At 40.9% G+C, this 72,089-nt stretch overlaps 5 protein-coding genes across 5 annotated transcripts; 3 read left to right on the top strand and 2 right to left on the bottom strand.

Moving 5' to 3' along the window:
• Positions 1-6,733: 6,733 nt before the first annotated feature.
• LOC310965627 (lumican) lies at positions 6,734-12,483 on the bottom strand. Its single transcript, XM_083939331.1, has 5 exons — positions 12,347-12,483; positions 9,987-10,316; positions 9,477-9,801; positions 8,890-9,207; positions 6,734-7,551 (listed from the first exon to the last, which is right to left on the bottom strand). Exons 2-5 carry the CDS (start codon positions 10,290-10,292, stop codon positions 7,400-7,402), a joined length of 1,101 nt encoding a protein of 366 aa, XP_083795457.1. The 5' UTR covers positions 10,293-10,316; positions 12,347-12,483; the 3' UTR covers positions 6,734-7,399.
• Positions 12,484-30,593: 18,110 nt separating this feature from the next.
• On the top strand, positions 30,594-33,852 carry fmoda (fibromodulin a; the record flags this gene model as incomplete). Its single annotated transcript, XM_083939960.1, has 6 exons — positions 30,594-30,658; positions 31,267-31,653; positions 32,620-32,742; positions 32,849-32,989; positions 33,070-33,337; positions 33,701-33,852. The coding sequence occupies exons 2-6, from the start codon at positions 31,279-31,281 to the stop codon at positions 33,850-33,852; spliced, it is 1,059 nt and encodes a 352-aa protein (XP_083796086.1). The 5' UTR covers positions 30,594-30,658; positions 31,267-31,278.
• Positions 33,853-38,042: 4,190 nt separating this feature from the next.
• Positions 38,043-44,354, top strand: LOC310966042 (sodium- and chloride-dependent neutral and basic amino acid transporter B(0+)-like; the record flags this gene model as incomplete). The annotated part of the gene is made up of 15 exons (XM_083939837.1): positions 38,043-38,108; positions 38,620-38,764; positions 38,857-38,988; positions 40,479-40,640; positions 40,868-40,982; positions 41,062-41,194; positions 41,725-41,865; positions 41,950-42,085; positions 42,510-42,602; positions 42,687-42,812; positions 42,897-43,015; positions 43,253-43,352; positions 43,446-43,555; positions 43,935-44,102; positions 44,199-44,354. The coding sequence occupies 15 exons, from the start codon at positions 38,043-38,045 to the stop codon at positions 44,352-44,354; spliced, it is 1,902 nt and encodes a 633-aa protein (XP_083795963.1).
• A 4,694-nt stretch (positions 44,355-49,048) lies between these two features.
• LOC310965841 (sodium- and chloride-dependent neutral and basic amino acid transporter B(0+)-like) lies at positions 49,049-59,154 on the top strand (the record flags this gene model as incomplete). Its single annotated transcript, XM_083939594.1, has 15 exons — positions 49,049-49,093; positions 49,583-49,727; positions 49,820-49,951; positions 50,573-50,734; positions 50,864-50,978; positions 51,058-51,190; positions 51,459-51,599; positions 52,321-52,456; positions 52,740-52,832; positions 52,935-53,060; positions 53,231-53,349; positions 53,752-53,851; positions 56,210-56,319; positions 58,756-58,923; positions 59,053-59,154. 15 exons carry the CDS (start codon positions 49,049-49,051, stop codon positions 59,152-59,154), a joined length of 1,827 nt encoding a protein of 608 aa, XP_083795720.1.
• Positions 59,155-60,442: 1,288 nt separating this feature from the next.
• On the bottom strand, positions 60,443-63,024 carry LOC310965724 (acidic mammalian chitinase-like; the record flags this gene model as incomplete). Its single annotated transcript, XM_083939469.1, has 11 exons — positions 62,985-63,024; positions 62,821-62,850; positions 62,535-62,736; positions 62,361-62,417; positions 62,122-62,287; positions 61,719-61,843; positions 61,508-61,631; positions 61,241-61,423; positions 61,033-61,152; positions 60,800-60,938; positions 60,443-60,714 (listed from the first exon to the last, which is right to left on the bottom strand). The coding sequence occupies exons 1-11, from the start codon at positions 63,007-63,009 to the stop codon at positions 60,443-60,445; spliced, it is 1,443 nt and encodes a 480-aa protein (XP_083795595.1). The 5' UTR covers positions 63,010-63,024.
• Between the last annotated feature and the right edge of the window lie 9,065 nt (positions 63,025-72,089).

Here is a 72,089-nt window from a genome sequence, read left to right as displayed (position 1 = left end):
TAAGCTGCATGTGTTTCACATATGTGGTTCTGTGTCGGTTCTCAATAAAATATGGAATGTGTGATAAAGACTCATTAAACAGTCAAACTGTCTTCTCAAGCACAGTGCACATCGTTTAAACATACAACATTTAGTCTAGACCCCGAACTCCACATCTTCCACCTTTAACAACTCTGACGACACCACCTACTATCCCACCTCACCCCTCACCTCTCTTTATGTTTAGCTAGCATGCTAATGAAAGTGTTATCTCGGTGAGGAGGAAAACCACAACTACTCGCTCCACTCTGAGTTATACTGCATTATCAGCTGAGAAAATCATCCAGTGGTTCACAGTACAGGGCCTGTGGGAACACTTCAGGAAATGGTGCAGTGAACTTTTCAGCATATGACAAACTTTGCAGACTAAGAAGATGTTAAGGAGGATTACAAACAGACCAAATCCTTTGTATCTCTCTAATGTTAGATAGCAATTTAAAAAAAATCTGAGAGGAAAAGCTGGACTTGGCATTTGTAACAAAAATGTGTTTGTCGCTCATTTCTTTGGCTAAATCTTCTGATCCCAAGAACAGAAGATTTTGTGAGGATTAGGTGTTCCCTGCTGTATTTCTGAGGCTCATTACTGTAAGCTTAGGGCCATCACTATTTCTGAAATTGTGTTCAAAAATTAAGTGCTGCCATAAGTAAAAAAAATAAATATAAAAACAAGCCTTCTCTCTTTTGTAACAGTGTTTTTATGTTGATGACTTTGTAAAATAGATTTAAAGAAAATGCAAGATAGTAGGTGTGTGTGTGTGTGTGTGTGTGTGTGTGTGTGTGTGTGTGTGTGTGTGTGTGTGTGTGTGTGTGTGTGTGTGTGTGTGTGTGTGTGTGTGTGTGTGTGTGTGTGTGTGTGTCTGTGTGTCTGTGTGTGTGTGTGTCTACTGAGAGGGCTGGAGGTTTTAGACTCACTTGTAAACAGGCCTGTAAATGAATCTAACTGCTTCCTCAGTCATGTTGCCAAAACCACATGTACCATACAAGTCTGCGCTGGATTTGGAGATGATTTCTGGGAGGTCCCAACCTCTCTGTAAATTATTCCCCTTTCACAGTCAGATGGTCCATCAGTCTGTCCAGTAGTTTCATTTGAGGCTTCATTTTGGAACAGAGATTTTTAAGATGCTGGTTTTATGGAATAGTCAGGGCATTGACGAATCGCACGTATGAATCAAAGCTAATCCAAAAATCCACATACTGTTTCATCAATTTAGTGGCCTGTAACCACTGAAACACTTGACCTGTCAGCCAGACCTGAAGTCATTATGACCGGAGTTCTCTCATCAAAAATAAAATGGAGAGGGGCGTTTTTTTTCTCAAACTGGATGTTTTATGTTGTTCTATCGGAGCATAATGTCGGCTTCAGTGAATATGATCAAACAAAGGTTGCCGACTGGGACTTTAAGATGTAAAGAATCCTCTGCTGTGGTAACACAAACCTTTCTTGCTAACATCCACCATCATTAAAGTTAACATTAGTTTGGCAACATTAGTAAGGTTTGTTCAAATACCAGCTGTACATTAAAATTATCTGTAACACTTTACAATAAGGTTACAAATCATACATTTAAGTAATGTTTAACTAATGCACGATGATTTGATACATGAATGAATGCAGAAAGCATCATGCATGTATAACTGATCCCTATGACTTTATTTATCAGCCTTATAGTTTTGTGTTAGAAGGTGCCTGCTACTGTACACCAGTAAGTTCAGAAGGCTGTTAGCATCTATTCACATGGTAACGCCTTGGTAGGCGCGTCCGTAGCTAGTGAAAACATTCGGGGCTGTAGCCCAGAAGTAAGATTCCTTTTAAGAGAGGGGTTTGGGAGAAAAATGAAAATCGGACTGATGAAAATGCAATTGTGACGTAGTTTGAAAAGGAAAGGAACGACCACTTGTCATGTCTGACTCCCGTTGGGGCAGGCCTACTGAATAGGTTAATGTTTATCAAGGATAGGAAAGGTCACCACAGACACCAGCAGCCAAAATGAGACATTAGAACAGCCTACAGCCTAATGAACACTGTTATGCACCGACCCGATGTCAAGTGGACTGTTGAAATGGTGGACGTTTTCTCCAGTTTTCACTGCTACAATGTTGCATCTGTGTCTGTTGGTAATGCATCATAAGTCTACTGTATGGGGCTATCAGTTATGTTTTTTGATGGTCCAATCGACTGCAGCATGTACATGTTTGGGCATGTGGCTATGAAACAACTTCAGTATCCACACCCTCTTTTTTGTCTCAGAAACAAACAAAAAATCAGCAAAAAATCCCTTGATATTTCTATGGACCCAATGGTATTTTGGTATTAACATAGTGGGGGGAACATTGTTGTTATTTATCGTGTTTATGTTTGTGTTGCAAGGGGCGGAGCTTCAACATGTATGATCATTTCAAGTACCTGTGAATTAACATTCCTTAACTGATGATCTATTAAGCGTGAACTAATCACAGAAAGTCATAGTGACCTGATCATTTGTTCATGGTGAGAAACAGGAATTCCTGACACATCCAGCATTACATTTATGATACATTACATTTACATTCATGCATTAGATCATCATGAGTCATGCACTAGTTAAACATTACTTAAGTATATGATTTGTACCTTTATTGTGAATTGTTACCAAATTATCTCTATTTAATATAAAATATATGACAGTTTATTTAACTTAGACCTGCATTGATATTTCTTCAGCAAGGTGTGAACAAAACAATAACATATTGTAAAATAAAGTTAATATAACAAATGTGTTAGCAAACTGTTGCCTATTTACATATGCAGAACAACAAATAGCATTAATTTGGAGTCGTGATTCTGGCCACTGCTGAGCATTATACTGTACATGTCCAATGTTCACTCTCCTCTTAGCTCTGTTTTGGTCTCTGCAAACTCCTGAGGGACACATCTGGATCTGTAATTGTTAAAAGCTCATTACAGTTTTAAGAGTAAGCAACAAACAATAAAGTTGTGGGCTGTAAAATCAAAAATCAAAAAAATGCTCCATAGAGTTGAGGTGAATGTCAGCATCAGGTCAACTGTTAGGACAACCAGTAAATCCTTTCAAAAGTCAGCATAGCTTACATAGCCGCAAGTCTCATATAGCCCAGGTCCCAGACTTCTGAATCTTCGTAATGTTTTCAGCAGTTTCACTTCAGTTTTTGAGAAAGAAATGTAGAACAAATCAAGAAGCACTTCAGGACCTTCTGGAAAAATCAATAGTGCTAATGCATACCATCAACAGTCCTGGATACAATTAGAATGATCTTCAAAAGAGCTTTTGGGGGTTGGACCAGTTCATATGTAATCAGGGTAAGTAATGTTGCACTGCTGAGTCTGAGGGCAGCGAGACGCGATACGTGAGTGGTCCTGATCTCCTCTGTGTCACTGTTATGACACTGGAGGAAGCTTCGTTACAGATTGTTTTGACTCGTGGTTTCCAAGGCAGAGTTTGGTTCAGAGGAGAGGAATGACCTGAGCTTAAATGATTTCAACAGTCAGAGTTTTGCTCCGTTTTTAAACAGCTGCAAAGATAATACAGACTTTCTTGGAAAAAACTTGTAAAGTAGCATGAATTACCATCTTTCTCACAATGACAGTTCAATGACAAATAACTCATATCACTGAGGTTTGAAACCAGAACAGAACTTCGCTATAATAAATAAATTAGAGCTGCTTTTTTTGTTGATGAAAATTATGTCTATATTATGTAATTTTTAAATTTTTCCCCATGTATTTAGCATTTTTTCCACTTCACTTAGAATCTCTTAAATGACCAAATCAGTGAGCCCGGAGGTAGTGATGGGGAAAAAATGACATTAGCGATCTGCTATTAGAGACAACAACCACCTCAGTGCCTTTCAGTTAACACAACAAAAGCACCTTCAGTCAGTGGTTCAGTCAACTGTGATGTGCCAGGGTGCTATCTGGCTCTTCAGTGCCTCAGTCCTGTGGCATCAATACCAGCTCCTGAAAACTACATTTGTGTCTCAGTTGGTTGAGAGACACTAGTGAGGGTTCGCTAATACACTTTGTCTACTGTGCCATATTTCAAATGTGTTTTTGTTTAAAATACCAGTGCTGTTACTGCTGATGAATGAGTGCTTCATATTTGATCAGCACATGCTTCATGACTCTGAAAAGGAGGAATGCTGCAGAGGTCTGGTTTACGCGTGCGAGTCCGACATATTTACAGGCGTAATAAAGTGCAGCAAATCAACAAGAAAAAAATAGGAAAATAAAATGTGAAAAGTAGCTTATATCACATTAATAAAGGAGAATGTGCAGGTGGCAATAACAAGACAAGTATCAGAAGTTGTTCTTCTTCTTTAGTGTTGATCTCCAAGAAGGTCAAAGAAAAATGAAACGTACAGGACTGTAAAATATGTGTCAGAGGCTCAAACTGCATAAGTTAGGTAAAAAAAAGTTCACTAAAAACTACCCATATTTAATTAATTTCTTAATTTTTAATTCATTTACAAATGCTATATTCAATTACGGTTCTTCGTTCTGGTTGGTTGTGTCTAAATGGTAACCCAACATTTGCGAATGTCTTGGGAGATTGTTAAAGTTAAGCATTAACCATGAATGGTTAAGGTTATTATAGGTGGTCGGGAAAGTCTTGCGAGACTCTTCGCGTTTTTTTGCAATTTTTCGAACCAGGGTAACCATCTAGACACGAGCGATTGGGCTGAGTGAAAGCAAGAGTTAGTATAAGATTGATACCACTCTCATGCCTGTCCGTTAGGTATGATGTCACAGCCAGTTAGCTTAGCTTAGCTTAGCTTAGCGCAAAGACTGAAAATGTGGAAACAAACTAGCCTGTTCTGTCCAAAGGTTTTTGTTTTGTTCTGGTTTTTTTAATATTATATCTTGTTTGTTTAGCCCCTACAAAAAAAATAATTATAATAACAGCAAGTTCTGGGTTTATGGAGGCTTATGTGACTGGCCAAACAGAACCATAAGTTTCCTCCTGAGATAGATAAGCTAACTGTCTCCTGGCTCCAGCTTCATATGTAATGGACAGATATGAGAGTGCTCCCTCATCTCTCTTCAACAGTGAGCAAAAAAGCTAATACTTTTTCCAAAATGTCAAACTCTTCTTTTAAGATAGTGTGATGAAGCAGATGTGCTGCTTGTATCGTGTTCACAGTCTCTCAGCTGCAACACCCAAGCAGTGAACTTTCCATCATGACTTCATATGTACCCAGTAGAGTGCCGGCTGGTGGTCATCGGAACAAACCTACACAGACTTTTATGGTTAATGCTCGTCCCTCAAAGGCACTATGTGTGAAAGACTGTGGGACCAGACATAGCTCAAAGTTTGATCAGACCATCAAACACACTCACAGCATTTAAAAGACATGGTGTCACCTGGAAAATATGGTAATGGTTTAGTCATGGTACACTGCACACACACACACACACACACACACACACACACACACACACACACACACACACACACACACACACACACACACACACACACACACACACACACACACACATACACACACAAACAACAAGTACTTTCAGTTGTTAGTTGAGTGTCTGTGCTGAAGTATTGTGCACGTAAGTCTCTTTACAGGAGAAGTACGTTTAAGTAAACATATAGTTTCACTATCCTTTTATCCTACCCCAAGACTGATATACACTTTTACAACAAAATAAATATGTTTTTCTTTAGACTTTTTCTTTAAATCTTTTTTTTATGAAATACTGGATAGTTTTACCTCTTCAGGCTTATAAATATGTATTCAAAATGGACAATGTGAGTGTAGAAAATCACTCATTCGTTAATGCATTAAGTATTGAACTGTGATCACAAGTAGGCATTCCCAAAAAAGGATGTTTGGAGGACTCTGACAAAATAAAATAAGATAATTTCCTTTAGTGAAGATACTCATTTCGACTCCTATCGGTAGTCTTTATCCAGATGTTTTGTTACAGTGAGCTGTGTGTCTCCACACGGTACGAGAGCGAGTCAGTTAGTTGGACGCTTGCTCCAAGAGGATAAACTGTGAGATCATGATACAACGCAGGCTTTTATACACAAATGGAGGTCGATCAAGGTCCAAATCATTTTTAACGTGCCATTAAAGACCAAATGTAGAGGTAACAAAAAGCAGTACAGCATGACATTTGTGCTGCTGTCTTTTTGCTCCTTTCATTGTCTGAACTCTGAGCCCATATTTACCTGAATATAATGGCTTCTTTCTACACTGTGCATATTAGATATTCGCTTGTTTATACTGTACATAATCTAGCTATATCATATTGTATAGAGATGTGAGATTACATCCCATTACTACATTTACATTTACTATATTACCTCATTGGTTTATTTGTATAATGTACTTGCATGCATACTGCAATCACTGGTACTTACTGCATGGCAATAAAGTTGTCTAATCTAGTCTGTGTCACAGTTTTTGATATTATTTATAAAAACACAAGCAAACAAGAAGAAACAAAGAAGAAGAAGATTATTAAAGCAGATTGTCTCCTTTTAACAGGGTATAATTATGTAAACTGTTGTGTTATCTGTTATATTTGCTAAATTGTATGATTATTGTGGTTAAATCTGACAAAAATGTGAAATGCAATGTAATGTGAATCACTACTGCCTCTTGATAATTTGTATTTAAAGTATTGCAGCAGTTTAATAAAAAGACAAGAAACACAATATTATCTAATGTCCATTTTATTTTATTTGTGCAAACCAAATTTCATGTTTTAGGATCACAGACATCAGCGTTCAAACTAAGAAGGTTTTTTATTATGTGAGATTTGGTGGGGCTGCTTCAAACTGTCCAGCCTATTGATTCTCTTCTCTCTTCGCTACTGAATTTTACCGTTTAAACATGTTTCCCTAGCACATCTCTCTGATTAACCAGAGCACATTATTCCGTACAGTTAGAAATGAGAAAGTTTGTCACAGTTCCTATTCGGTAATAGCACACAGATGTACCACCCTGCTGAGGCAGAGAGAGAGAGAGAGAGAGAGAGAGAGAGAGAGAGAGAGAGAGAGAGAGAGAGAGAGAGAGAGAGAGAGAGAGAGAGGCCCATGGAAATGCACTGGTGGTATGAGAAATGGTTTATTGTTTTATTGTACAAGTTCATTCTTTGACATCTTTTAAAGGTCGGTTTTCTCTTCAGTGCCTGGGTGTGTATCTACATATTCAAGACATCATGATTTAGAGTCTTCTTCTTTGGTGTATAGCTTTAAGGCTGAGTTGTTTGACTTTACGTTACACGTTGGCTAACAAAACAAAATCCTCGAGTCGAGTCACATTTTTCTCTCCATGAGGTTGGCCAGCCACCTACAGTAACCCATTTTACCCAGAAGGTGGATCAGATGTTAATACTTTCAATCACTCGCAGGCAGAAGACCCAGTCAGATGGAAGCTGTTGGTAGGACATTTTATTTCCATCCAATCGTAGGACCTTCATTCTGGAGTAGGACAGAGGTCCCACCTCTCTGCAGAAACTAGTGATGTTGAACTCTGCGGTGAACAGACAGAAAACAGACAGTATTTTTTTTAAACAAATGCAGACCATATGTTATTATTAGAAATTCATTATTCACGAGTGACAGCCATCTGTTCATTGATGTCGTGTCAAAGCACTGTAGATACTCAGGCAGTCAAGAGAGCTTTGATTTCACATCATGTACCATGTGTTCATCGTATGTAAATTAGCATGCACTTCAATCAATCACATTATGAAATTTGCCAAAGAGAGTCTGTACAGTCTGCAAAGTCTTCTTCTATTTCCTGAACGAGTCTGCATTTCCTGAATTTCTTGCAGGTGCTGTGGTGAAAACAGAGGATGAGGAAACCGCAACACCCTCTTTTTCTTTCTCACTTGATTTCAGTAGTAGAGCCGCCCTGGGCTCAGACTGTAGGTTTTGGCAGATAAGAACCACGGTAGCTGTCAGGCTGCTCGCTAGACGATGAGGTGTGTGTTGTGAAAGTGTTTTGCCGTCTGTCTGTCCCGTTGGTACACAGCCCTGTTGTCTGCTGCTTCACAGATCGAGAACACAGGGCCTGTGATCCACAATTGGCATGCAAGGTCATTGCTAATGCTACTGGATGGTCATGTGAGACAAAATGGCTACAAGCCTGCAGCAATGTTATTAGAATAGTATCTGCCAAAAAAGGGCCGTGGTGATGGGGAGAAGACAGAGTGAGAGAGAGAGAGAGAGAGAGAGAGAGAGGAAAGAGGAGACCATGAAGAGGGGAACAGCATGTGCCTCTGGCTCATCTGGCACTCTTTCCTCTGAATCCATCACAGATGTTTTCATACCACTCTCCTCTCTTCTTTTCTAACCTACTTTATCCAACCACCCAATATTCCTCTCCTCTCCTCCACCCTCTTCTGGCTTCTTCTTTTCGCATGTCTCCAATGTCCCACTCCTCCCTTCCCTTTATTCTCTTTCTTCTTCCATATCGGACTCGCCTCTCCTGCTAGCTGCTTGACCCCATCCCCTCCTGGGTCCATATGCAGTTCTGAGGGAAGGCTATGCTTGAGTATGGCTGGGCCTGGGTGGGTTTCTTTGCGGTTCCTGTCAAATTTTCCACATTTCTTCTTTTCCCTCACAACATGATTTAGGTGTCAGACCGCCCCAGGTGGTCAGCAACATAACTCAGTTATTCTTTACTTCACTGTCACAAGAAGTAGGTGTATTGTTGAACTGTAAAATGTAGGAGTGTTTGCATATGTGTGGGGAATTAGCATTTTACAGACATGAAGTCAGTGACACCATTACAATCACAGTGTGAATGGGGACTGCGATTTGTGCCTGCGTGTGCATGTTTTCTTTGCATATGCATGCACATCACCTTGTATTTCATTGGCCTCCAGGTAGAGGTACTGCAGGGTGGTGGGGACTGTGGGAACGGTTGTGAGTTTGTTATAAGAAAGGTCCAGTTCCACCAAGCTGGAGAGGTTGAAGACCTGTGGGTTGACGGCGCTGCTCTGCAGACCACAGTGGCTTAGACGAAGGTACTTAAGGTTGAGAAATCCCACCAAACTGTCTTCATCCAGCCCAGTGAAAGTGTTATTGGACATATAGAGCTGCTGGACAGAAGGAGGCAAGTGCCTGGGGACAGACAAGAACATATTCCCACTGAGGTCCAGCTGGTTCAGACTGTTCAGGCCTGCAATTGACGGGAAGACAAGCACACACATATGCAAAAATGAATACCGATAAATTTGAATATTCAGTGTTGAGTGTAGTCAGTGTTCAGAGCAGTCTCAGGGTCAAACATCAGGTGTAGATGTACATACTTAGGCCTTTTTAAAAAATGTTTCTCTATTACGTGTATGTGCATGATGTGAATGGGTAGACAATAGCAGAACTTTCTCACTGTCCAACCTCAAAGTAGATTCCGCATGTATAAGGAAAGGAAATGACACATTACACTACCTTTGAGGTCTCCGTCTGTGATGGTTTGCAGTCTGTTTCCCTGCAGCAGCAGCAGCGTCAGGTTGTGCAGGTTCTGGAAAGATCCGAGGCTGATGCTGCTGATTTGGTTGTTGGCCAGTCGCAGCTGCTTGAGTCCAGCTGGTAGACCACTGGGCACCGACGTCAGGTGGTTGTGGTTGGCAAACAAATAGCGCAGCTGGGTCTGGTTCTGCAGTGAGACCTGGTCCAACTTGTCACTTTGCAGCTGGTTGTGGTCCAGGATGAGCCAGCGTAGATCAGTAATGTTGGCCAGAAAAGAGCAGGGCAGGGATGAGATGTTGTTACCCTGTTGTAAAATGAAACAGAGTTGGATTTTCCACACTTTCACAGTTTGAATAAAACATATACAATATAGTGCAGCGGAGGTCAGCCACTGTGGGAAGTGTATAATGTGAGGAGGAAATGAAAAACCACAGTGGGTTCATGGCAGACCATTGTAAAGACAACACATGCTCAGTGTTTGTCCCATACCTGAAGAAACAGGTATTGAGTTGTGTCTGGCAGGTGGTCAGGGATGTCTACCAGCCCTCTGTGGTCACAGTAGAGTGCCGTGGGCCACTGGATGGGGCAGTCACACCGTTGAGGGCAGGTCTGGGGGGTGTTGGCTCGGAACCAGGCTGGGTCCATCCGACCCTGCAGACTCATCACACTGGGCTCACCCAGCTGCCGATTAATCCACAGAGGAACACCTCCGTAGTCTATGTCTGCTACAACAGTGGCTGAGGCAGAGTCTAAAACACACAGCAGCACCAACAGAGCACAGCACAGGAGAGCCATGGAGACAGCTGGCGAGATGTAATTCTGCCAATCAAACATTTAAAGAAAGGTGTTAAAACAACCCACTTTTACATTTCACTGTCAGTTTACTCTTTTATAAACCTGTATGTGTTCGCACACAGGTGTTTTGGCATGTGCACAGGAACATAACATTTTTACCTGAAGGCCTGATGTGGGCATTTGCCAGGCAGAAAGAGTCTAACGAAATCAAACTGCAATATGGGAAGTGGAGCATCCATGTTTTTGAAGGTTGACCCTTTAAAATCTCAACAGCACCTGTTTTGACCTTTCATTTTTAGACACAGTCTAAAGGTCTAAATGTCTTAGTTTTCTATTTATTTTTGCACTATTTAGAATGTATTTATTGTACATATTACTTCTGCACTTATTGCACCGTGGGTAGAGAAATGTATTTTCGATTCCTCTGTATGTCTAGCACAGACGGTTGGTCGATCCACACTTTAAATCCTGACTGAAGTATTTTAACAACTATTGAATGGATTGCCATGAACAATTGTGCAGACATTCATAATTTAATGAGGCTGAATCCAGATGACCTTGGTGATCCTATGACTGTACCTATAGAGCACTAACAAAGTCGAAACCTACTTCCCACCAACGACTGCCACTCTGACGACGGTCGTTGGCACTTGGAGCACAAAGGGCTCCAGTGACATCATCGGCCTTGTGAAAGGTTAAATACCTGGGTCTCACACCCGATATTCGGACCAGTCCCAGCCTGGTCAGATGCGTACATGAACTGATGAAGCCTCTTGGATGAGAGGTGAAACGTCTTCCTAGACAATTAACCAAGTCCAGTTGCTTTTGACTGAAATTGCTTTGGGGATAACGATGACCTGGACAAATGAGAACATTCACAGGCTAACTGTACCTATAGCGCAACCAGCAGGACAGTTTCCACTTATCCAGTGAAATATATTGAAATCTACCAAATTAATTGTCATGAAATTTAATATAGATACCCATTTCCACCTCAGGATAAATTGTAATAACTTTGGGGACCCCTTATTTTATTCATCAGCAACATCCTCAGTTCAAAGTTTCAAATTGTCGAATACTTTGGTTTATGAACAAATACCAGCAAAACTAACATACTTTCTGTTTAATGCTAATTAGCAAAAGTTAGCGTCTTAAATGGTCAACATGGTGAACATAACTTGGTAAACATCAACATGTTAGCATTACCTCACTATCATTAGCACGAAGCTCAACACTCTGCTGTATCTGAGTACCGCCTCCAGGTGTGTTTAGTCTATGCAAAGATGTGAATAGAGACAAAACATTTGCATGATGCTGTGTCATGAAAGCCTGTCAGCGTTGAGATTTACGTGACATCACCGATCAGAAATGGAGGAAATAACTTATTGTTGCCGTCTGTGGGCACCCTAAACTCTACGACTCAATGTCAGAACTGTACAGAGACAGAAAAAAAAGGATTGGGCTGGAAGAAAAGTGAGAGAAGCCTTAGGACTACATAGTAAGTTCTAAAAATATTCATGTTTGATCTGGACGCTTAATCTTGTTTATCTGTTCCTTGATGTCTCACACCTTGAAGTGCAATACCTTTAAGAAATGATGCAACCCTCACTTCCCTTTTATAGCAGCCTCTTTCTACGACATGTCTTAAAGAATTTGAATCAAATGACTGGAAATTGCATGGGACTGTTTGACCTAGTGTCTAATTGAGATGGCTGATTTTGCACACACACTGGGCTATGAATGGTTACGGTAATACCCACAAAGTTGTTATCCACACAAGCAGACTCTCAGTTACTGTTTGTCACAGCACAGTTAGTGAGAAAAGGTTTGCATCATCAGGAAGTTTGTTTGCAATGTCACATTACCTTTCTTACCATCAGCACAGCTTACAGTACATGCTAAAAAGGATCCCAAGAGATTAGCTGTTGTGCAAACGTGCCTCATCAAACCAACTGCAATTTATGAAACACAATGCAGATTTGAACACTTCCAGTTTTGCCTGCCTTGCAGAAAAGAGGAAATGGTAGCAGATGAGAAACCAGACTGACACGTACCTGTTTGATCAGGAGCTACAGAATGGAGACAAGTTATCTTGAATTCCGAAAGAAACCCTCGGGAGCTGCATGGAACTATGTCTGTGTGTGTTAATGTGTCTGCATGTGTGTGAATGTGTGTGTTTTTAAGCTAGTGGCGATGTTTACCCACTGTCTAATACATTCCCCTTCTTCAAACGCTGCCCACATCCCAGACCTCCTCAATAATCTTCCCTAACTCACTTCTTCCTTCTCCTTTCAGTCAAACCCTGGAAAAAAGGTTGAACCCACATTTGGGGGCAACTTGTCTGCTTGAACCATGGAGATAAATTACACAAAAAGACTGGCAAGAACAGCCGAAGAAGGAAAGAAATCGAATGGAAACGGGGGTCTGATGGTGCAGAGCTTTCAGTAAATATGAGAACATTTTGATCAGCATTCAAGTATATCTTGTGTGCCTGTGTGTATGTGAATATGTGTGTGTGTGTGTGTGTGTGTGTGTGTTTCTGTGTGTGATTGGCTCTACACAGTATGAGTTCTGCCTGGAGGCATTCAATCCACAAAGTACCTGGGGAGCCAAGGAGACCATTCCGTGTGTGTGCGTGTGTGTGTGTGTGTGTGTGTGTGTGTGTGTGTGTGTGTGTGTGTGTGTGTGTGTGTGTGTGTGTGTGTGTGTGTGTGTGTGTGTGTGTGTGTGTGTGTGTGTGTGTGTGTGTGTAAGTGCATCTGTGTCCGTGTGTGTGTGTGTGTGTTTGTGTGTTAAAGAAAGAAACTTCTTGCAAGCATCTGCGCAGAGCAGAAGAGAGTAAAACGATTCCAGATTCCTTTCCCCCCAAATATGGCATGAAGGGAGCCCTTTGAGAAAAGAGACATGGTGAAGAACAAAACGGAAAAGTGAGCAAATAATTTCCTCATCACAGCGTGGAAAGAGCCCCCTCTAGGAAACACACATGGAATTACACCCATAATTAAGCCAATTTACGACATAATGAATGCCTTGAGTGTTTTAGTTTTATTAAAAAAAGAGGAGCTAGAGCATTTTTTCTTTTGATCATAAACTTTTAATATATATATATATATATGGTTACTGTACCTGTAATGTTTATGTCAAACATGACACTTCCAATTTTCTGTGCCTATACTGCAGCCGTTTCAGTGTTATTTATTTATACAGTTAATGCAAGTGTAATCAAGAGCCAAATTATTAATGAAAAATTGTGATTGGATGATGGTGATGAAAAGGTGATCCCATGTTTCAGTCTGGACCAAAGAGGTGGACCAACAGGCCATGCCGCTAATCTGTCAAGAAACAGAGTAAATAAATTCTCAATCCATCACATTGTATAACTTTCCCTCATCCCTGCCTTGTTTCCTGGTTTCTGGAAATATGGGCAAGAGCTGGCACACAGTGTTTCAACAGCAGCCTGTTGGCATCTCCTAGCCATCCTGCACACACACACACACACACACACACACACATACACACACACACACAAACACACACACACACACACACACACACACACACACACACACACACACACACACACACACACACACACACACACACACACTGTGCTCTGCTCTGTCTGGTTTTCTCATCAACAGGGGAAGGAAATGGAAAAGTCCTCCATCCATCCTCTGTTGGCTCTGATCCCCCTGCACATAAATATTCACCTCACTCACATATCAAGCCAGTGCTAACTGGAATTAATGTTTATATTTCATGAATATTTCCCTGTGCTTAGCCTGTGAATGTTCTCATTCGTCCAGGTCATCGTTATCCTCAAGGCAATTTCAGTCAAAAACAACTGGACTGGTTGTTTGTCTAGGAAGACGTTTCACCTCTTATCCAAGAGGCTTCATCAGTTCATGTACGCATCTGACCAGGCTGGGACTGGTCCAACTAACTGGTGTGGAGATCCAGGTATTTAACCTCTCACAAGGCCGATGATGTCACTGAAACCCTTTGTGCTCCAAGTGCCCACGCCCGTCGTCAGAGTGACAGTCGGTGGTGGGCAGTTGGTTTCGACGTCGTTAGTGCTCTATTGAGTCTGAACGACAGTCGTTGGGGTCACCCGGGCCATGTGTGAACAGTTGTCCTTTGAGGTTAGATTGTTGAATCTCCTGGGAAGGGATGAAAGGGCGGCATTGTAAATTGGAGATAAGTGGTGTCTCAGACCCCCTCCTCTGTTTAGCGATGGTTTCTCCACTTTTACATAGATGGCTTCTTTTACTCCTCTTTCAAACCATCTGTCCTCTCTGTCCAAGATTTGGACATTGCTGTCATCAAAGGAGTGGGCTTTCTCCTTGAGGTGTAAGTGGACAGCCGAGTCCAGGCCTGAGGAGTTAGCTCTCCTGTGTTGGGCCATGCGTTTATGCAGTGGTTGTTTTGTTTCTCCAATGTAAAGATCTTTGCATTCCTCGTTGCATTGGACAGCATAAACCAGGTTGCTTTTGTGGTGGTGTGGTGTTCTGTCCTTCGGATGTACTAGTCTCTGTCTGAGTGTGTTACCGGGTTTGAAATACACAGGGATGCAGTGTTTGTTGAAAATCCTCCTGAGTTTCTCCGATACCCCAGCCACATATGGGATGACTATGTTGTTTCTCCTGTTATCTTTTTCTTTCTCAACCACTTTGGTTTTCTTTCTGGAGGCAGCTGCCGTTTTAACAAAGGTCCAGCTGGGGTAGCCACAAGTTGTGAGGGCGCCTCTCAGGTGCTTGCGTTCTTCCCCTTGAGCCTGTGAGCTAGTGGGTACGTTATCAGCTCTGTGCTGCAGTGTTCTGATAACGCCAAGCTTGTGCTCCAAAGGGTGGTGAGAGTCGAAAAGTAGATATTGATCCGTGTGAGTGGGTTTTCTGTATACCCCTATGTGGAGGCTCCTGTCATTCTCCATATGGACGTCACAGTCCAAGAAGGGCAAGCTGTTGTCTTTAACTTCCTCTCTGGTGAACTTGATGTTTCTGTCCACTGAGTTGATATGTTCAGTAAAAGTTTGCACCTCTTTGGATTTGATCTTAACCCATGTGTCGTCCACATATCTGAACCAATGGCTTGGGGTTACTCCATTAAAGGAGTTCAACGCCTTGCCCTCTACCTCCTCCATGTACAGATTTGCCACAATAGGGGATACTGGTGAACCCATGGCACAGCCGTGTTTCTGTCTGTAAAAAATGCCATTAAACTGGAAATATGTGGTATTCAGGCACAAATCCAGAAGTTGGCAAATGTGGTCTGGTTTGAGATTTGTTCGGTTTTGTAAGGAAATGTCCTGTGTGAGCCGCTCTCTTACCGTGGCCAAGGCCTCCATGGTTGGAATACAGGTGAACAAGGAAGTCACATCGTAGGACACCATGGTTTCATCTGGATCCATTTTTAGGTCTCTGACTTTGTTTACAAAGTCCATGGAGTTTTGGATGTGGCGTGGGGTGTTTCCCACCAGTGGTGCCAGAATATTGGCAACATGCTTGGCAATGTTATAAGTGACCGAGTTTATGCTGCTGACAATGGGCCTGAGCGGGGCCCCTTCTTTATGGATTTTTGGGAGTCCATATAAGCAGGGGGTTGAGTCCTGGGGGTAAAGCCTGTAATACTGTGGTTTGCTAATGACTCCTTCTTTTTGTAGTTGCTGTAGACATTCTATCACCTTCTTTTTGTAACCGCTGGTAGGGTCTCGTTTCAGAGTTTCATAAGTGTTAGAGTCACTGAGTAATGCAGAGATCTTTGCCTGATAATCAGTTGTATTGAGAACAACTGTGCATCTACCCTTGTCTGCTGGAAGGATAGTGATGCTGTGGTCTTTGCTCAGTGCCGTTACTGCTTTTCTCTCCTCAATGGTGAGGTTGGATGGGGGGACCTTAGCCTGGGACAACGCTGCTGACACTTTCAACCTTAGCTGTTCAGCCTCAGTTCCATTAAGGTTGTTTTTCTTTATAGCTGATTCCGTGACCGTAATCAACTCCACAACGGGTACCTCTTTTGGTGTCATGGCAAAGTTCAAGCCCTTGGCTAAGACCTCCTTCTCTGGGTGGGAAAGATCTCTGTCCGACTGCATTACTCAGTGACTCTAACACTTATGAAACTCTGAAACGAGACCCTACCAGCGGTTACAAAAAGAAGGTGATAGAATGTCTACAGCAACTACAAAAAGAAGGAGTCATTAGCAAACCACAGTATTACAGGCTTTACCCCCAGGACTCAACCCCCTGCTTATATGGACTCCCAAAAATCCATAAAGAAGGGGCCCCGCTCAGGCCCATTGTCAGCAGCATAAACTCGGTCACTTATAACATTGCCAAGCATGTTGCCAATATTCTGGCACCACTGGTGGGAAACACCCCACGCCACATCCAAAACTCCATGGACTTTGTAAACAAAGTCAGAGACCTAAAAATGGATCCAGATGAAACCATGGTGTCCTACGATGTGACTTCCTTGTTCACCTGTATTCCAACCATGGAGGCCTTGGCCACGGTAAGAGAGCGGCTCACACAGGACATTTCCTTACAAAACCGAACAAATCTCAAACCAGACCACATTTGCCAACTTCTGGATTTGTGCCTGAATACCACATATTTCCAGTTTAATGGCATTTTTTACAGACAGAAACACGGCTGTGCCATGGGTTCACCAGTATCCCCTATTGTGGCAAATCTGTACATGGAGGAGGTAGAGGGCAAGGCGTTGAACTCCTTTAATGGAGTAACCCCAAGCCATTGGTTCAGATATGTGGACGACACATGGGTTAAGATCAAATCCAAAGAGGTGCAAACTTTTACTGAACATATCAACTCAGTGGACAGAAACATCAAGTTCACCAAAGAGGAAGTTAAAGACAACAGCTTGCCCTTCTTGGACTGTGACGTCCATATGGAGAATGACAGGAGCCTCCACATAGGGGTATACAGAAAACCCACTCACACGGATCAATATCTACTTTTCGACTCTCACCACCCTTTGGAGCACAAGCTTGGCGTTATCAGAACACTGCAGCACAGAGCTGATAACGTACCCACTAGCTCACAGGCTCAAGGGGAAGAACGCAAGCACCTGAGAGGCGCCCTCACAACTTGTGGCTACCCCAGCTGGACCTTTGTTAAAACGGCAGCTGCCTCCAGAAAGAAAACCAAAGTGGTTGAGAAAGAAAAAGATAACAGGAGAAACAACATAGTCATCCCATATGTGGCTGGGGTATCGGAGAAACTCAGGAGGATTTTCAACAAACACTGCATCCCTGTGTATTTCAAACCCGGTAACACACTCAGACAGAGACTAGTACATCCGAAGGACAGAACACCACACCACCACAAAAGCAACCTGGTTTATGCTGTCCAATGCAACGAGGAATGCAAAGATCTTTACATTGGAGAAACAAAACAACCACTGCATAAACGCATGGCCCAACACAGGAGAGCTAACTCCTCAGGCCTGGACTCGGCTGTCCACTTACACCTCAAGGAGAAAGCCCACTCCTTTGATGACAGCAATGTCCAAATCTTGGACAGAGAGGACAGATGGTTTGAAAGAGGAGTAAAAGAAGCCATCTATGTAAAAGTGGAGAAACCATCGCTAAACAGAGGAGGGGGTCTGAGACACCACTTATCTCCAATTTACAATGCCGCCCTTTCATCCCTTCCCAGGAGATTCAACAATCTAACCTCAAAGGACAACTGTTCACACATGGCCCGGGTGACCCCAACGACTGTCGTTCAGACTCAATAGAGCACTAACGACGTCGAAACCAACTGCCCACCACCGACTGTCACTCTGACGACGGGCGTGGGCACTTGGAGCACAAAGGGTTTCAGTGACATCATCGGCCTTGTGAGAGGTTAAATACCTGGATCTCCACACCAGTTAGTTGGACCAGTCCCAGCCTGGTCAGATGCGTACATGAACTGATGAAGCCTCTTGGATGAGAGGTGAAACGTCTTCCTAGACAAACAACCAGTCCAGTTGTTTTTGACTGAAATTGCCTTGAGGATTCCCTGTGCTTATAAAAATGGGTTTTTCATTTACTGTATCATGAATTTTCAACAATTTACAATTTCTACACATTTACAAATCTGCACAGGATAAGTGGTTAGACAAATTGAATGGATAGGTGGATACATATGGAGCTTCTCATTTTACTGATGACAAATAAAGGATGAGGAAGAAGAAGGAAGAGCTTAATGTTACATTGAAACTTAGGAGGTTGCTGTAACACAACAATGAAGTTTCTGAAGGGGGGCCAGAACTCCTTCAGTTGCCCAAAAGCAACAGTTGTGAGATACAAAAGGGGATAAAAGGCGCTAAAATGGACAGAGGGTGATTACAGGTATCTTCAGAAAGACAGTAAAAGAAAAAATATGTTTTCTACATAAGAGCATGTAACATGTTCTAGCAGAAACACAACATACAAGTATGAACCTGCAAATGTATTATGTCCCCTGTAAAGCAATTTATTCATATAAGAAGAGCTAGTACAGGCTGACTATGTGGTCACATCTGTGCTACAATGCATGGGAATTTAAAAAAAGGATATTTCTATCATCATGAAATTATGGAAAATAAAGAAAACATACATGAAAGCATCTTGCTGGTGCTTCTGGAAAACCATTAGGCACCTCAGGAGGGGGAAACCGTCCATGCTGTTTACAGTAAGGACGGGACGCTGGTGACCTCAGCTGATGAGGTAGTCGTGCGGTGGAGGGAGCACTTTGATGAACTCCTTAATCCGACTAACACGCCCTCTTTTGTAGAGGCAGAGCTGGAGGCTGATGGGGAATCATCGTCAATATATCTCACCCCAAGTGATGGAGTTCAAGTACCTCGGGATCTTGTTCACAAGTGAGGGGACGATGGAGCATGAGTTTGGCCGGAGAATCTGAGCAGCGGGGGCGGTGTTGCAGTCGCTCTACGGCACCGTTGTGACGAAAAGAGAGCTGAGCCAGAAGGCAAAGCTCTCGATCTACCGGTCAATCTTCGTTCCTACCCTCACCTATGGTCATGAAAGCTGGGTCAGGACCGAAAGAACGGCCGAAATGGGTTTTCTCAGGAGGGTGGCTGGAGTCTCTCTTAGATATAGGGTGAGAAGTTCAGCCATCCGTCAGGAACTTGGAGTAGAGCTGTGCTTCTTTTTTCATTGAAAGGAGCCAGATGAGGTGGTTCGGGCATCTAGTAAGGATGCCCCTTGGGCACATCCCTAGGGAGAACTCAGAGTAAAGACTTAGACTTCTCTTTATTGATCCTTTGGGATGACTCCTGGAAGGAAATTGAATTTCCAGCAGCTTACAAAAACACAAGGGAGATACAAAACAAATACAACATAGGATAGACAATAAACTCTTAGCTAAATAGATACAGAAAGTATACAGTATATACAGTAAACAATAAACTCTTAGTCAAATATATCTGATTTAAGAATACAGGTAAAATAAAATTCACGGAAAATTACTGTAAATTATAAGTTAAATGTAGAGGAAATGTATAAGATAAAATATATATGACTGTATATGACAGAAATGAGCAGTAATATTAAATTATTGTACTTAAGTGGTGGATAAAGTTATTGCGCAAAGAAAAGAATATGTGTCCAGGTATGTGAGAGTAGATAATTAATTGCACAGTGAGTGGCTCCCACTCCTTCTGTCCTCTTTATTTCCTCCTCCCCCCGAGTGAGGAGTTGTAGAGTTTGATGTCCTCAGGGACAAAGGAGTTCTTGCGCCTGTTGGTCCTGGACTTGGGCAGGAGCAGCCTTCCACTGAACAGGCTCCTCTGGGTGCTGATGACGGTGTGCAGGGGGTGGCTGCCATTGTCCATAATGTCTAGCAGTTTGTCCATTGTCCTCCTCTCTGCCACCGTCACCAGTGAGTCCAGTTTCATGCCGACCACAGAGCTGGCCTGCCTGATCCGTTAATCAAGTCTGAAGGTGTCCTTCTTGGATATGCGCTGACCCCCCCCAGCCGCTGCTCCTTTGCGTTGAAAGGAGTCAGTCGAGGTGGTTTGGGCATATAGTAAGGATGCTCCCTGGGCGCCTCTTCCAGGCACCTCCAGCTGGGAGGAGGCCTCGGAGAAGACCCAGGAATAGGTGGAGAGATTAGATCTCCACACTGGCCTGGGAACGCCTCGGGATCCCCCAGTTAGAGCTGGTTAATGTGATTAAGTTTGGGGTCCCCTGCTAGAGCTGCTGCCCCTGCGACCTGACCACGGATAAGCAGTTGAAGATGAACAGTTAACATGAAAGCATTCAAGTTGTCACATTTACAACAGATTATTGTCATCCATTGTTGTTAATGGCATCCCAGACTGCTCCTTGTTGAATTAAAATAAATATAAAGTGCAGTATCCACTTTTGCAGCCAGTAACAGATACACAAAAACAGTATTATGGCATCATCTGAGAAAAAGAAATACAGCACAATACAAAATATGAATCAGTATGTTTATGTGTATTGCTATTTGGTTATAATGTCTTGTTAATGAGTCATCATCTTTTCATAATAATTACTTTTTCCAAAGAAGACATTGGCCTCAGGTGGTTCTCACTGTTTGAGATCTGGCAGGTAGCCTTCAGCAGATCCTCAAACAGCTTGTTATATTGTCAGGACATGCCTAAAGCTGATCCCTGAAAAACCACACACACTTTATAATGATAATGTTTCATGCACTCTAAAGTTTTTATGTATGCATTTTGAGGAAAAGAAAAGAGGCTCGTAAAATATTATCAAGAATAGCAGAGGCCAAATGGGTAATGCCCAAAAAAGGCAGAGTAGCCGAACACTGCTAGCTAGTGAACATAAATGTAAACAATGCTGAATTTTAAAAACTTTTTTTAAATCCAGTTTGCAAATGTTTTATAATAAAATAAAAGCATTCACTTCAAGGATATACAATGTAATTTAATGAGTAATGCTGAATAATATCCTTAACCTGTCCCTCAACAGTTCCTATCTTTGACACTAGATGGCATTATTTTCTCTCTAAGAAACATAATCAGACTCAATTATTATTCATGATTTATTTTATATATATATATATATATATATATATATATATATATATATAATACTTTATGAACAATAGTATCACTGGTTTAAACTGAGATAACTGCACTGTTTTGTACAGGATGTGCATAATATTGGTTCACAGTATGAAGTATAAATACAATGTCTGCAATGTTTGTTGAAAAGATGTGTGTTAATGTAACAAATAAGAGACAGATGTTTATATAACGTGTTTCTATTGTGTCAGATAGCGTCTATGTCAGTGGGAAAAAGGTGTGATACTGTACGTATATAAGGATAAATGCTTATTTTTACTATTATATATGCAGTACATTCTTTTGTTAGTGTTTACATTTGATTTCAAGTTCACAACCTAAATACTGCTGGAGGTTTCATTAATGCTATACAGCAGATGGTTAATGGCATTGAGTTGATCTGGAGATGGAGCATCTCAGCCCACTTCGCCGCTGGGACACCATCTGTATTTTCAAGATTTCCTTTTTTAGCATCACAAAACACATTTTACACCATAATTAAAATAGTACACACATACATAACAATCTGCTGCTCTCATCTGTATTAGAAAAAGCTTGACATGGTGTAATCACCAACATCTGTGCATGATTTGTGTGTGTGTGTGTGCATTGACATCTGCTTTCTATCGCATGGTTTATGCTGCCCCCTGTGCCCTGGGGTGCCCTGGTTCAAGTTACCTTAAGGAGACATATTGTCCAGGGACTGCTAAAACTGAATCGCTATCATTTCTGGAATTCCTTTGTTTATTTCATGAATCTTATCATGACAGCATCTTCTTTACAAACATACTGGGTGTTTGTGTGTATGTATGTGTTCGTAGAAATCACATTGAGGGTGACAAAAATCTGGTTCCAACCAGGTTAACCATTAAATTAATGTAGGGTTCAGACTTGGTTTTGGATTAAGGTTAGTCGGTTGGAATTAGGCGTATAATTTTATTCGTAAAAAAAATGTTGGTAATTCAATATCCTGTGATGATCCATGTGTTTTTTGTGAAAGAAACAGAGAGACTAAGAGGTGGAGAAACTATGCAGTAAAAGATAAACTGCCACAGATTGCATCACGAGCTGCCAATGAGTTACAGGATAGTAAACGGGGCGGCCCATTGAGGGATCGGTGTCCTTGGGCAAGGCACTGAACCCTGAATTGCTCCCTGTGCTGTGCATGGGTGTGTAAATGTGGTGTGAATGGTTAGATTAGGTAGTATGTAGATTTCCACTGCCATCAGTGTGAATGGGTTTATGTGACAAATACTGTGAAAGCGCTTTTAGTAGTCCATTTACCATTTACCATTTAAACAGATATTTCAATAGAAATTACTTTGTTTAATGATTATATAATACATTTTATTGTTGGGTCTCCTTCTTCCACAAAGATGAGACATAGTTCCAACATTACATCTCACTTAGAAAGTGCAACAGTGTTTTTCATTAGTCCAAATCTATAAAGCCCATATGAATCTCTGTGGCAGCCAGATGAAAGAACATCTGACTGCCATACATAATAATGAGACATTTTTTGTCCATTTCATGCAAAAAAAGGGCATCCAAACAAAGATAATTTCCTGCTTTCATTCTGGAAATAAACACACATTTGAAGGGCTAAAAAAACAGGATGAGAGGTTTATAGTTTCAAGTATTTTTGCACTAAAGCAGCTTTTTTTTCTGCAGGTGAGTGACCAGAGCAGCAACCATCAGAATGAAAAATTCCTGTGACATTCCTGTGAAGAGTTCACAGCCCGAGTGGAAAGGACCTGGTCCTCTGATCTCCTGATCCCTGCTCAGCGCTGCTCATGACCCAGACAGGAGATGGGGGGACGGACACAGGTGGGGGCTGGTTTAGTGTCGGAGGCAGAGTCAACCTGGGCCTTTTACTTTGAAGTACTGGTCAACAGCGAATCAATTTCTCTCACTCTAATTGGTAACTGCTGCACCTTTTGTTTCATGGTCTTTCCCATTCCTTTGTTATTTGTATATGTAGATATGCATTGTTCTGTCACAAACCCATGCATTATACATTACCTTTTTAACCACCTCATATAAACAGGCCTTTAATGTTATGTTGCAAGATGTATTTACCTCATGAGGTTATGGGCCCTCAGTGATGAGGGAAAGGTTGGAGTTCATCTTCAGTTCACAGGTGCCAGTCCTTTGAGCTGTTTAGAGAAAAATAAAGCTGTGTTGATAAGTAACTCCATTAACCTCTTTAAAAAACCACATATGAGGCTGAGCAGAGAACTCACCTCCCTGGAATACATAGCTTTATGTATCTGTTAGTCCCTTCTCTTTTGGGCTCACCCCAGCCCTTCAGCTCAACTTTAATACTTTAATCTTCCCTTTTTTTAACCTATAGCCTTTTATTGTCAGATGTCAGACACAATGGCTACAACAACCACCTTAAATAAAATGTGTAAGGCCAATTTACATACCACACTTACCTATGTGTCATACTTTAGTATTGACAAGTGTTGACAGGACTGCTCTTTGTTCATTCACGAAGATGCTGGTCTCGCAACCAGTCAAACCTGCGAGCTCATGTTCCATTTGCTCTAGCACATAGGTTTGATCCATTGCCCCTCTCATTCAGAAAGATTGTGAAGACAATCACAACGGTTTATCTCATGTGGGGCGTGTTTAAGACGATGACTGACAGAGGAGTGCCAATGTTCTTGAACGTAGCTACTGAACGTTACTGGCATTCTCTTTCCAGCACAGTTTACCAGGCTCACGAAAAACTCATGATAATGAATCAAGTTCCCAAAGAAATTTAAGTCAAAAGAAACTGGACATTTCACCTCTCATCCAAGAGGCTTCATCAGTTCATTTATGCATCTGACCAGGCTGGGACTGGGCCTTTGTGCCAACGACTGTCGTTAGAGTGACAGGCGTTGGTGGGAAGTTGGTTTTGACTTCGTTAGTGCTCTACTGATTATAACAACAGTCGTTGGAGTCACAGGAGGCCATTTGTGAACAGTTGTTCTTTGAGGTTAGATTGTTGAATCTCCTGGGAAGGGATGAAAGGGCAGCTTCTCAAATTGGAGATAGGTGGTGTCTCAGACCTCCTCCTCTGTTTAGTGATGGTTTCTCTACTTTTGCATAGATGGCTTCTTTTACTCCTCTTTCCAACCATCTGTCCTCTCTGTCCAGGATGTGGACATTGTTGTCATCAAACAAGTGGGCTTTCTCCTTGAGATGTAAGTGGACAACAAAGGATAGCTCTCCTGTGTTGGGCCATGTGTTTATGCAGTGGTTCTTTTGTTTCCCCAATGTAGAGATCTTTGCATTCCTCGTTGCATTAAACAGCATAAACCAGATTGCTTTTGTGGGTGTGTGGTGTTCTGTCCTTGGGATGTACAAGTCTGTGTATGTGCGTGCGAAGGACATTTGGTCCCTTTTGCTCCAGTGCAAGTTGGTGGGTAAAGCTCAGGAGGTTTGTAGTCCAGCTGGGGTAACCACAAGTTGTGATGGTGCCTCTCAGGTGCTTGTGTTCTTCCCCTTGGGCCTGTGAGCTGATGGGTACGTTATCAGCTCTATGTTGCAGTGTTGTGATAACTTCAAGCTTGTGCTCCAGGGGTGGGAGTCAAACAGCAGATACTGATCTGTGTGAGTGGGTTTTCTGTATACCCCAATGTGGAGGCTCCTGTCATTCTCCATATGGACGTCACAGTCTAAGAAAGGCAAACTGTTGTCCTTGACTTCTTCTCTGGTGAACTTGATGTTTCTGACCTCAGAGTTTATATGTTTCAGTTAAAGTTTGCACCTTTTTGGATTTGATTTTAACCTATGTGTCGTCCACATCTGAACCAATGGCTCGGGGTTACTCCTTTGAATGAGTTCAAAGCCTTGTCCTCTACCTCCTCCATGTATAGATTTTCCACAATAGGGGATACTGGTGAACCCATGGCACAGCTGTGTTTTTGTCTGTAAAATTTGCCATTAAGCTGGAAATATGTGGTGTTCAGACATAAGTCCAGAAGTTGGCAAATGTAGTCTGGTTTGAGATTTGTTCGATGTGTAAGGTGTTTTCCTGCATGAGCTGCTCTCTTACTGTGGCCAAGGCCTCCATTGTTAAAATACAGATGAACAGGGAGATCACGTCGTGGGACACCATGGTTTCATCTGGATCCATTTTTAAGTCTCTGACTTTGTTCACAAAGTCTATGGAGTTTTGGATGTGTGTGGCAGGGGCGAAGTGACCATCGGGACGACAGGGAGAATTCCTGGTCGGTCGGAGTCCAATAAGCCCAAGTGAACGGCCAGCATTCCCCCAACGCAGCCGTGCAATGCTCATGACCAGCCCAGTGAATTTAAACTCTTCAGAATCAAGCAAGTTCCTCTGAAAATCTCCAAGATCTCTGTAAATCATACAGACAAAGAGTCCAACCACTACATATAACACTTGATGTCTCACATCTTACTCATGGTTGCTAGAGTGTCAGACTCACTCTCATTAATCCAGCCTACTGATTTTTGTTTAGCCTCCTGTCTTGATCTAATTATTTAGATTTAGATTTTGACATTACATAACTTTCATGACCACTAATATAAAATGGCCAACGATTAAATTTGTTAGCTCAAGCTTTGACATTGTTGCAAATTAGCAAAACATTTTAGCTGAGTTCTACATGGTTCCTCCTCAGTGTGTGTGTGGGGGGGGGTGTTGTCATATCACGGTTTGCACCGCGAGTTTCACACACACACACACACACACACACACACACACACACACACACACACACACACACACACACACACACACACACACACACACACACACACACACACACACACACACACACACACACACACACACACACACTTTCATGTCATTTAACTTGTGTCAGAATAACAGCATTCTCAGTCAGGACAAATCAGTGGACTCACACATAAAACCTTTAAACCTACACTTTATTGTCAATTGTGTGATTTTTCATTCTGCCATCTAGTGGTCATAATTCCGCTAAGTCCTGGTGGAGAGGATGTGTTGGGCCAGTTGTGGGCCAGTTGTAGGCCAGTTGTGGGCCTTCTGTGGGCCGGTGGAGTTAGAATTGTCCTGGTGGATTTTGTGTCATACTTCGCCCCTGTGGTGCGGGGTGTTGCCCACCAGTGGTGCCAGGATATTAGCTATGTGCTTGGCAATGTTGTAAGTAACTGAGTTGATGCTGCTGGCAATGGGCCTGAGTGGGACCCCTTCTTTGGTAGTCCATATAAGCAGGGGGTTGAGTCCTAGGGATAGAGCCTGTAATATTGTGATTTGGCATGACCCCTTGTTTTTGTAATTGTTGTAGATACTCTATAACCTTCTTTTTATAACCGCTCATAGGCTCTCGTCTAAGAGATTCGTAAGTGTTGGAGTCACTGAGAAGTGCAGAGATCTTTGCCTGGTCATCAGTTTCATTGAGAACAACTGTGCATCTACCCTTGTCTACTGGAAGGATTGTGATGTTGTGGCCTTTGCTCAGTGCCGTTACTGCTTTTCTCTCCTCGATGGTGGGGGGGGGGGGGGGGGGCTTAGCTTGGGAAAACACTGCTGACACTATTAACCTTAACTGTTCAGCCTCGGTTCCAGTAAGGTTGTTTTTCTTAATAGCAGATTCTGTAGCTGTGATCAACTCCACTATGGGTACCTCTGTTGGTGTCATGGCAAAGTTCAGGTCCTTGGCTAAGACCTCCTTCTCTGGGTGTGTAAAAAAACAAAACAGGAGAAACAACATAGTCATATGTGGCTGGGGTATCAAAGAAACTGAGGAGGATCCCCAACAAACACTGCATCCCTGTGTATTTCAAACCCAGTAACACACTCAGACAGAAACTAGTACATCCCAAGGACAGAACACCACACACCCACAAAAGCAATCTGGCTTATGCTGTCCAATGCAATGAGGAATGCAAAGATCTCTACAATGGAGAAACAAAACAACCACTGCATAAACGCATGGCCCAACACAGGAGAGCTCACTCCTCAGGCCAGGAGAAAGCCCACTCATTTGATGACAACAATGTCCACATCCTGGACAGAGAGGACAGATGGTTTGAAAGAGGAGTAAAAGAAGCCATCTATGCAAAAGTAGAGAAACCATCGCTAAACAGAGAAGGAGGTCTGAGACACCACTTATCTCCAATTTACAATGCTGCCCTTTCATCCCTTCAGGAGATTCAACAATCTAACCTCAAAGAACAACTGTTCACAAATGGCCTCCTGTGACTCCAACGACTGTCGTTAAGACTCAATAGAGCACTAACAAAGTCCAAACCAACGACTGCCACTCTAACGACGGTCGTTGGCACATGGAGCACAAAGGGTTCCAGTGACATCATCGGTCTTGTGAGAGGTTAAATATCTGGATCTCCACACCAGTTAGTTGGACCAGTCCCAGTCTGGTCAGATGCGTACATGAACTGATGAAGCCTCTTGGATGAGAGGTGAAACGTCTTCCTAGACAAAATATTTTTAGAACCACATGTTTGATTTGATTAATTTAAGAAATGTTGTGATCCGGTTGCCATCCCTGCTTCACAATGAACCAGCACTGCCCAAACTTGGATGTGTCACTGAGAGTTACGCCGTTCGTTGTTTTGATTGGTTGCAGGTTTATTTAATTACATCCAGAGGCATTTTGGTCTGCAATTCAATCAATTCAATTCAATTCAATTCAATTCAATTCAATTCAGTTCAATTAAATTAAATTAAATTCAATCCAATTCATTCAATCCAATTCATTCAATTCAATTCCATTCAATTCAGTTCAGTTCAATCCAATTCAATCAAACTCAGTTCAATAGTGTCAAGTCATAACAATAGTTATCGAAGGACACTTTCCATATAGAGTAGGTCTAGATCACACTCACTCACTCTCATCACTCACTCATCTTCAACTGCTTATCCGGGGTCGGGTCACAGGGCAGAAGCTCTAGCACCGGACCCCAAACTTCCCTTTCCCAGGTCACATTAACCAGCTCTAACTGGGGGATCTCGAGCCATTCCCAGGGGTGTGGGAATTTCTTCGCAATGCAGAAATAGTTTGGGACATGAACCCCTGTAACACAATGTGTCAAATGTTGAACTTTGTTTTTTGTGCAAATTTAACGAATGAAACTGTTACTTTGTGAGCTTTCGAGGTACGGGTGGGAAGGTTTTTTCCCGCTTTAGACAGAGCAAGGCTCATTGTTTCCCCTTGTTTCCAAATGTTGTACTAAGCTGAGGAGCTGTCCAAAAATGATGATGAGGGTAGTGGGGTTCAGAAATTGAGATAATTTGTATTTTGGCAGAAGGTAGACCGTATTTTCGGGAAGAACAGTGAAAGGTCTTTCACATTGGCAGTCCACATTAGAACTTAAATTAAAAACTGAAGACTGGTGGTGTACACAATTAAACAAGTTATACCCAACTAACACTGTTATGTTATCCTAACACATTGTGGGAAGGTCTTGCATTTTTTTCTCAAGTCAAGAGGAGGGTTCAAAGAAAATATTAAAATCATCCCACAGTCTAATTTAATTACTTACATACATCTAATAAGCCATCAAGACAGTTTTTTTTGCATAAGAGCTATTAACGGAGAAATCCATGAGAGTCGTTAACAGCCGAACGTGGCTTTTAGCCCGGGCAGTACGGTGAAGGCATTGAAACAGCTCTTTTAAACATGAATACTGCTCAAAATAACACAAAACATCTGCAGTAGCAATATACTCTAAGTATCCCTACACATAAAACACCAAGCCAACCTCACCACCCCAATAATGTATGTACAGTCCCTAACTCTCTTGGCTCTTGCTCCATATTTTGTGGACACATTATATTGGTCGATCTTATCATCTTACTAAAGAGAAAGAGAATAATCTGAATCAACAGGCCACAGCACTTCCTTATGCTAGAAGTGTCCCAGCTTCACATATTCACATGCCTTCCTTCTTTTATTGCACTTCAGAGGACGAAACATACAGAAGATGGCAAAAATAGTATACATAGGCTATGTTTTTGAAATAAACACAAAACAGTTAGTCTTAGTCAACCTGAAATAGCTATAGCTATGTTATTTTTTTATACCTACAATACTTACAGAATTTTATTTCACAACAAATAAGGCCCAGACACATAATCCTCCACATGTTTAGCTGTCTATGAAACAACTGCACAATAACAAGAAACAGAGAAGGAGATGGAGAGAAAAGGGAAAACACTTATTCAGATGGAGCTCATGTCGGAGAAAAGATGCAAAGGCAGGAAGAGGCCCGCATCAAGACCAGACAGACCGTCACACATGTTTTCATTTAACCCTTTACAAGATTTAGGTTTTTGCGGAGGAATGGAGAGAGTTAGAGTCACCCCTGCTACGCTTTGGCTCTGGCACAGGGATTTTTGCTAATTGGGATGAAGAGGGCTTTGAAAGAAATATATACATTGACTTTCTCACTTAGTATTACAGTACATTGCTGCAAGAGAATGACTCAGTTGCTTAAATCACCCTTAAAGGCTCTGTATTCAACATTCAGACTCATTAATAAAGCAGCAAACATTTTTTATGTAAGGATATAGTGGAGGAATGAGCATGTTAGTGCATGAGGTCATAAAAGTTAGTGTTAGTGCACTAACTATGTTAGTGCATAAGGTCATAAGAAAAAACTTTGGTATTTCATGAATTGGAGTGAGAGCTGTGTGGAGGATATATATTTTTGTTTTCTGTATTTTGAGGAGAGCCCCGTTAACATATTCAAGGTGAACCTTTACACTGTCAACTACAGTAACCAGGAAATACACGGTCATGGATATAGAGTCACTATTATTTACCCAAACGCACAGTAACAAATTATCATACCCGTGTCATATAAAACAGTTGCACAGGCGCGTGCGCACACACACACACACAAACACACACTCAAACACACACGCACCCACGCACATACACACAGGTGCTATAACAACAATAGTGGGGGTTGCAAGGGTGCAAACGTCTAAATATTGCAGAAATAGTGGGGTTTAGCTGGAAGGGACTGAATGTGCTGCAACCAGATGGGAACAATTCCTCACAGCCACTGCATCTCACATCACTCACATTAGTGGAAAAGGAGGCTCCAGACAGGGGTGTGGGGTGTGCTGGGCCATGCTTGAACACACAAAATGGGGTGCAGGCGGGTGGATCAGGGGGCCGGAAAGGAACCAACAGTAACGGAGAGGGGGGATGGCAGAACAGAAAGGAGAGCAGGGAGGGAAGGGTTTTTTTTTTAATACAAAGTGGTTGTCCAAGTCCCCTTCAGTCATAAGCACACTCTGGGAGAGAGAGGGGACAAGGAGGGCGAGTCTCTTTGATCAGGTAGGTGTGCGTGTGTGTTTGTACAGTATGTATATGCATGTATGTGTGTGAACCTGTGTGTGTCTCTGTGGTATTTATCTATGAAATATTATAGGAGATGAATAAATGTGATGATGGAGTGATATTTTTTTTGCTTGAACTCTTTCTCTTTTGCAAATAAGGGGGTAATTATTGGATATTTTCCCACAATTTGGGGCAGCCGTTAGGACCATTAACAAAGCTGGCATTCATGGCAAGTTTTTTTCTTTTTTTTAATACTTCCTCTCTGGATTCCCTGTGGATTAAGACTGCTAAGAATGTACCTCTCTGCAGGCAGTTTCCAAACAAGTCAGTAAGCTGCACTTTGCGTTTGACTGTTTATTTAGCTGCTTCTTCTCTAAAGTGAGAGAACTTGTGTTTTTGACTGTTGTTTTTTGTTTTGTTTTTTCACTTTTTGGTGGCTTAATGAACATTATACTTATCTATTTTTGCAAATCCTGTACCATAACACATTTTTTTGTCTATTTCAAAATATCAGTATAAACCCATTACCAAGACCGTTTTGATGATTTGTGAATAGATTTATTTGGAATTGTATTCTCTTTTCTCTCTGTCCTTGTCTCTGCTAGATAACAGTGAAGATGTGTGAGACTGTGACCATGCGTGTGGTGGTTGTCTTCCTCTTGTCTGCCCTGCTTCCACTTTCTGATTCCCATGGACAGGACCCCTTCGCTTGGCTGTATGGCCCGCAGAGCCAAAGATTTGGCTCCCTACAGGGAGACACCACAGGAGGGTGTCCAGATGAGTGTGACTGCCCCCCCTCCTTCCCAGTCGCCATGTACTGTGATGGACGGGGCCTGACAGCAATGCCAAACATCCCGTCTCGTGTGAAATACTTGTACCTCCAAAACAATGCCATCACAGCGGTGCCCGATTCAGCTCTAGCCAATGCAACCAATCTGGTGTGGCTAATGATGCACCACAACCAGCTGACATCTGATGGCATTGACAAGAAGGTAAACCTACATCTGGTTGGATAAAGCCACACATGTGAGCTCATAAAGTGGTGATGCTGGTCTTAATGGTTGTCAGATGGTTTGCAGGTGGCTAACAAACTGTAATTACATAAGAAAGAAAAAAAAGATTTTATTGCTGCATGTGTGATTTAACAAAAGGTGATTTTTAAAAGGTATTTGGACATGTGGTTTTTAGTTTAAGTTCAACTGAAATGAATTAAAATTGCATGTTTTTTGACTGCTACAGCATTTTGTAGGCTACATATCTGCTCAGTAATACACATGTCCTGTGTGAGACAGTTTCACAATGGCTTTGTATTTATCCTTCATATTATCGTTATTTTTCTTCCTACTGCACAGTGTAGGCTATGTAGATAGAGATCGAATTACAATCAATCAATACAATCGAATTATCCGAACATATTAATGAACAATATAGTGCTCTCAAAAATTCCACAATAGAACGACAAAGTAGTGGTCATCGCATGTGAACTTCTTTCTGCTATATATATTCCCACAATGCAAGGCCACCACAAGAGCTATCAGAGATGAGGCAAAATGATATTATACAATTACAATTTATGCAACACAAGACCAACAGACACAAACAACAACCTGTGTTAGCTTCTTATTTGATTGACATTAATGTAAGTTCCTGTCCTGCACCTTAACTTGTTGAACGAGTGACCAAACAAACAAACATTGCCCTAAGAAAAGTGCGCTGCTACGAAACAAGTTAGCTGCTCTGCTGCAGTGCATTAAACAACATAAAAAATGTCACGTTGGTTGGTTTCAGTGCTGGTTCAATACCTCTGCTATCAACATATATTTTTAATAATGGGAAAAATATACAATTCATTTAAAACAACACTGAAACTGTTCTTCATTGCAAAAAGGGATAACTATGATTTCAGTCGGACTTCTTCATGCTGTTGTGGTAACTAGAATGTGGACGTCATTTTGTAGGCATTTCTGCAGTTGGGAGGACTAGAGCGTTTATATCTACAACACAACAATTTGACCAGCTTCCCTTCAAACCTTCCTCGTACCCTGCGAGACCTGAGAATCAACCACAACAAGATTGAAAAGGTAGTGTCTGCCCAGTTTTATATATTCATACAGAGCCCCTCTCTGACCAGTTACCTGTTTTGGCCGTACAGCATAGACATTACACTTATTATTTCTACTGTTGCAGGTAACACCTGCAGACCTGGAGGGAATGGATAACCTCACTATCCTGTATTTCCATGACAACGCTGTAACAGACATGAGCACATCACTGAAGCCACTCAAATCCCTCACACTGCTGGACATCAGCAGAAACAAGTTGACGAAGGTAATCATGTGAATCTGTGTGTTTGCAAATGAATGGATGATCTGCAGCCCTCCCACAACATTTTCATTCACTGATCCCAGGTCCCAGAGGCACTCCCCGAACATCTGCACCAACTCTACCTCGAGTTTAACTCCATTGATTCTCTACCAGAGGGCTTCCTTGGCCATTTCACTCAGCTGCAGTATGTCAGGATGGCTCACAATCTGCTAACAGACAAGGGTATCCCTGCCAACACCTTTAATGTGACTGGGCTGGTTGAGCTCGACCTGAGCTTCAATAAACTGGAGAGGATCCCCCCAGTGAGCACCACGCTAGAGCACCTCTATCTGCAAGCGAACCAGATCAAAGGTACAGTGCATACTTGTATTTACCATCATATCTTCTTTTTAGAAAACAATAAAATGTATAAAAATTATTAAAGGCCTGAAAACATTTATCTTTCTATGAGTTATTGGGTTCCACTTAGACACAGTTTTGGTATGTGCTATTCTCACTCATTTGTACACAGATGGAAAGAAGCGGATTTTGCTAACTAAGAATTCTTGTTCATTGACTCATGAATATTTATTATTATACCTAAACACTTTGGACTATTTCAGCAGCAGTTTCATCTCCTGATAAACAGATCAAAGGGTGCTGAGATGTTGGATGTTTGGAGTAGTCTGGGAAGACACTAATAAATTATTTACATCCTCCCCATCTGTCTGTCAGAGTTCACACTGGGTAGTTTCTGCAGCGTTGTGGATGTGACCAGCTTCTCTAAGCTCCGGACGCTGCGACTGGATGGGAATGACATCACTCGTGAGGACATCCCTACAGAGTCATCCCTCTGCTTGCGCCTGGCTTCTACCATTGAGGTTTAACTGTGCGTATGACACAATGTGTGGCTCTTTGCTCACAAATGTGGAGCAGTTTACAGCATTTAGGGGTGGCGACATAATCTAATATTGACAGCAGGTGGCAGCAGTTCGTACTGTCACAGTAAAAGCAAAGGTGGTCATACGTGGTCGTTTACAGTCTTACAGCAATTGGAGAAGCTTTTCCAGATGTTTTCTGGAGAAAATGCCACAAAATACAGTAGTCTATATAAGCCTAATACAATACTGTAGGAGCCACATGTTTCTTTTTTTGTGTATTGAAAATGACCCTGATCACTGATATGTTGCTGTGAGGATCAATGATCTTTGTAATCAATGTTTTTAGTTGTCTTTATGTATCTTCCAACAAAGCATGCCTTCCATTGTTTTGTCTAATAAGCTGGTGATAAAAAATATTATGTATCATATATGATGTGAATTGTTTAATTTCAAACCAGCTGTAGAAGCCTGACAATATCTTCATCACATCTCTGACAACCATGTCTCAGAGCAGTGATATCTCATTGCAGTTTTGTCTTTGTAATAAAAAAAAATGCTGTGACTGTTTGTGTAGAGGATCCCCTTGATTCACAGTGAAATCAACTTTCCTTGAAGACGCACATTGAAAATCTATGTAGCATGTGAAAAATATCTTCATAATGTACCGTAGAAAATCACACTTACAAAGGTGTATGCATTATATGGATTGGTCCTCATATTGACAAGTGGTTTCTATTTACTACGAGGATTGCAAAATAAATAAAAGTTGGGATTTTTAAAAAGAACATTCTACTGTTTGTCTTTCTATAGTAGATTCAGTAGCTGTAGCGCACTACTGTTTTTGTGTGTGTGATGTGGATTTGATTGGGTGATTTTATGGACTAGAGAGTGGCCTGAAGAAGAAGAAACACAGGATGTAATGTAGTTTGCTCAGGAGAGTGAGCTTTTGTTCATACTGATCTGATGCAGCTATCTGTTGAATTAAGGCTTATCTGACCACTCTGGCTGTTAAACACAGCCGCTTGTTATTTCAAATCTTAATGTGAAGGATATGAGACATTTTAAGAGACATACTTTTATAATTTACACACACGCAGTATGAGTATTTTAGCTGTTTGTGAGGTGAACCCTCTGCAGCCAAATGGATCTTTATGTACTTTCTGTACCAGAGGTAAAAAAAGAGACCAGCACATCTGAAAAGAGGAAACCGGAAACAGTCAAAACACTGTAACTGATGGTATGTTTGTCTATTAAATAAAACCAAGAGAGAGCCGCTCTTAAGTGGCTGTTGGCACAATCGGGCAATGAACTGCAAGAGAAAATGAAAAGCTAACAAAAGCCTTTTGTCATCTTGTAAATGAATTGCAAACTATGACTGTGTGTGGGCTGATTTAAATGTTTCTAAAGGTTGAAGGTTTAAATATATTTCTGTACCAACAAGAAACCCCAACAGATATCACCTTTATGAAATAAATAAAGATTCATTCTTGAGGTTGATTGTTCCCCACAACCATGTCATGTTATCTGTAAGATGACTTATTCCCTATTGATTGTTATTTCCTCTTGATTGTGAGTTAAGTGCGTAACAGTAAGTGGGTCATCAGGTTGACCTGCCAAGCTGGGAGGGAGAGCTTTCCTGTTGCATCAGGGCTGAACCTTCGGCGTGTGTCAGCTGTCCAGCGATGAGATAATCAGAAGACACGGGATGTCTATATTTATAATATATTTCCCTCCCAGTGTGCTTTGTAATCTGTGGCCACAGCCACACCAGCAAATACTGTAATTACAGCTAATGTATATTATGGGTTTGCAGTGTTTAGGTTGTGGCTGCAGGTCACTGACCAAAAATGGCTCTGAAACCAAAAGAGCATCAAACGACACACATTACACACAGGTACCATGAGCACAGATAAACCCCACACCCTGTCTGCATGAGTACCAACGGCTCAGCGAGAAATGATGATGCTATTCACTCTACTCACAACTTACCAGGCAGTTTTATTTGTCTTTCAATGGGATGGATCAATTCAAAATAAGGCGTGTATTACATCGGATTACATGCTTTTTGGAAGACTTTGAAACTGTGATTCAGCCATAATCATGGCACGGAAAATATAGGTGTTGAATACTTTAATGTGCTTGATTAAACTAATAATGTCTAGAATCGATTCAGCTGTCCGGACGTTTGGGGATTTATGATAGGCCTTTATCGAAAAATTGACTGGAAAGTAAAGTGCCTTAAAATAAAGAGTATTTCTCTTTAGAGCATGAAAATCCTCTGGAACAACCATAACAAAAGATATCCCAAAGACACTTCTCTTATATTATTTACAAAAATAGGTGAAGCCAAAAGTACTTTTAAAGCACAGCTGTCATAAAAAATGAGGAGGAGGAGGAAGAGGATGATTAATGCATCTGTTGATTGATTTTGATAATGAACATACAGTATGACTCATTTTCTGTTCCTGTAATGTAACTTCACTTTTTGCAGAAGTGAACACAGGCTGACTGTATATACTGTATATACAGTATATATTTATTGTTTAGTATTATTATTATCATTTCTATGATGGACTCAAGGTCCAGATATAAAAGACGAACACACAATATACAGACAAACATGAAAATTACACATACGTAGACATGTGTGCCAAAGGTTAGAATACATACAAATGTTGGTTCCAGTATTTCCAAAGGCTGGAGGAATATCTCACTTAGGGTAGGGTCAGTCAAAGACCTTATTATACTGTTCCTAAACTCATTCCGCCTGCACATAAATATATACATACATAATGCTTGTAGGTAAAAAAATAGTGTGTACATCACAGTTTACAAACATCTTGCTTGCACTTTCCCATCTTGGGTACAGAATTCTCAGAGCGTCGTTATATGCCACCTTTAGCTTGTTCATCTCACCTTAACTATGGCTACACCACAGATGTGCTGTGAAAAGTGGAGTGCAGTAAGCTCTAAAAAGAGTTGTTTTGACATCAACAGTGCAAATTTATATATATATATTTATTTATTTTGTTATTTTATATATATACATAGTATACAGTATTGAAATTTCCCCCCTTCTGACTAAATCTCAGCTGTTTTTTCTTCCCTGCTCACACTACTACACTTCCTACTCAGTGAGATAGTCATAGTTAGCAGCAAGAAACATGACTCTACCGTTTCAGCTGGATGTGTAAAAGGTGATGTTGTGTTATATTCACAGCTTGTTTGGATGAAAAAAAACAGATTTAAAGATTAATAATTCAAATGAGGCACCAACCACCTTGTTAAGAAACATGAGAGGCAGAAAACACTCATATATAATCACAAAGGCATGTAATTAATTCAACACAGATTGTGATGTTTATCTACTATTAATATCTCTTGGTTAATGGAGCAGGACTTTTTTTATTTCCCTCTGTCTTCAGTCATCATCATCATCATCATCATCATCATCATCATAATCATCATCATCACCATCATCATCGTGTTACACATGATTGTATCAGATCATCAGGTTGTGATTATGGGTGACACAGATGTGTGTATGTCAACAGCACAGTGATTATGTGTAGGTGTCACTGACCAAAATGAGATCTATCCATCATCGGTCACAGCGGTGGCTTTAAGGAGTGGTTGTTACAGACATAGAGTCACTCACCTGAGTCACACACACACACACACACACACACACACACACACACACACACACACACACACACACACACACACACTGAGCGGCAGTCACAGTGCAACTTTTGTCTAATTTATTTATCAATACAAGATATAACATTATCACTCTCAGTAATATACAGTGTGGGATTATTTTATTATTATTATTATTATTATTATTATTATTATTATTTTGGCAGAGTGATATAGGGCAGAAACATAAAATATATAAGGTTTCGACATACTGACATACAGAACAACCCTTATCAGACTGAATGAGTGTAGGCAAGTCACTAATGTTATCGAGATAAATTTCCTTTGCTAATTATTAAATCATAAAAAAACGATGAATTGCCTGAAAACACAACCTCAGTGGGGCTGTTGTGGGGGAGGGTCTGTGCAGGTCATTGGTTGGTAAACATCAATCCCTTGTCTGTCTGGGGGATGGGGGGGGGGGGGGAGGGACGACTTTAAAACATACCTGAGTGATTTGAATTTTACAATGTAGGCGATGCACGTGAAAGGACATGAGGACTTACAGCTGGAACAGTTTCAGGGATTTAATCTTCAGAAATCCTGCTGTTGTCAAACAGGTAAGATAGCAAACCTTGTTTTACCTTAACTCTGTAATTTACCACGCAAACAACAATAAAAGACCGAGGAAATGGGTGACTGCCTGTATTTGTGATGAAGAAATCCAATGTGAATGTCGAGAAGAACACAAAACAGAATTCATTGTTTGCTTTATTTGGCATTGAATTTAGAAAAAATTCAGTTTTTAATTGAAATAAGAAAAATGTGTTGTTGTTTTTTGCTGCAACAGAAGGTGAATAAGACATATTTAAATATATAAATGCTTCATTTAAGTGTCCACTAAATTGTCTTGAAGTGCTGATGGAGCCAGAGTCACTTTTTGATTGAAACCACCGTAATTTAATCTTAACTCAACACAACAGTGGAAACACACTATATCTCTATTTAGTATATCTCTATTTAGTATAGTATATAGTATATATTTAGTAGACTAGTATATACGTCTGAAACACCCTTTTTACGTTATAAATCTTACTACTTTAATACATTTTGAAACTTTTTAATGAGCAGGATCCACATGTGGAAGATGGTGATGAGAATACTGAACGTGGGAACTGGGCTAGCAAGAAGGAGTACATCCTCTCTACGATCGGCTATGCTGTTGGACTGGGAAATATCTGGAGATTTCCATATTTGGCCTATAAGAATGGAGGGGGTAAGTTTTTGATGTCTAATACATTAGTGTTGGAAATCCTGTTTAACGGCACCTGTGCTGATGTATTGTATTTAATCCATCACTTTGAGCAGGGGCCTTTCTTATCCCTTACTTTGTGATGTTGGTGGTGGCTGGAATTCCTCTTTTCTTCCTGGAAAGCGCCTTCGGGCAGTTTTGCAGCCAAGGTCCAATTAACATATGGAGAGCAGTGCCAATCCTGCAGGGTAAGACGATCACTACCCTTTGTTAAAGATCAGAAAAGTACATTTGAAAGTAAAGATGTCAATATGAGGGATACAAATATGAGTTTGTCCTTTGACTGTTGGGTTTTTACGCTTTCACACCTAAAGACCAATGCATAATCATTCAAACCAAATGTACAAGCTGAAATACAGACATATAGCAAGAAAATGTACAGGACAGGTGCTCATGTCGTTGCAACAGGTGTTTATTGCTGTAATGATTCTTCCTGTTCACATTGGACATTAAAAAAACTAAAATACAGAGAGAAATCTTCATATCTGCATCTGACTAATGCTTTAAAACACAATAACAATTGTGAACCTATTCTTTGAATTTAGTTGTGTGAATGTGATTTTGGGGTGTACAGTAGTCAAAATGTGCATATAAACTTGAACTACAAATGGAAATCATATTTGCTGATGTTGGGTTGGGTCAGATGATAAAGTGAAAGATGACAGCAAACATTACAAATATATGATGAGCAACACACTACTCAAAGCAACAAAAGGCCACAATGACATGAAGATGTTGCAGAAAGTCCCAAGCATGTTTCCAACTTTGATTCTGTGGATATCTCTTGAGAACTGAAAATAAATCATGACAAAATGACATTCCCACCCCGGCATTTGTTTGACAGTGCAACACTTTGGTACTATTTGATTTCATTTGGGGAATTGTGTAAAGGAAAACATAATAACAAAACTGTATCTAGTTTCAAAATGCAAAATAAGAATTCACAAATTCAGTGTTAGCCCATGCCAGAGTCAGATTTTGTTTGTAAGTTGGGGTTGACGTAAAGGTGAAAATTGTAAAGTTCACACAATTGTTCAAGCAAGGCCCAGGGGCCAATAAAGGGTCAAGGCCCCTGACTCACATAATGTTGCTGAGGAAATCGATCACAAAGAGATGCTGAAGGACCACAAACATACACAAACCAACCACAAACAATCCAAATTGACTACAAAAGGATGCACACTTAGGTAAAACATCTAAAAATAGCATAACATGTACAAAGGGACTCAAAATTACTCACAATAGACAAAACCACCACAGAGGGATGCACAAAAACGTTCAAAAAATAGACATCATAAAACAAGATTACACTTTTCGACATTTGGACAGCTTTTTAGCAGCTTTCATGTTATGAAGTTAATCTACTCTGGGGATTTGGTTGTCAGATATTGATTCATGTAATATCGTTTAACTATCTGTTTAAACAAAGAAGACTCTTAACTTAGTTTAGAACAAACCTTCTTATTTACAAAAGGAATTATAGTTGTCAGGACGGATGAAAGTACTCACATCTGAACTGATAAAAAGTTTTTAAAGAGGCTTCATATGATAACCTAAACACTAAAGTGCCTTATAACCTCTCTCTCTCTCTCTCTCTCTCTCTCTCTCTCTCTCTCTCTCTCTCTCTCTCTCTCTCTCTCTCTCCCCCCCCCCCCCCTCTCTCTCTCTCTCTCTTCAGGTGTTGGTGTTGGCATGGTCATGGTGACTGTAATAGTATCAGTTTACTATAACGTCATCATCGCCTACAGCCTGTACTACATGTTTGCATCCTTCCAGTCTCCTCTGCCGTGGTTGAGCTGCTTCAGTAAGGCTGACAGCAACTGCAGCAACACACCTATAGGTGCTTTTTTTTTCTTCTGTTGCGGATCAAATCTGTTGTTTGGTGGAAGCTGATGTGTTCTCCTGGGGTAGGGGGTGACATAGAAAGAATAATGAGAAAAGCTAAAAAATAAAAACTGCAGCCCAGTGCATTTTTATCAGGTCAATGTGCTCTCTACACTTCAGGTCAAAGAGTTCATCCATTCTGGGAAATGAATGCTTGCATACTCACTACATTTTCTTTTCTAGTGTACTGCAATGTAAGTGGTGCTTTAGTGGCCAACTGGACTCGTGAAAACAGCACTTGTCCTTCATCCGACATAATCACATTTCCAATGCAGAGCCCGAGTGAGCAGTACTGGGAGTAAGAATCAAACACATACAAACAAGCGTAAATACACTCGTCAACTGCTGTTGTACAGTCAGATGTGTCTCCTCCTCAGTCGTGTGGCTCTGCAGAGATCCAGCGGTCTGGATGAAACAGGACCAGTAGTTTGGCATTTGGCCCTATGTCTGCTGTTGAGCTCCATGATTGTTGGTGCAGCGCTCATCAAAGGAATCAAGTCATCAGGCAAAGTAAGACAACACCGACCTCAAGTCCTTGTCACAGGCCAATGTCAGCGCCAATGTATATATCAAGGCCACTGCAAAAACCAAATAGCCGAATGTTCAGTCATTTATATCTGAAGGTTTTCCTGCAATACAAAGCAAACAAATCTCTCACTCTTTTTTTTTCTTTTTTTCAAATCCATGCCCAGCTGCCATAGGGCAGTGCAGGGAGTCCATTGTTTCCACCTTTTGGGCATTTCCTATGTCAAATAAATATTTCATACATTAGCTTTCTTGTTGCAAATTAGAGAAGAAGTCTGTACAGATTCATGAGAAGAGTCTACAGCTAAGCGAGAAGCTCTGTGTTGTTGTATTTAGGCAAAACTTCTCCACACTGACATCAAAAATACCAGAAACCCACACATGTTCAGACGAGGTTAAAAACTCCTCTGTTTAGACAGAATCTTCGCTGATAAATCAAGAAAAAGAAAGAAGAAACATGAAAAAATAAATGAATTACTAACTTTGCAACTATTTTAACTCTTGTGTCTCTTCAGGTTGTGTATTTCACGGCTACATTTCCTTATGTGGTGATTGTGATCCTGCTGATCAGAGGTGTGACACTAGAGGGAGCCACAGATGGGATCCAGTACTACATTGGTTCCCAATCCAATTTGACTAAACTGACAGAAGCACAGGTATTCACCCAACGTGGCTTTGTTTAACTGCAATACAGCACAGTTATCTCTTTTTGATTTAAAGCATGAATGTGTGTTTTTTAGGTCTGGAAAGATGCAGCAACTCAAACCTTCTACTCTCTCTCGATTGGCTGGGGTGGAGTCATGACTCTTGCTTCCTACAACAACTTCCACAACAACATCTTCAAGGACTCATTTGTTGTAACTCTTACTAATGCTGGTAGGAGCTACTGTGACACCTTACATTACATTTCATTTAGCAGACGTTTTTGTGCAAAGCAACTTCCAATAAGTGAATTCAACAATTAGGGTACAAAGCAGAAGAGCAAGTTATTAAGTAAGTGCGGTAGCTTCAAATAAGCCGATTTATAGAGTGCTACGGATAAGTACTTTTTTTTTTAAATCATCACTGTCGATGGGAGCAGCAGGCCGATTTGCCAATGCAGAGCGGAGAGGGCAGGCTGGGGTGTAAGGTTTAATCATGTCATTGATGTAAGCTGGGCCTGATCCATTAGTAGCACAATTAGCAAGTGCTAGAGTCTTGAAATGACTGGATGTGAGCCACAGCAAGCTTTACACCATCGTGTAAAGGAAGTTTAAATAATGTTTATATTTATTTTATACATGTTTTCATTTTTTCCTAGGTACCAGTGTGCTTGCAGGCTTTGCTATATTTTCAATCTTGGGACACATGGCTCACGTCTACAAAATGCCTGTTGGAGAAGTGGTGAAGGAAGGTCAGACGGACGCACCCTGTTTGCACTAATTTAAAAAAGAAACTGGAAGACCGCATGATGTTTTGTGTCTTTGTATTTGTGCAGGATTTGGCCTGGCATTCATTGCATATCCAGATGCTCTATCTAGGCTTCCTATTTCCCCTATGTGGTCTGTTTTGTTCTTCTTTATGCTTTTGACTGTTGGTCTGGACTCTCAGTTTGCAGGAATAGGTGAGATCTCCAGCTGTCATTCACACTTACATTAAGACCATTGCTGTTGTAGCTGTAGCCTGAAATGACTCCTCTTATCATTAGAGGTGATCACCACCTGCCTGCTCGATGCCTTCCCTAAATTCTTCAAATCGAAACGAGCTTTATTGACTATAGTGATATCCTCCATCCTCTACCTGCTGGGCCTGCCATGTGTCACAAGGGTAAGTCTGCCTTTGTGTCACGTTATATCACAGTTGTCTAATTAAAAAAAAAGCCTAATTAAATTACTGTGTGTGTGTGTGTGTGTGTGTGTGTGTGTGTGTGTGTGTGTGTGTGTGTGTGTGTGTGTGTGTGTGTGTGTGTGTGTGTGTGTGTGTGTGTGTGTGTGTGTGTGTGTGTGTGTGTGTGTGTGTGTGTTTGTCTGTCTGTCTGTGTGTCTGTGTGTCTGTGTATAACAGGCAGGAATTTACTGGGTGACTCTAATTGACCAGTTTGCCGCCACCTGGGTGCTGCTATTTTTGTCTCTCTTGGAGATCATTGGTGTCTGCTACATATATGGTAAATATGGTAATTGGAGACACTATGCACACAAGGAGACAGAGAGCCTTACACTCCAGCTGTGTATGTTTGTATTCTTCTCATGCATTACAGGAGGGAACCGTTTCATTAAAGACATTGAGATGATGATTGGAAAAAAGAGTTTTGCTTTCTGGCTGTGGTGGAGAGCGTGTTGGTTCTTCATCAGCCCTTGCCTCATAATGGTGAGTAAAACGACACGCTATGCCCCTGATGCAAAAGACTCACGCTGTATGAATGGCATGTCTGGCAGCATATGCATGACTCTACAAGGGTATGTGTATGAGCGCCATAAAATCAAGAATCTTGAATTATTATGGCCTCAAATGCTACATAAAGAAATTGAAAAAATGCATTATCATTTCTGCCAGCAGCCACTGAACATGTATGAATTAAAATTAAATTCAGATTTCAGGTTTGTATGTTACTGCCATTGAACAATTTTTAAAATAAATAAAACTGACCCTTGTGTGATTTAGTTCTGTAAGTTCAGATTCAACCTTTTCACACACATACACCACATTAGTTCTGATTGTGTTTGATGAGTGAAACTTGGTTGTCTAGGTGATCCTGATCTGGTCTCTGATGACATTTAAGCAACCCAGCTATGGAGGAGCAAAGCTCCCAGGCTGGGGCTTGGCTCTGGGCTGGTGCATGACTGTGTTCATCCTAGTCTGGATCCCTGTCATCGCAGTGTATAAGCTGATGAGAGCAGAGGGAGGCCCCTGGAAGGTGTGTATGTGTGTATTAGCAGAAAAAATATGGTTTATGATTTTTTTTTCTATTCAATTACATAACACAAACATTTTATTCTTTTACTTTCCACAGCGTCTGAAGTCATTGTGCTCTCCAGCTGAAGAATGGCATCCCTTCCTGGACGTTCATAGAGGAGAACGCTACTCACAAGAGTGCTGTCGCCTCAGGATGAGCCGTAAAACCACACCAGAAGTAAATGTGAATGTGATCACAAGCTCATGGCTCTAATGTGTGATCTTGACTTCACTTTACACTGAAAGTTAAAAATAACATTAAGTGATTTATTAACTCCAGGAGGCTGACTTTAATAACTGCAACACACTTTTGTGAGGTCATGGGTTTACAGTAAATGGAGCGGTGTAATTCAGGACCAATGAATGAAGACAATGAGTGAAAGGTGTCTGAAAGCTACTTAGAACAATTATAGCAATCACTCATGTTAAAGGAAATCATTTGATTCAATGTATATATCAACAATATCCCTTTATTGGGCTTTAGAATCAGGTGATGGGTCTGGGTTTTCCAATGATCCATTTTTATTTATCTCACTGTCTTTCATCCAAAATGTCCACTAGTGACTTTGTTTGTCAGTCATCATGCTTGTCTTTCCATGTGATGTACAGTTTCCTGTCAGTTAACCACGCCTTTTGTTCCTCACTAATATTCTACAATAAATATTTTTTTTCTCCATCTATGCTGTTCAGATGCTTTAAATGCCTTTAAATATGTATTGCTAAATGTGGTAAAACTTACATGGGTTTCAGTGACAGGGTCTTGTATTATAAATTAACCATATTCTGCCGAGAACTCTTTCAGCTCATCTCATTATCTAGATAAGTGTCGTATATATCATGTCAGTGTGTTAGCAATTTAACACTGGGAGGAGCCAACGTAGCCGGAAGTCGAAACTGGGAATGACATCACACCATTGGCATGGGTAGAAAAAAGACACAGGGTGTGCACCAGCAAAGACTGGGTGTGCCAAGTTTATTTTCAACAAACTTGAACATTACACCTCCACAAACATTCAAAAGAATGTGTTCCTTTCCAATACAACATTATTAACACAATACATATCCACACACAAAGTACACAGACTTTGCGTGCCCAATGAGCTGAACATAGTGAAATATAACACACTCATGCACTCTCATAGAGCCATAACATATTCACATTATGCTATATCAACCATGCTATTTAACCATCTCAACACAACTATTGGGCTTAGCAGCAGAGTAAATTACATAACGATATAGCTGATTACCTGTGCGCACTGCGCAGCTCCCAATTTAAAATACAAGATGGAATGGCTTGGCCTTGAACACATTTATTATTTCATCAGAGTCCAGTTTCCCTGCAAGCTCTTTTTCAAACATGAGCAATGAGGTGCTATTCAGTCTCTCTGTGAGCATTTTAGCTCTGCTGGATGATTTAATCCTGTTTACAACGAAAAACAGGTGCTCCACATAACTTGTTGGGAAAAACATCTTTGTCACAGGAGTCCAAGACTTCAATAATTGACGGGAACTGATTTCCCATATCCACTTTCCGTTTGCCGCGTGCAAAGCGCCCAGCTGGCAAAACGCGTCTGATGAAGGCAGCAACAGGGAGGCAGCAACTTTCATTATTCCATTTGTCAAGTCGAGGTTTCTTGATAATTGATCTGTGAACTCTGTTTCATCGCAATTTGCAGCAGAACTGACGATGTTATCGCTCCTGCAATGTTTGCGGGGTAAGGGGTCACAGTCAGGCCAGGTGCAGGTGTCGCAATGGATCATCTGAAGGCCATTCTTTTTCACAGCTGCCTCTGTGGGTGGCACCGGCACACCATGGCACACCGTGGCTACGCCATTGCATCACACCCAAGTTGAGTACATACCACTAACAAGTCACAAGACCGTTACTTTTAATGGGATGTGGGGACTTTAGCCAGGTTAGCAATTGTCAGCAGTATCAGCATCAACAACGCATATTGATATATTTTGAGCATACAAACACGATAGCAACATATCGACAGGTAGAAGATAGTACTGTGTCTATGACTGTTTTATCTCATCTAATCTCATCTTCAACTGCTTATCTGGGGTCGGGTCGCGGGGGCAGCAGCTTTAGCAGGGGACCCCAAACTTCCCTTTCCCGGGCCACATTAACCAGCTCTAACTGGGGGATCCCGAGGTGTTCCCAGGCCAGTGTGGAGATATAATCTCTCCACCTAGTCCTGGGTCTTCCCTGAGGCCTCCTCCCAGCTGGACGTGCCTGGAACACCTCCCTAGAGAGGCGCCCAGGGGGCATCCTTACCAGATGCCTGAACCACCTCAACTGGCTCCTTTCAATGAAAAAAGGAGCAGCGGCTCTACTCCGAGTTCCTCATGGATGGCTGAACTTCTCACCCTATCTCTAAGGGAGACTCCAGCCACCCTCCCAAGAAAACCCATTTCGGCCACTTGTACCCGCGGCCTCGTTCTTCCGGTCACTACCCAGCTTTCATGACCATAGGTGAGGGTAGGAACGAAGATCAACCGGTAGAAACTCATGCTCCATCGTCCCCTCACTTGTGAACATGATCCCGAGGTACTTGAACTCCTTCACTTGGGATAAGGACTCATTCCCTACCTGGAGTAACAATCCACCGGTTTCCTGCTGATAGCCATGGCCTCAGATTTAGAGGTGCTGATCTTCATCCCAGCCGTTTCACACTCGACAATGAACCGATCCAGTGAGTGCTGAAGGTCACTGACCGACGACGCCATCAGGACCACATCATCTGCAATAAGCAGAGACAAGATCCTCAGCCCATCGAACTGCAACCCCTCCCCACCACGACTACACCTCGATATCACGGACAGGATTGGTGACAAAGCGCACCCCTGGCGGAGGCCAACCCCCACCGGGAACAAATCCGACTTACTGCCGAGGATCTGGACACAGCTCTCGCTTTGGGTGTACAGAGATTGGATGGCCCACAGAAGTGACCCCCTCACCCCATACTCCTACAGCAGCTCCCACAGTATCTCCTGATCCACAAAGCACACGTAGACTGGATGGGCATACTCCCAGGCCCCCCATGGTGTTCGAGGGTTACCGCCCCTTGAGGCACTTAAGACCTTGAGGCCACAGCTCACTGCTTCAGCAATGGAAGCTTTGAACATTGCCCACTCCAGTTCAATGCCCATGAGGCTAATAAACACTACATTCCTACAGTTAACGCAACTGTTGATGCCGGGCGCAGCCATGTTGGCTACACCTAGCTAAAATTAACCCAGTGATGAGATAGATGCTGTGTTATAGTGTTCAGGGGTTTTTTGTTGAAACTGTTTTAGGGAGGTGTTGATTCAACTCTCTGATCCTTTTGGAGACTGTTGTTTGTGGTGCTGTTGAGTTTTATTATTTTATTATACACAGAAGTGTACGGAAGCGTATTGCATTCCCCATAGAAAAATAAATTAGACACCGTGTCTCGTAATTATGAGATCTTGTCATATTTATGTGAAAATATCTCGTAATTCTGAAATATTTTTTTCCTATGGTGAATGCAATATGCTTCTGTACGTAGAAGTGTTTCCAATATTTTATACACCTCATATCATTGAGAGTGGACTAATATTTAAAAAGCAGTGATCTCAGCTCCAGCACAAAGCTGTCAAACCAGATTAACTGTTGATGTCAGGATGCGTGAGAGCAAAGTATGTGTGATGTGGTGGCTTATATTTGCCATAGGATTTCCCAGTCTGTGTAAACAGTAAAATATTTAATATTTGATTAGGCCCAAGGGTTTATACTACAACAGCTTCTGTGTTGAGGTCATCCATGGATTGCAGCTCCATCCTTTTGAGGAAATGATTGTCTGTGTGTTGTGTATGTGTGACTGTACATTTTTGTCTGTGACCACAATAAGAGCTGAAGTACTGTAATAAGCTGTTGATAAGTGGCCTGTGCAGAAGCTTTTAACTTATCTCTGTGTGTCACTGTCGTCTGTCACATCATCACTGTGTAATTAAGGAATGCTTTCAGTAATTTTATGCAGTTGGCTGACATCACTGAACAAACTGAGTAACCGTCACTACCTCGAACCAGACAGGCTTACAGCTGATGATAAGTTACTGCGGTGGTAGAGAGACGATACGATCATACACCCCACAAGAACTTCACTGGTTTGTTCATTTATGTATTAATTTACTTTATTGAATCTATTGTTAATAATACACTCTTAATTGCATTTTAATTCATTTGCATTTTTTCAAGTGTGTTAATTAAATAAACCCTGACATTAGTAGGCTTTTTGTCTCTATGGTCAGGTTTGTGTGTGAAGCATGTCGGATTGTTGTTAGAGGTGGAAAAACCGATAGTGTCTACCTTCACATGGCACTTTTTCCAGTTGTAACAAACATGTAGTTGTTGAAAACATTCACTAACTGATGTAATGTTTCAGTGCTACATCTTTTTTATTTATGTGTTGAAGTACTATATAATATGATATAAAATGGTGACTGTAGATTTTGTTCTACACACAAACCATGCCTGTTGTTGTTTCTAGTGTCGCCTAATTATGTCTAACGTGCCTGTCTGAGTTATTGTACGATGCAGACAAGGTGACCGAGTGACAAAGGGCAGACTTGTTGAGTATTTAACATTTTATCAAAAGCCTCTTAAGTCTGGTACCTTATTAACTTTTTTACATGTATTTACTGTATTCAAACAATAGATACATCTGCTTAAGGGTTGTTCCTTTAAATTAACAGGCCAGGTAAGATGCCTTTGTTTGGTTAACTGTGTAGGTTCAACCACAGGTTAAAACCTGTCTCTCTGGCAACATCATATTGGAAGGAATCCACTTTGTTCTTTGTGACATAAGACGCACGTTATTGTTGTTTTTTATTAATTTGAATTTTCTCTTCCAAAACATCAGAAGCAAATGAAACAAAATGTTGAAAAATGGCTGTGACATTTCCAAGGATCCTACTGATCAGGTAGGACTGCAGACAGCTCTGACATACAGCAGTGCATTTTGTCTTTACTTTCGACACTGGTAAAAATGAACGTTATTTGTACTGTTAAAAATAAGCTTTTTCACACTGACAGAAGTGATAGCTTAATAAGTTTTCTTCTGTAAAACAAAAATTTGCAACAAACAAAACAAAACTTAACACAGTGAAATAAAGCTCACACAGCTGTGTTATAAACCTGAATTGTATTATATTATATAGTCCTTATACCATAGGATAAAATATGATAAAAATGTATAAAATATGCTTAACAAGAACAAAAAACTCTTCAATGGTAAACAGACAGTTGAAGGATAGGGGAATGAGGAATTCCAATATAGCAGACATTTTGATTTGACAAGCCGCAGGTTTGTAATGACCCTTTTATTACCTACATTATATTATTTTCAGGTTTATTATTAACTAAATTTATACCATTGGTGACGGTTTTATTTTCAACCTTGCTTTGAGCAGGACTCTCATGATGACGATGGTGATGAGAATCCTGAACGTGGAAACTGGACCAATAAGACCGAGTACATGCTCTCTATGATCGGCTTTGCTATTGGCCTGGGAAATATCTGGAGATTTCCATATCTAGCCTATAAGAATGGAGGCGGTAATTATTTGCCATCAGTGTAAAGAAAATTACTCATGATAACATTGTTGTTAAGTATTGTGACTAAAAACTTGTTATATCCCTGTGATCAGGTGCCTTTCTCATTCCCTATTTCCTGATGTTGCTTTTCTGTGGAATTCCTCTTTTCTTCCTGGAAAATGCCATCGGTCAGTTCTGCAGCCAAGGTCCAATCAACATGTGGAGAGCAGTGCCAATACTGCAGGGTAAGTCCAAAAGATCAACATCAAACTCATTAAATGACGGATACCTAACCGTATCACCGAATTACATGTAATAAACTGTTAAAAAGGCAAGTCAAAATTAGTTAAATTAAATTAGATATACTGCAATTTAATGTGGTCATTTACTGTAATTTCAAAGTATCTGTCCTTTGCTACCAGTCATCTTACCAGTAGATCGAAATTAAGTGTAGTGTGCTATATAAATGAAATTCATCATTATTATAATAGAGGTATTCCGATCAATCTATAGATAAAGAATCAGTTATTTTTATTGTTAATTAATCAATTTTTTTATTAATTGATTGATTCATTACTTCATAAAATAACAGAACAGCAGAAAATGTCCATGCTGTGCAAATTCTCATTTGAGAACCAGGAACCAGGAAGCTTGGTCATATTGGTAACTTTGTTTAAATTTGAAATATTAAATCTCAGTCAATAATATCTGTCACTAAACTGAAGTTTGGATGATAAGTTGTCTTAACCATGGCTTCGGGGTCTTCCTCTGCCCAATAGAAAAGGTCCGATGATAGATTTTTTTAGCAAAACATTGTCATATCACTTACATATAATACATGCATTATAACCTGTTATATTCTCCAGGTGTTGGCCTGGCGGTGGTTTCAGCAAGCACATTTCTGTCAATTTACTATAACGTCATCATCGCCTACAGCCTGTACTACATGTTTGCCTCCTTTCAATCTCCTCTGCCGTGGTCCAGCTGCTTCAGTTGGGCTGACAGTAACTGCAGCAACACGCCTAAAGGTGCTTTCCCACTTATCAACTTTACTTGGTGAATGCTGATCTGTTACATGAGCACTTTCTGCATAGACTGTTCGACACATTGACTGATATTTCAAGCAATTCATTCACCATTCCTTTCTTCTTGTCTAGTGTACTGCAATGTAAGTGGTGCTTTAGTGGCCAACTGGACTCGTGAAAACAGGACTTGTCCTTCATCCGACATAATCACATTTCCAATGCAGAGCCCGAGTGAGCAGTACTGGGAGTAAGAATCAAACACATACAAACAAGCGTAAATACACTCGTCAACTGCTGTTGTACAGTCAGATGTGTCTCCTCCTCAGTCGTGTGGCTCTGCAGAGATCCAGCGGTCTGGATGAAACAGGACCAGTAGTTTGGCATTTGGCCCTCTGTCTGCTGCTGAGCTCCATTCTTATTGGTGCAGCGCTCATCAAAGGCATCAAGTCATCAGGCAAAGTAAGACAACACCGACCTCAAGTCCTTGTCACAGTTTGTGAAAATCCACCTCTACCTTCGGTAAAATAATTTGGTGCTGTGTAAGAATATACATGCCATAGTTCATACATTCATTAATTTAGTTAAGGAATGATAATATGGGGCATCCATATTCATAACTGAAAACGGATTCTGCCTAATTTACATCTCTTTCAAATTAAGGCTGTTGCATTGCTCTGTGGTCAGCTCACACGTTCAGCGTATGATTGCATGGTTCTTGTTTCTTCAGGTTGTGTATTTCACGGCTACATTTCCTTATTTGGTGATTTTGATCCTGCTGATCAGAGGTGTGACACTGGAGGGAGCCAGAGATGGGATAGAGTACTTCATTGGTTCACAATCCAATTTGACTAAACTGAGAGAGGCAGAGGTAGGCACCCAACTATCCATATTTAACTGTAACATAAGGCTAAGAACCATAGTGACAGCCACACTATTCTCTCTGGGAGATGAATGTGTCAGCATGCTGAATGTGCTTACAGTGACAATATTGACATGCTGATGCAGGTAATGTCTTGTCATTCTCATGATATCTTATTAAAACTTGTGCACAACAATCTTATGATTATGATGTCTCATGGAATATGACATTTTACTTATTGTTTAATAAGTATGAATAGCAAAGAAGGACAGCCTGAATGCCTTACATGTACACCAACTTAGGTTGATGTGTTATTATGTATAATATTTTGTAAATGGCACTAAACAAAAAACAAAGTGATGTGACCGACGGTTAGAGTTAGGCATGAAAAACATCTGATTAGGATTAGAAAAAAGGACATGGTTTGGTTTTGTACGGACAGGGATTGAACTCCCCTCCCCTGGCTTAAAGTCCTGTGTTTTAGGAGCGAATTACCAGCACTGTTCCTTACACGGTGGCTCGCTATCTCATACTACGTCAAATGCTTTCACTCTGGGGAATACACACACAATAAATATGTGGAATACACATGAATTACTTCACGTCACTTTTTGTTTTTTTATGTATGAAAACTGCATGAGAACTAGCGTAGTTAAAAAAGAGTCGTTTCAAGTTGAAAAATGTGTCCTACATCCCTCTCTAAAGACATGTTGGTGTGCGTGTGTTTTAGGTGTGGAAGGATGCGGCAGCTCAGACTTTTTTTTCCCTATCCATTGCTATGGGTGGGATTGTGGCTCTTGCTTCCTACAGCAACTTCCACAACAACATGTTCCTGGACTCAGTTATTGTCTGCCTCTGTAATCACGGTAGGAAACAACATTTTAGCTGGAGCTCTATCTCTAATCAACTTTATTATTTACATCAGAGCCAACAAAACTTTTGAAAATGTCTAATTAAGGCAAAAAAGACATTATGGTGAACAGCAATCCAGTGGGTCAATTGAAACCATCCAATGCTTCTGTTCTCTAGCAACATACTGTTTACGTTTCTAAGAAATAGTTTGATTGCCACCATTGTATATAGTGTGTGAAATCATGGACGCTATCTTTGAAATGAATAGTCAGAGTGACTGTTTTCATCTCCTCCTAGTTACCAGTGTGTTTGCAGGCATTGCCATCTTTTCCATCTTGGGTCATATGGCTCACATCTATGGAAAGCCTGTTAGCGAAGTGGTGAAGGAAGGTCAGACACCTATAATAAGACTTTTTAAAAAAAAAAAAAAAACAGGAAAAAAGCTGCTGAAGTAAATGTTCTCTAATGTTGTGTTTCTCACTCTTTGTGCAGGATTTGGCCTGGCATTCATTGCGTATCCGGACGCTCTGGCTAAGCTTCCGATTTCCCCTCTCTGGTCTATCCTGTTTTTTTTAATGCTTTTCATAGTTGGCCTTGATTCTGAGTTTGCACTCTTAGGTGAGCTTTGTTATTTACCAGTTTACCACTGGAATAAATTATAAATTTAGATCTCAAAAAAGCATATTACAAAGTACCTTTTTCAACACGTGTAGATGCAACACTGTTTACCACTCAGCATAACATTGTTCAGTTGTCTCATTGACTCTCATCCCTCTACTTGCCAACAGAGGTGATCACCACCTGCCTGTGTGATGCCTTCCCTGAAATCTTCAAATCCAGACGTGCCCTATTGACTATGGGGACGTCTGTCATTATCTTCCTCTTGGGTCTGCCATGTGTCACAAGGGTACAGCAGATCCACCTTGACTATAAACTACTGTCTGATATGATTTCACTGCTTACCGACTGTGTGTATGTGTGTGTGTGTGTGTGTGTGTGTGTGTGTGTGTGTGTGTGTGTGTGTGTGTGTGTTTGTGTGCGTTCGTGCGTGCGAGCGTGCCTGCATGCGTGTGTTTGTGTGTGTGTGTGTGTGTGTGTGTGAGTGTGTGTGTGTGTGTGTGTGTGTGTGTGTGTGTGTGTGTGTGTGTGTGTGTGTGTGTGTGTGTGTGTGTGTGTGTGTGCATGTGTGCGTGCATGTGTGTGTGTGTGTGTGTGTGTGTGTGTGTGTGTGTGTGTGTGTGTGTGTGTGTGTGTGTGTGTGTGTGTGTGTGTGTGTGTGTGTGTGTGTGTTTGTGTGTGTGTCGGATAGGCAGGAATATACTGGGTGACTCTCATCGACCAGTGTGCTACCAGCTGGTTGCTGCTAGTTTTGGCTATCATGGAGATGATTGGCTTTTGCTATATTTATGGTAAATATAAATTAAAACTTACATCATGTAAAAGTTGTTTCACTGGCATGGCTGTATTTACTGTATATACTGTATGTATGTATACAGATATGGTATTCCTAAAGCCCTTGGTAGTTAAGAAACAGGTGAATCACTGAATAATTATAAACATAAAGTGCTACTAAGCTGTCACAGATGTTTCTGGCCTGCTGGACGCTTTGTTGTCAGCTACTTTTGTCATCTAAATTAATTGCACTGAGCATTAAAGGATCAACAACATTTCCAATAATGCATTTGTCAGGTTCTCAATACTTCCAGACTTCCCTATCTCTCTGTGGCACTCAGTCCCAAGCCCATATTCCTAGTGAAGAGGTCAAATGGGTGACAAATATATAGCTTCATTTCTAATGGACGTGCACAAAAAACCTGTAATGAGAGGCGTCCAGGAGGCATCATCATCAGACGCCAGAATGACTTTCAACCAGAAGGATCTCCATCGGGATGTCTGAGCTTCTCATCCTATCTCCTGCCACCCTATGCATGAAACTAATTTTGGCCGTTTTTATCCGCACAGTCCCTACCCAAAGATTGTGATCATTGGTGAGGGTTTGAAACAGCTCGCTCTCCACCTCAACAGACTAAGGGCAACACCTGCAGCACTGCGGATGCTGCACTCCAAGAGTGAACAGCCGGTTCACTATTCCACATCAGAAATCTTCATTGCTCCTCCTTTCCAGCACCCTGGAATAAACTTTCCTGGGTAGGCTGAGCAGTGTGATCCCTCCGATAATTGGAACAAACCCTCCGGTCCCCCTTGTTTAAAATGGCAACCACTGCCACTCTACAGACACTGTTCCCAACAGTATGCCAACATTTGCTAATGAGCATTTTGTCATTAACTCAAGTATTGGTCAAACTTTAATTGTGACCTTGTGATGACACTGGATGAAAGGTCAGGGTATCAAAGTTATTACAAGTGATCCTCTAGGGACAATGAATGTCTGTGCCAAAAAGCATCCAACAGTTGAGATATTTCAACAACCAGAAACGCCAGACTCATGGTGACACTAGAGGAAAAGTCAGAGGATAACTAAAGTTATTATGGATACTCAACTCAGCTCAACTCAAACCTTATTTATAGAGCACATTTTAAACGACCAACAGCCAACCAAAGTGCTGTACAGTTTGGTAAACTGACAATAAAATACAATGAGAATTAAAAAAACATAAAATATAGTAGACAGGTGTCATTCTCATCCTGAATAAAAAGCCATGGGGAACAGGTGGGTCTTCAATAAGGACTTAACCTCCAGGGTCTGGGCTGATATGCCAGGGCAAGCCATTCCAGAGCCTAGGGGCAGCCGCCCCAAAGGCTCTTTCCCCTCTGGTTTTCAGTCTGGTCCTGGACACTTCCAGCAGCATTTGACTATGTAAAAGTTCAGTTAAGTACAGTGGTGCCAGTCCATTTAAAGCTTTAAAAATAAATATCAAATGTTTAAAATCAATCCTGAAGTGGACAGGGAGCCATTGTAAGGAGGCCAAGAGTGGTTGCGTGATAATGTGGTCGCGCTTTCTTTTACCAGTCAGGAGACGGCTGTGTTTTACACAAGCTGTAGGCGACAAAGCAACGACTGGGCGACGCCAACATACAGAGAGTTACAGTTATCCAGCCGTGAAGAAATAAAGGCATGGATCACTTTCTCTAGATGTTTGGGAGGAAGATAGGCCTTAATCCTTGCAATGAGTCCTTACTATGGGACTTTAAAGGGATATAGATTTGTACATGGTCAGCAAAACAGTGGAAAGAAATGTTGTGTTTCGCTAAGATGGGTCCCAGGGTCAGCAAGTACAGTAGAAACAGGATAGGGCCCAAAATAGAGCCTTGAGGGACTCCGCAGGTGAGAGGGGCAACGTTAGAGGGAAAAAAAACCCAGGTGAACTACGAAACTCCTATCATACATATCATACAAGACTCAAACCATTTTAGGGCAGTACCTGTGATGCCTACGCACTGTTCTGACAGAAGGGTCATGTGATCCACAGTGTCGAAGGCAGCTGACAGGTCTAGGAGCACAAGGACAGCAGAGTTACCTGCATCAACCGTTAAAATAAGATAATTTAAAACTCTAAAAAGGGCCGATACGTCATCTGAGTTCCATGAATGTCTGTGCAAAACTGCATGCCAATCCATCAAGCAGGTAACTGAATAAGTGAAAAATGTCACTGGAAAAGTCTGAGGATCACTAAAGTCAGTAGGACTTCCATATACTCTAGAGATCATGAATATATAGAGTGAATATCTGTACAACATTTATCGGCAATCCATAAAGTAATTGTTGAGTAATTTCAGACCGGATATTTTCCTGTCATGCATTACAGGAGTGAACCGTTTGATTAATGATGTTGAGATGATGATTGGAAAGAAGAGCTTTTGCTTCTGGCTCTGGTGGAGAGCATGTTGGTGGTTTTTCAGCCCCTTCATCACTTTTGTGAGTACAACCTCTCTTTTGTTCTTTTCCTATATACTGTGCCATGCTGTTGAAATATCACCTTGAACATAATCTAACGATTTTCTAACTTTTTTTAAATATTGTTTTTTCAAAGCCATCCATGATTGGTTCAAATGGTCCTTGTGTCGTCACCATAATCAATAACCTATCAACAACTTCTCAAACTTCTTTACCCCAGAATAACAGGCCTGTTTCGAAGTTATCTTTTATAGCTAAGGTCTTAGAAAAGGTGGTTGCTAAGCAGCTTATAGGCATCTTAGATGTGAGAACATTTCCAGTCTAGATTCTGTTAGTTGCACTATTTGCTCTGGTTTGTTCTGTATTGGGAATGTTCTGTATTGGTTCTGTTACAGTACTACATTACTACAGTACTCAGAGCTACATTTGACACTGTGGACCACCATATCTTGGTTGAGAGGCTCAGGCAGTGGGTGGGAATCTCTGGTTCAGCTCTGGAGTGGTTCTGTTCTTACATTTCAGACAGGAGCTTTTCAGTCACTGTTCATAATTATGCCTCATCAACTGAATCTCTATCTTGTGGTGTTCCCCAGGGTTCTGTCTTGGGCTTGATGTTGTTTGCTCTTTATATGCTTCCTATAGGGCAGATAATAAGTAACTTTAGAGATATTGATGATTATTAATTGATAGATCCAGTTATATATTTTGTTTAACCCCCAAACTGTTGCAATACTGCCTGAACTAAGATAATTATATTTAGTTGAATACTGATAAAGGTTCCCAAAGGTGATGGAAAGTAGTGTCTCTCTATCCTCTTCTGTAAAATGTACTCTCTGTAGTCTAGGTGTTATGGACCAGGCTTTGAGTCCTGACCAGCATGTTAAATGTTTGCTTGTGTCTCTAGGAACATTGCTAAACTCAGACCCATTGTGTCCCCAGCTGAATTGTAAATTATGATTCATGCATTTCTTCCCTCTCGTCTTTAATACTGCATTGTACTTGTCATCTGCCCGAGCAAGACTTCCCTGAATCGCCTGCAAGTGGTCCAAATTGCTGCTGCCCAGCTTTTGACCAATTCCTCCTGAAGGTCGCATGTTACTCCCATCTTGATTTACTTACACTGACTTCCCATCACATTTAGGATCCAGTTTAAGATTCATGTGATCACTTCTATTGTTGAGAAATAGCCCTACAACAAATGGTAAAATTTAACCTACTCCCATACATAGATTTTTACAACAAATCAATGGAGGATTACATCAAACCTCAAACTTAGCCTAACGTCAGATTGCCAACTAACCTGATGATTGACCAAGCCAGCTAACTTAACTCATAGTTTGTGGATTTGATTGCTTAGCAATTCAGTCCTGTGGACAATGAAAATCAAATAAATCAACAGGTTACTGGTAAAATGGTTCAACAGAAAAAAATGTCATCCACTCAGCAGCTACAAATCATACACATGTTTAGAACGTGCGGATACCTACACCAAGTAGTAAGCAGTAATTTTTACTTTGTGAGATGAATAAAAAAAAGTCAATACAATATGACACAACAGTGTATCACTGACAAATTAATGTTACCTGATCAGCATGTTGAGTTACGGTGTGCTGTGTTTAGGCGATAAGGAAAACAGGCGGTGCTCTGTAGTGCCCATGTTCCCCAGGTCCTATTTTCCCCGCTTTGTATGTGACCGGGGAACCTTAATGACTCCCCGCTTTTCACAGAAAGGGTTCTATGTTTCCAGGTTGTTTTTTTCCACAATCAGTGCCGAATTCCACGGAAAATAGGCTTATGGAGACCCTAACACTACCCCCTACCCTTGACCCTAACCGTAACCCCTAACCCTAACAAAATGCTAAATTAAATCAGCGGAGGCATAGGCTTATGCGACAGGGGGACATATGACCCTTTTTCCCCGAAAACATAGGATCCTGGGAAGATAGGGATGACCCCCTCTGTCCACTTACCTGCTGACAGGGTCATAAGTGGGTGAAAATCATCTTCTTCAATACTTCCTCTTCTATTCTCCCTTCCATCTTGAATAAAATCACTGATTAGGTGGTGGGACTTTCGCTTATGCTGTATGCTTTTGCTAAGATGAGTTATTGGCAGACTCAAGTCTGAGTTCACTGAGAATTCACTATAAATAATCCTGTAAGATTTTATAGTAGCTTGTTGTTAATAATTTGTTCCTCAAAGGTATCAACATTTACAGTATTCAACTGTATTGATGAAGATCAGAACTGTACCAAATTTCCTGTATTTTTTCAACAATTTGTTACAGTGATAGATCTTAAATTCTGTAAAAACCAAACTTGGCTAATAAAGATGACGCTGGGGTGCTGGAGAGAAGCACTGCATTTTTGATATGAGGGTTTCATGTTACAAAGGCCCTGAACGCCTGTATGAATATGCCTGAATGTTATTTTCACCAACAACTGTGTTGTTCATCAGGTCATCCTGGTCTGGTATTTCATAGAGTTTGTGAACCCCACCTATGGAAATATCAAGTACCCAGACTGGGGCTTGGCTCTGGGCTGGTGCATGACGACGTTCATCCTCATCTGGATCCCTGTTGTTGCTCTGTATAAGCTGATAAGAGCGGAGGGAAGCCCCTGGAAGGTGGGCATGTTGTCCTGTATAATAGGCATTTAATGCAGGCTGAGACTTGTTTCTGTAAACTTTAGTCAGCGATGCTCTTCCAAGTGTGTACCCTTATTTGTGATCCTAACTGTACCATACTTTCTGCAGCGTCTCAAGTCATTGTGTACTCCCTCTGAAGCATGGCATCCCTACCTGGACATTCATCTGGGAGAACACTATACTCAGAAGAGAAGTGCCAACAAACATTAAGGAAATGTGAAATGGATAATGGATATACATGTTAAATACACCAATGTTTAAAATGACATGATACATTCTGATGTCAGTGATCAGGGGGAAAACACAGCACATGTTGAATATACAGCTCCTGGCTTCCATGTGCTTTACATGTGCTCACATGTACAACCAGTTGCTTAAGTCAATGATTAACACCCGGATACAGTATACTTATGTGCTTGTGGGAAAATAAACGTATTGGAATCTTTGCAGCTACCTCCTCAAAGTTTTGCTGCTTAATGAATTACTACTCACTTTCACTCACTATCATGATGTGATAGGAGGGTTCTCATTTTTTTATTTCTTGTTATATGGGTTTCAAGACATCTTTCTCATCATACGCTTACATGAATGTGCATTTCAGCTTTAAGGCACTATATGTTTTTGTCTTGAAAATTGAAATGATTTCAGCAACAGTACACCTGAATTACATTCACAAATGTCTTTATTGGTTGAAGACTGTGAGTGCAAACTGTTTTCAGACTACATTTCAGGTGGTAATTGTAGTTGGCTTTTTTTCTTATAGTATAAAAACTTTGTGCTAAAGGCTTCTTGTATTATTTTCACAACAGATCTTAGTTAGTAAATAGTTAAACCATATTTTCTTCTCCCTGCAAATGTGTATATCTTGCCATTATTCCACTATATCTTTACATAGTAAATATTTATATGCTGCTATATTAATGTTCTGTATGTTTAATACAGAGCCATGGTTTTTGAGTTTTAAAAGATGGTGATATTTTTATTTTGTTTTCTTTTATCTTCCCTTCCATTTCAATTAATCTTCATTTCAACTGATGGTGCTACGTGGTAATAAAGTCAGTACAAGCTATTGAGACAGTATTTATGTTGATAAATTGTATCAATCATGTGAACGACTTTATCCAAAGTCGTGGTGTAGACTTGTTGCCTTCGTCTTTCTGCTGCTTTTATGCCAAACTATACTTTCAAAACAAATTCCACTATTGCGCTGTGCAATACAGGAGTGAATATAAATAAACATTTTTGTGTGATCATCATTATTCTGCATTGTATGACTTCATTTTGCTTTGCTGGTTTGAGGTTTTATGATTTCACTGACTAGAAGAAACATACACAAGACACACACACACACACAGCGGAGATCTGAAGTTGCTTTGAATGTGATATTTATTTAGGTTAGATCAGTGACAGATGCTACAGAGCTGTCCTTGAAGATGCCTTAGCTGGATGGTCTTGGACCTAAGGAATAACCAGTATGACCAGTTCAACTATGGACTGTTTAAGCCCAGTTGCAGCACTTGCAGCTGTCGTCGAACACCAGGCCGGCAGCACAGTGCTGGGCGTAGGTCTGTCCCTGGCTGCACTCATAGAAGTGGTTCTTGTTGGTTGGATCAGGGTAGAGTCCGTTAGACTTGCCGGCACAGAAGCCAGATCCTGAGCTGCCGCCACCGCTGCTGCTGCCACCACCGCTGCTTCCACCACCACCAGGCTGGGGCACAGCATGCTTGGTTGGTGTTACTGGAGGCAGGGGCTCTTGGCGAGAAGTGCAGGCTGGGGAGAGAAATTAAATAATAAAAAAAAAAATCAAAACAGCTTTATTATGTCTACTATCGGAGGATGTGTGTTTCATGCTTACAAGCTCCGGTTCCCAGTCCGCTCTTGATGGTGTTGATGAGGGGGTATCTTCCCTGGCCGCAGAAAGTGCCACTGAAGTCGTCCAGATCCAAGCTCCACACCATGGCGCCACCGAAACCATTCTGCTTCAACCACTGGATCTGTGAAGCAGATGAGAAGTGAAACCAAGCGTTGAATAACCTTAAACATAAAGGATTGAGGCAGGAATTTTAATAATGAAATACAATCTCATACCTTAATCTGGAAGCTCTTGACATTGTCATATCCAACCCAGGTTCCCTGATGGTAGGCATATGGCACATCCTGGGTGCTGTCCCAGGCCTGAGTGGCTCCTTGCTTCAGGAAAGTGCAGATCTAATGGGAGAGAGAGATTTAAGGGATCTACACAATATATGCTCATACAGTTGTCCTGTCTTGTAGTCTACGTAGAAAAAGCACAAACCTCATAGTAGGCCCAGAAGCCAGACTGACGGGTGAAAGGTCCAGCAGCTCCAGGTCCACTGGCAGGAGCTCCCACAGCGGTGTTAGAGGAAGCCAGGCGGAAGGTGTGACCGTAGGTGGGGAAACCAACCAGCAGCTTCTCAGCTGGGGCACCATTGCTCTTCCAGTAGTTCATGGCATAGTCCTACAGATGAGGAAGTCCAAGCCAGCGTGAGTATCTATTCTATTATTTAAATATTATTCAATTACAGCAGGGGCCCTCACTTACCACATTGAAGTAGATCATGGCTCCCTGGTCAGCGGGGCCCTTGTACAGGGGGCTGTTCTCTCCGACATTGTGCTCCCAAGAACCGTGGAAGTCATAGGTCATGACGTGGAAGTAGTCCAGCACACTGGCAAACAAGACACGAGGATTAATATTTAGTGAAGGCCATCTTATTTACAACTATATGTTTGCATGCATCTGCTTGTCTACTTACGCTCCAATTTGAGCAATCTGGTATCCAGATTCGATGGTTCCCTTTCCAGCAGAGACAGCGGCGGTCAGCATCAGACGGGGGCGGTTGGTCTTCTTGCCCTCCTCCTCAAAGGCGCTCATCAACTCCTACAGATGGGCAAGGAGAGATACATTTACTGTATGATTGCATTTTATTTTAACTGAGAACATTTTGTAGATTATTACTTTTGTTTTAAAGGCAAATCATTACTAAATAACAACATATATCCTAATTTAAGGTTCTATGAAATCTCCTGGATATATTCCTAAGCCAAAGGTCTTAAAAAGTAAAATCCTATATACAGCCAGAGTAATGGCGGCTTGTACTTCAGCCTACAACCAATATTTGTCCATAGCCAGAAACGGAAATGCAAAATATGACTGACCTGGACCAGGACGGTGTAGCGCTGCTTATCCTGAGGTGGGGAGCCACGAGAGCCAGGGTACTCCCAGTCGATATCCAAACCATCAAACTGGTACTGACGCAGGAACTTAATCACGCTGGTGATGAAGGTCTGACGATTGGCAGCAGAAGAAACCATAGCCGTGAACCTGGACACAGGAAGATAGTCAGATTGCTTCTGCATGTGCTTTAAGTTTGGATCCTCATTTCACTGCTACTTACTTCTGAGTACCAAAGTTCCATCCTCCGATGGCCAGCAGAGTCTTCAGGTTGCTGTTCCTGCAAGCAGCAACAACATCCACCTTAACCTCTCACACTTAATCTGTATGCATGCATGCTTATGTCAATTTATGTAAGTTTCCACAGTTATCACTATGAGCCATTTGGTGTACTAACTCGTTTTTCAGGGCCTGGAACTGTCCGTAGAGTTTCTCATCGTCCCACTCGTAGGTCTTGATCATGTTGCTGTCCATTCCAGCAAAGGCATAGATGAGGTGGTCACAGAGACATGGGTCAACATTGGTGGGGAAATACTTGCCTGCTCCGGGACGATACTGTCCCCAGTTAGTGAAATAACAGGAGAGGATGTAGGATGATCCTGCAAGATATGGAGCAATTGTTATTACATTATGTTACCAACTTGTCTACACGTATCACACCAATGGTTAAAGGATATAATTACCTAGCTGCACGTGCAGCAGGAGAGCCAGTCCTGCAGAGAGAGGAGACAGAATAAGAAAGGATCAGGAATCAGTTTTAGAAGTTAATGAGAATCAAGCTGCATTATGTGCTAATTAAATTAAGTTAAAATGTGAAAAGTTTCCATGTGAATGGAGTTCAGCTTACCGACGCAGATAAGTAGCTTGCCCATGTTGCTTCTGTACAACGAACTGAGGGCCAGGGGACTCTTTTATACTCCTGGGTTTCTCACCATATCTGCATTATCTGTAAAACATGTTTGATGTTTGTTTGCCTATTCAGCAAAACTCAAAAGTCAAACTCATTGAAGACCAGTGTCGCACAGGATTTACGGAAAGAACTGATAACCTTCAACTGCCTTTTGATAATGATATGATCTGATTAAATTAGATTCGTTTTCAAGGTTATTACTGTGCATGGCACTCCAACAGCATTTTAAAAACGTTATAAGTTTACACTTGGTTTAATTTTTTGTTCTCATATTTTAGTGTTCCATGGTTTTGTGAGTACACTACTGATTTGTGAATGTTTATAATATTTACAAGTAACCCAACTAGATCTTAGACGGCAAAATTTGGGTTGCACCATTTTGAGTTTTGATAGTGATGTTTACTTAGTTGTTCTTAAGTTCTGTGCTACATGCTTTATCACCCCGAGACATGGTTTAATATCAGTTATCACTGTTAGTCTATCACCTGAAACGAACTACGTTGTCCGTCATGTTGCAATGAAAAGAGGCATTTTGTCCTTTCCTGTCCTTGAAGGCGGCTCAGCAGTTTGGTGATTGAAATGCGACATGGATTCTCCCGTTGAAAGACACCGAGTAATATTTCACACTGCAATGTAAGCTTCAATAATAAAGATAAAATAAAATGATATACAGTTTGTGAAAGTCCAGTTTCAGTTTGTACGTTATGGGGGACACGATTCCCCTGAAAAGATGGATACATTTAAAAAACACTTTTTAATCAATGAAAATGTTAATGTCTATCTGTTATTTGTAGCACTATGATCATTTAGATGGAAGAAGTCATTTTAAAAATATTAAATTATAAGATAAAAACAGAAATGAGTGCTTTGTAAATAAAGGTAGTTGATAAAAATGTATTATCAGTATTACGATAATTATGGGACGGGGCCAGACACAAATAACAATCATAAAGTAAAACATGATATGCTTTTCTTATTTTCCATGCTCTCAATGGAAATGCTCATGCTTCATGCTGATGTTTGGCAATTATAATGTTTACAATGTTCACCATCTTAGTTTACCATGGTGTTCTTGTGTTGACATTTGCTGATTTGCACTAAACAGAAATGCAGCTGAGGCTGATGGAAATTTCAGTTATTCAGGTGTTTGGTTAAAAGCCAACGCAGCGGGCAAAGATCTGACCAGCTGGTGGCACTATGGACGACAGGTCAGAGAGTCATTAAGAGTCATTCTCTGGGGATCATGAAAGTCTGAGCAAAGGTTATGCCAGCCCATCTTGTAAATGTCAAGATATTTCACTATGAACCAAACTTAAAATTTTTACTGGATAAGGGATCTGCTGGTAGAACTCAAAAGCCACGGGATCATACATCATACATCCTCTGGAGACCTTGGATATCGCCACTTAATGTCATGGCAATGGGTCCAATACATTTAATATAGTTTTTCATTCTGCCCTCCAGACCCAAACTGCTGGGATTGCAAAAAAAAATGTCTTTGCTTTCAATTGTTTTTCACTTTACTGTAATTTGAGGGTTAGCAGCAAAATATGATCTCTGTTAACAACAGCTCAGGGAAAAAACTACTTGACAAACACACTGAAAAATACCAACCTATTGCATGAGAATTCACAAGTCCATATATTGTCATTGTTTTGTGTGTTTCCATCACTGCTGCATCATTACTCAAATGTTTAATGGGTCCATTTCAAAAATATTGTTTAATAATTTATTTTCTTCAACGTCATGGACATTTTCCATATGTGGGCACTTTTAAAGGTCCTGTAAGGTACTGTCTAATTTAGCATTAAGTGATTTGAATGCAGTCAGAGGGGAGGAAGTGATTGTGTGAATGCTTTGAACAATGTTTTAAATAATGATAAAAAGGTAAAATGATGTTCATCATGTTCATGATTCTTCTGTGACAACATGAGTGTTGGAGAACACTGCCAGATCTCGCCACCAGAGAGAGTCAATATGCTACAGTACGTAGCGTCAATTGTGGTCTATTTGTATAAGAATCAGTATGAATATTTTTTTTTCTTGGATCAGTGTCAATCTCCCTCCGATGATGTCATCTGCTCTTTAAAATGGTCAGACCATTCATGTACAGGTCCTAACCTCTGAAAACAACAGATCTTTTCTACTGTTGAAATTAATTACATTGATTTCACTGAACCAACAACTCTCTCACCATAGCAACAGCACGCAGAGCACCGGCTGATAAACACAGACCTGTTGCCATCTCCCATGCAACACACACACACACTGTGAAGAGGCAGGAAGAAGCCGCTGCAAAAACACCCATCTGCTCTTATGAAAATAACAACATACTGCAGAATAATGGTGATGCTCTGTTATCAAATACATTCATTTCTATGTGTAGGTCGACTCCAGCAGGGGAACAGGTTTGATTAAGTTGTTTAATTGCTCTCTACAGTGTGTGTGAATACTCCGGAGCCTTCCTCAAACATGGAGGAGTGCATATTTAAGGCATACAGGCTCCAGTCGTCGTTTTTCTTTTCTGTTTTTGTGTGGAATAATGTCCAAAAGCATTCAACTGAATTTTTTTTTGTAAAAGAACATGATCAAACTGCAAGTAGCACTCACTGTTCAGTTCTCTCTGTATATCTCTCTATTAGACGCTTGTCACCATGGCAGCAAATTCTTGTCTCTGACATGTTTTTTATGTGCGCGCACTCTGGCAAACTCACATAGACGTTTAGCTGTTGTGATGTGGGAGGGGTGTCCGTGACTCCTTGAGTGTATCCAGGTCCAGCTGGTCCACATGTGAACAGAATTCACATGGCATGCTGTGACAGGAAAGGGGTGCTGTGCTGTGTATTAGCATTTCCAACATTTTCACATGCAACATGCCATGTGCCGTTATGTGCTATCCCGTATTGCGTGGCAGATTTTTGCACCCAACTGTGTGAGTGTGTGTGTGTGTGTGTGCATGCAAGTTTTTTTCTGATATATGAGTCACCTCCCTTAACTTGACAGATACGCTTGCTTCTGTTCAGTTGCAGGCCTGCTGGGAACAAAGACTCAATTTACTCTTAATATCAGCCAATGTGTTTCAGGACCTTGACTCACTGAAAGCTTTAAAATCTCTGAAATATGTGTCATATAGTTTCAGAACATTGTCAGTCTCTGTATCACCACCATGAGGTAGAAGTACTTTAATTCTAGACAAAGTTTTTTCTCTGTACAGACTTATACTTTTACAATGACAACATGACTACATGATACTGAATCACCATGTTGAAAATTGAGCATGCTAAAGAGAAAATAATTTAGCGCCAGACGTGACTTGAATTTTCACATCTCCTGTAGACGTCTTGGCGGGTTGACGTCAGCTCGTGGACAACAAAACAAACACACGAAGAAAAAAGAAAGGTGATAAAGAGAAAGGAGAAGTGAGAGAGTGAAAGAGTGAGATAGGAGGATAAGGCAAAGCTGATTTTCTTTCTCCATTAAAAGTGACAACCCCTCCAGTGTTGCCATGGCGACCTCCTCTCTCTCCCTTCCTTTCAGTGAGCTACCACTTATCCTTGCTGCCTTTCAGTCAGCAGGGCATGTGGGTGTGTGTGCTTTTGCGCGTTGGCTCCTAAATGAATCAAGCAAATGAAGGGGAAAGCCATTAGAAAGCCAATAGTCAGATTGTTTCATACACACATACACATGCATAGACACACACTGACACACTTTAAAACAGAAAATGAGCCAACAAGCTGTGAAATGCTTCATGATTATGAGTAACTAACTTCAATTCTGTTCTATAATTTTGCTCTTCCGTCTCACCATAGCCGCTCTCGAACCTCTTATTCGCTCTTTCCCAACCACATTCAGCCTTATTTTCAGTTAGCACACGCCCACTCAAGTACACACATTCTCTACACTGCTAGTTCCTGTAAATGTAAACTACAGTGAAAAGAAAAGGCGTTAATAATGTTTAAAATAAATGCTGAAGTTGAACCATATGCCATGGAATAGAATCACTTCAAACCCGTCACAGGCCCCAGAACATCTCAGTTCTAAAGTACGTAAAGGTCCAGTATTTGCTGGGTGGAAAAGTATATAGAGTCCTTACGATGGAGGTAGTCTATTAGATTATATTACAGAGAAAGAGGGATTCACATTTCTTTCCATTGTCTGAAGCAAAAATACATGAGCACACAATCGTGGTCACATGGAGCCTCAGTTTGAACGCACAGCTCTTGTTTTCATACTGTGGAGGAACAGCTTGAAGTCTGTGTGATTCAACATCGGCACTGGTGTATTTTTCATCACTGACCAGAGGCTGTGTTTTCTCTTCACTCTTCTCATCTCTAATTAAATAAAAAATTCATGTCTTCATGCAAGTTTCTGGCAGCTACCAGCCTCGTTTGACCCAGTGAAAGCCTCTGGATGTCATGTCCCTTCGGACTGTCTAAATGTTTAATTATGTTTAACGCACAAGTTTAATAAATCTTTCATTGAATTTTGTTTTTTATTTAACATTTTGTGAATACTTTCAAAGAAAGCAGTAAAGTAGAGTTATGCAAAAAGGGACGTGGTTGGAGTAATGAAATCATTTAATATTTATGCACATTTTGGGTTTGACTACACTCCTCAAATACCTTCTGGTTTGGATGAATCCATAACATAACACACATATTATTGCTGCTGAAAGCTTAAGGTTATACTGCACTATAACCGTTCTGAATGGCAAGATCTCATTCTCCCATAAAGTAGAATATCCATATAGACATTGTTTTCTATAACTAGATTCGTCTTTTCCAAATATGTGATTCCACACACACACATACTCACACACACACACACACACACACACACACACACACACACACACACACACACACACACACACACACACACACACACACACACACACACACACACACACACACACACACATGGCGACAATGACATTGGCTGGAGGATTGGTGCAACAATATAGAAAGAGAGAGGAAGAAATACATTTATCCATTAACACTTGGGGGCAGCAAAAAAAGCTGTAAAATGATTGCCATATAAAGTTGAAATGTTAGGAAACAGTTGTCTATTTATGCATCCAGGAACGGAGCAACATTATCATTCATCTTATTGTCTACTATTACCCTAAAATTAACCTTTCTGAAAAGTGGCCATTTTGACACCATGGATTGCTCAACATTGAAATTTGTCACAAAGATAGCTGAGTTCACGTAGTTTTCATCAAATGTCTGAAAACTGTCAGTAGTAAAAGTACAGTGAATAATTTAAGTAGCGTGAATCATTCATAGAAAATAGTAAGTAGACATCTTGTGTAATGCATCAATGCAAGTTTTATATATATATATATATATATATATATATATATATATATATATATATATATATATATATATATATATATATATATATATATATATATATATTATATCATACACTATATAATGTTCAATAATGAGAGAGAACAATCAGTTTTAAGTTGAATGCTTTATTCTGTTCTATGTCTGGTTTTGAAAAGGTTGTTTTGGCATGGAGTTATGAATCAAGTGATAGCACACAGAAAGCTACCACTGCTACAATACAGTACCATCACATGTTTTTGTTTTTGCACTAGGTGTATATCTTGCCCCACACTCTGAGAATGATTTGTGGTCCTGGCTCATATGTTTTCATCAGCACATTGTCCGTATCAGACGTGTTCTCACTTACTTGAAATGCTCTTTATAGATGAGGGGTGGCGTCTGTGTGAAGTGTGAGTGTGAAGGAGGTAGTACATGACACGGATTACAGTGCAGTCATAGCCGGTTTAATGTCCGATCCAACCAATTTGAACTTTTCCATTCTCATATACTGCTCCTCAGGGTAATATTTGATAATTTCAGGTTTACAGTTCATGCCCGAAAAGGGCTCTGTCTTGACTTTTAGCTCTGATTTTGGTCTCCTCCTGAGGCAAAATGTCCAACTATGTTCACCAGCTAGTCACTTACTTTGTCTGTCTGCGGTTTTGGTTTTCAGCAGGTAACATACTGTAACTTTTTCGCTAGACTCAGCTGCCTGCTGTGGCAGGAAACAACCCTGATGACAGCGATGAGTTTGAACCAAAACAAAGAGCTGAAAGATGCTGAAAGACAATGGGGAGAACTTCAGAGTTGGGTAATCATTCTCTGTGTGTCATCTGATCCCTTGTTAATAGAACAATATTGATTATAGCAACTTTCTAGCTCAACTAAGCAAAACCGACCCAAGCCCCAATTCTGTATGGAGACCTGTTATTCAGGAAGCGAAACATTGAATTTACTACAAATTAAGGCCCGGTGTTAAACAAGCTTCAGTCAGGTTATGCTTTATGAGCTGCCCACATAACCCATCATCACATCTCACTGCACTAATTTGGTTTACATATAAAATTTACCCGTGCATGTGCTTCTCTGCTTTAACTGCAGTTACTATTTGTTGAAAAAGGTCATAATATAGCCTGTCCAAAAAGTCATAGTATGTTGAAAAAGTTAAAAAAAAAAGAAAAAAAAAAAAAAGTGATAGTATAGAATGTCCAAAAAATAAGCCCCCCAAAAAGTCGAAAAAAAGGCTAAATTAAATTTGTTCAAAAAATGCTTAAATCAGTCATAGGATAGATAACATATCTCAAACAGTCATAGCATAATTTGTTGGAAAAAAGTAAGGGAAAGTCATTGTATAGAGTGTCTGAAAAATAAGCCCAAAAAAAGTCATGGTATAGTACATTGAAAAACGTCAAAATTGAATATATCCAAAAAATGCTTAAATCAGTCATGGGATAATGTGTCTGAAGCAGTCATAGCATAAATTGTTGAAAAAGTCAAGAAAAGTCATTGTATAGACTATTCAAAAAGTAAGCCCAAGAAAGTCTTAGTATAGTAAATCCAAACATACTTAAATCAGTCATAGGGTAGTGAGTGTGTCACTGGGTTTGAAATACACAGGGATGCAGTGTTTGTTGAAGATCCTCCTGAGTTTCTCTGATACCCCAGCCACATACGGAATGACTATGTTGTTTCTCTTGTTTTCTTTTTCTTTTTCAACCACTTTGGTTTTCTTTCTGGAAGCAGCTGCCGTTTTCACAAAGGTCCAGTTGGGGTAACCACAAGATGTGAGGGCGCCTCTCAGGTGCTTGTGTTCTTCCCCTTGGGCCTGTGAGCTGGTGGGTACGTTATCAGCTCTATGCTGCAGTGTTCTGATAACGCCAAGCTTATGTTCCAGGGGTGGGAGTCAAACAGTAGATATTGATCTGTGTGAGTGGGTTTTCTGTGTACCCCAATATGGAGGCTCCTGTCGTTCTTCATATGGACGTCACAGTCTAAGTAAGGCAAACTGTTGTCCTTGACTTCTTCTGTGGTGAACTTGATGTTTCTGTCCACTAAGTTTATATGTTTCAGTAAAAGTTTGCACCTCTTTGGATTTGATTTTAACCCATGTGTCCACATATCTGAACCAGTGGCTTGGGTTACTCCTTTGAGGTTCAAAGCCTTGTCCTCTACCTCCTCCATGTATAGATTTGCCACAATAGGGTATACTGCTGAACCCATGGCACAGCCGTGTTTTTGTCTGTAAAAAGTGCCATCAAACCCTGAGCCATTGGTTCAGGTGTGGATGACACATGAAAACAGCAGCTGCTTCCAGAAAGAAAACCAAAGTGGTTGAAAAAGAAAAAGAAAACAAGAGAAACAACATAGTCATTCCATATGTGGCTGACACAGGCGGATTAATGCACAGGCTGACCAAGGCTGCAGCCTAGGGGCCCCACATGTGCAGGGGCCCTGGATTGGCCAGACTATTTTTCTTTTCTTTTTTTTATTTACTACGCTGGAGAAAAAACTTGCCTGCTATTGGTGCCCTTAGAAACATTAAAACAAAATAAGTCGCTGATTGGATAGATATGGGACACATTTACCCAATCAGCTGCCATCATGTCGATGGGTTCATAAGGTCAGTTTTGTCGTCAAATGATACGTCACTCACTGTTACTACAGGGTATAGCGGCAAAATGTCAGAAAGGAAATGAGATAGTGGAGCACGAAAAAGAAAACCACAACAACTGAAAGAACAGTGGGACCAAGATCTACTGAAGAAAATTCCTAAATAAACAGGATTTTTCAAGGTTGCGGACTCTTCTTCTGTTCATGTGGCCATCTACATACGTAATCATTTCCCTGTGAAACTGAGACATGACTTAATGGTTGATGAAGTTGAAGTGTTATGGTTACAGGTGCAACTTCCATTCTTAAAACCAATACTTATTGGCTGCTGTTATAGGCCACAGAGTGCCAGGATAGAGTATTTAAATGATTTATGCAATATGCTGGATAAAGTGACCGAGGAAAACAGGGAGTTATACTGGCTGGGTGATCTAAATATTGATTGGTTATCTGATTGTCCTCTGAAGAATAAGCTTAAATCTATGACAGACACCTGTGGCTTATCTCAATTAATTGATCAACCCACAAGAATTTCAAGTAATAGTTTGGGATCTTTAACCTCAAAATGTATTGATCATATTTACACTAATAATCCTGATCTATGCTCAACACCTGTTTCTGTAATAGATGGCTTCAGTGACCATAACTGTGTTGCTGTCTCCAGGAGATCAAAGCTACCTAGATCCTGTCCTAAAATCATCATGAAAAGATCATATAGAGCATTTAATGAGGAGAACTTTCTTAAGGATCTGTCTAACATTAATTGGGATTTGGTGTGTGCCATTGATGATGTCGATATATCCCTTAAGCTATTCATGGATCTTTACATGGGAGTTGTCAACAATCATGCCCCACTTAAAACATTTTCTGTTAAAGCCAAAAGTGCCCCTTGGATCGACACTGAATTAAAGTCTTTGATGGCTCAAAGGGATGAAGCCAAAAAGGTTTTTGTTCTTTCGGGCTCTCTTGAAGACAGAAAATGTTACTGTACTTTAAGGAATCAAGTAACCAAGGTGAACAGAGAGAAAAAGAAACAACATTTTCAAAAGAGGATCTACAATAGTTGTACAGATAGCAAGAGAATGTGGAATGT

The sequence above is a fragment of the Echiichthys vipera genome (assembly GCF_963691815.1).
Source record: "Echiichthys vipera genome assembly, chromosome: X".
In the NCBI taxonomy this organism is placed as follows: Eukaryota; Metazoa; Chordata; class Actinopteri; order Perciformes; family Trachinidae; genus Echiichthys; species Echiichthys vipera.
Note: the sequence above shows the minus strand (reverse complement) of the source record. Positions and strands in the feature narration are given on the sequence as shown.

Excerpts from the sequence above, each read along its gene's own strand:
- LOC310965627 (XM_083939331.1), bottom strand. The coding sequence starts at position 10,292 with ATGGCTCTCCTGTGCTGTGCTCTGTTGGTGCTGCTGTGTGTTTTAGAC. Across the intron at positions 9,802-9,986 it reads CTCAATACCTGTTTCTTCAG|GGTAACAACATCTCATCCCT; the intron begins GTATGGGACAAA and ends ATTTTACAACAG. Across the intron at positions 7,552-8,889 it reads GGAGGCCAATGAAATACAAG|AGTTCAACATCACTAGTTTC; the intron begins GTGATGTGCATG and ends TGTTCACCGCAG.